The sequence below is a fragment of the Argiope bruennichi genome, chromosome 7 (assembly GCF_947563725.1).
Source record: "Argiope bruennichi chromosome 7, qqArgBrue1.1, whole genome shotgun sequence".
Taxonomy (NCBI): Eukaryota; Metazoa; Arthropoda; class Arachnida; order Araneae; family Araneidae; genus Argiope; species Argiope bruennichi.
The window spans coordinates 61346905-61418993 of NC_079157.1; the positions used below are offsets into that span (position 1 = coordinate 61346905).

Sequence of the window (72089 nt, forward strand, 5' to 3'; positions counted from 1 at the left end):
TTCGTCAGGTGTAAACTCCAGATTTTTTTTTTTAGTTTTATCGAAGGAAGTCAAAGGACTGAGAGCTAATTTATTCTTTTTATTTAATATGGATATTTATAATAAAATGTTCTCTAATTTATTCAAGCATTTGATTTTCTACGATATTTTAGAATAAATATATAAGTCTGAGATCATCGTTATTTATAACAATTTCTTAGATAATTATTTGCATCATAATATGACGCAGTGGCTTAAAAGATTTTTAAATTAGGCTTTAATATTCAAGCCAGAACTTCAAAATTCATTAGAATTCAATTCTGTCACTATGACCCACCAGACCAGGAGAAAATTTCTCCTAATCCTTGAAGCGTATTAATTGGCAACAAACAACATCAGCTTCTTCAACATTCACTCTCAGCTGTCTTGGCAACTCTTGACTTATTGGGAATGGGTTAAATTGAAAATTAAATTAAATATTTATATGAAATGTCCATATTTTATAAATATGCATAGCTTTATTTATTTAATTTTGTAATGAAGCATTGTGCAAAAGGCGTTGATGTGTTGCGATCGTACCTTAATAAAGGTAGTATTAATAAATTTTAATGTTTACAAATATGAAAAGTGAAAATTTTCAGAATCATTTATTTATTTACAGATTTCATTTTAGAAATGTGAATAGTTTGTTGCCTATTTCATTTTTTGAATACATCTGAAAACATTTTTTTGGATTTATTGATAATCCAAAATTCATCACGTAATATATGTCTTATATTTGTGTAAGTCTTTAATCTTTTAAATCTCTCCTTTTACTGGGTACTATAAAAAATGTAGAGCGTTTACTTATTGTATTTGCTATGTATGTGTTGAATCAATGTTATGATTTCGATTGGTTATATATTTGAATTGTGTAATATCATTAGTCATCGCTATTGATTATTTGGACTTTTTATTATAAACGTCACGATTATCGAAAATTGTGTATTAAATAGTACCTTGAAGTTATTTGATTTATATCGATTACCCATTATTTATTTTTACTTATTCTTGGTCTTTTTAAGTCTTACTCTGATTTGGATCAGCTGATAAAACAGTACCCATTGTATTTTTTGCAAAATTTATTATCTCAGATGTTTCAGATATATTTAATTAAAACTAAAATCTCCAATAAAGGATTTTGAAAGCTTGAAAATTATTTGTATACATATGTAATATTTCATAAAGTAGTTTTCTTTTCAATTTTGTTGAAACAGTACCAAATTAACTTAATGTTATCTAAAGATTATAATGCAATATTCTATTTTCATGTATGTCTCGCAATGGAAATATGCCTATATTTGTAAATCAGTTGAAGCCATCAGATTTTTTATCTTCGCTGTTAAATATTTTTTGATTTATAATAATTCCATGAACTTAAATATAGAAGATATGACAGTCAGATTTTCTGATGCAGTATTAATTATTAGTTAAAATGTAATCAGAAACTGGAACAATGATGAATTAATTTTAAGTCAGTTTTTATTTATATAGTTATTTTTGAACAGAAAGAAGCTTTTAGGCAGTTTATCGAAACATTTCGTGGTCAATTTTTAACACTAAAATAACTTAAATAAATGATTGACCTGAATGTCTTCTTTTGTTCCCCAAGAGTACGAGCATTAGGTAAAAAAGACTATCCTTTATTGTTCATGTAAGATAAAGTTTCATAGCAAGTAAGTTTAGAATTACTTTTCAGACACAAACATTTTATCCAACAGTGATTGTTTTGCTGTTGAAGATATATATATATTTTTCCTTGTTTACTGCAGTTTGATAACTATAGAATAAAGGAGTTATCTCGATTAAATGTATGTTAAATAGTTTGCTTCGTTCATATCTTTTACCATCCTGATATAATTAAAAAAACAATTTCAATTAACGTTTTAAAAGATTGTGTTACAGTTTAAAAATACTTTAAATTCTTTTCTCTAGTTATGTTATATGCATTATTTGTTAGAATCTTTCTAGAAAATTCTAGAATTTTTAATGCTTTAGCTTTTCTAATACACAGAAAGAATATAATATATCTAAAGATTAAAACATATTGTTTTTCATTTAGAGTTAGTTAGATTATGTATCCATTTAAATTATGTATGGAATAAGGCATTTTTTAATTTTTTTTTATTTATGACAGATATATTTTAGATTTGTATACTTTGTAATGGTAAGATTTAGTTTGCTGAAATTTCTGTTGACAGGAATATGTTTTCCTACAAATTTAAAGTCAAGTTCAATTTTACAAATGTTTTGACAAAATAATAATCATTTTTTTTGTTGTTTATTGAATTAAATCTCTGTCTCTACTAATAAAAGAGCTACCAAATTTGATATTGATATTCTTGGAAAGTGGGAGTGGGTTTTAATTAAAAATGTAAAATAAAAAGTTAAATTAAAAACTGAGTGTAATTTTTGCATTATTCTACAATAACTACTGAAAATATTACTGTATAAAATAAATTTTTACAGAATTTTAATATTTAAATTTTTTTTTTTTTTTAATGAAACCCATTATTTGCCATGCTTTTTCACCTCCTAAATTTTCAGAATTTTTAAAAACTAATTTTTGTAAAATTTTTAACAGTTAGTTTCATTGTTGCAATGAAATTCAAACTATTTTCATTGTTTTATGAAATATATATTTGCATGATTTTCTCACATTTATTCAAAGTTAATGAAGAATGATTCTGCTAAGTATCATGCATGAGGAATCAGAAAGTGAAATTACGTCGATTTGAAAAACATTATTCAATGCGAAACAGAGTACTCTAATAATTAAGTTTTAAATGGCAGTCTGATGTCATGAGGTTTAATGATATTTAAAAATTTCATCTACACAATAAACATAACAATTATAAGTTTATTAAAATTACATGCCTTTATGTTTATCATAATGTAATGCTTGAAATTATTTAGCTGAGAAAATTATGAACATAAGAGATTCAATTGAAATTGAACACAAACAATATTGCTAGCGAATCAACTGGCAATAAAGATAGTGAGTAATGACAAAAGATGCATTACCATTTGACATTTCAGTTTTTAATATTATTGCTAAAGTCAGTAATTTTATAGGAAGCTTTGGCTTTAGATATTGCATGTTAAAAATAGTAGATTTTGATACAGTTCTAAAAATCTTTTCTGGATATAATTTTTCAAATAGGGCTGAAATATTGTAATTACTATTACTGTTATTATTTTGAAATCTTTTTCAGATAATTTTCATTTTCTCAATTACATGCGTTATGTAAAATATCTTAAATCTATTGATTATTTTACATCTCATTTTGTTTTAAAACCTATTTCTATTTCAATTTTGATTAGTACTTTTACATATTCTTTTATGTGATATCTATTGTAAGAATACTGGTTTTATTTCTGGCATAGTTTGTTTATTTATTTAGATTCTAACTGAAATCCTTATCCATCTATTATCCTTATCAATTATCCATATTAGATTTATCCTGAAATCCTTATCCAATTTTTTGTGATTAGACAGCCATTTATTGTTAGGATGTAAACTGAATGGTAACTTATTTATTAAAATCTACAGTAATTGTCTTTAAGAAATAAATGATTTAAGATTATATATATATATATATATATATATAAATAGGTATATATATATATACCTATTTTTATATTAGATTTAAATTTTTTAGATATCAGATTTTAACTCATGATATTAAAATATTTCGTCTGTTTTATTATCATAACTTCAGTTTTATTCTGCAAATATTCAATAAATTAACTTTTAGCTGTGCTGCTTTTAGAACTTTTTAAATTAAAAAAAAAGTAATTTATTCTAATTTTTTTTCTTAATCATTTTTATTTATTTAAGAATATTAGTAATATTTCCTTATATTTTTTTAGTTTTGCTTTGAATTTTTTTCCCGCCATACATTTCATTAGATTATATAGTTGCAATAATTTATTCTAGTAAAATGATATTTATGTTAGTCAAATTATTTAAAACTTTTAAAGTTGAATTTTTAATGTAGATAAACTTTACTTTTTAGACTGTAATTAAAACTTTTAAATAGCGAGAATATTTTTCTTATGGAATTTTAAGATAACTTACAAATAAATATGTGAATTTGTTGTCTGCTTTATGGTTGAAGGCAAAAATGGAAAAATGCTGTTCTATGTCTTTGAAAGTAAGAAATGTATAAATAATTTATATAAAAGCCGTAGCATTACTAAAAGCTTCTTCATTCTTAATTAATATCTTAAGTAAAGATTACTGCTTAAATTGAATGAAATTTCAAATTTTGCAAAAAAAAAGATATTTAAATAAAAAATGTTATGGGTTGCATTACAAAAAAATTAATGTATTAAAAAATACATTAATTATATGTTAAAATGCTCACTTTCTATGCCAGCTTTTGTTTCATCACAGATGGAAATTGAATTACTGTTCTGTTTTTTTAATTCAAAGGTCCTGATTATTTCTGAAGCAATAATATGTTTTAAAATTTTTTAGATGTCTAAAAAGATTCAATTTTTAGATTGTTTTTAAAAAAATTAAATTCCTTTGTATTTAACACAGTAATTAAAAAATTAATTTATTTAAAAAACAGCACATTAACATTACAAAAAAATAAAAAAAAATAAATTATGTACTAAATTTTATTTTTTCTTCATTTCAGAAATTTTTAGATGAATGTAAAATAGTTCTGATCAGTAGAGTTTTCATATCCCATCCGTAACTGTGGCTTCCAACAACACACATATTGATACGGAGATTGAAAGGTTTGTTTCAAGAAAAGACTTGAAACGCCCAAGAAGTAATTAAATTTCTTCAATTTTTATTTTTAATGCATGTTTTTATTTTTATTACTTATTTTTGTCTTTGGTTTTGGAAAAATTACTGATTTCTTTTTTTTTATTATTGCAAGAAGAACATTCATGTTTAAAATTTTTGAAAAATAAGTGAAATCTTAAATTTTTAAAAAGTTTTATTACATCATTCAGTGCAATATTAATTAAAAAAATATATGTAAATATTAATTTCAAAATCCTCTTATTAAATTTTTCTTCATATATTTATTTGAAACACCTGGGTTTATTCAGTTTCCAATATTTAGCTGGCAGCAGCTCTTTAAACATATATTATGTATGTGACATTGTTAATGTATCTCTTCACTTTCTGAAGCAATATTTGAAATTGAAATATAGTCCATTCCGCATGAATTGATATTGTGTATTGTTTTTGTGAGACAATAATATTTCATTGTAATAATAATAATGATAAATCTTTTTACCTTAAATTACACTCAAAAATTATTTATATACTAATAGCCAGTATTTTATTTATTTATTTTTATTGTGAACAAACTATTTAGTAATTTCTGAAAATTAAAATCCAATGGTTAAGACTTCTAAAATTGAAAGAATAGCTTAAAATTTAAATACATGTTTTGAATGAATTTCAAATGCAGAAGATATAAAATAGATCTGTAGAATATATATGAGAGAAACTTAGACTTATGTAGAAGACAGAAAAAGATAAACTAATGATAGATTTATGTAGTTCTGTGTTCAAGATTATGACTATGTTCTAGAATGGCATCCAGTACTTAATTAAAAATATGGAAGAAGTTCACCATTGGTATATGGTTAATATTTAAATATTGAGTGTTGATATAGTAAATAAAATCACAGTATCATTTCTAACAATGTAAAGATTTACTGATACATTTATGTTTAAAACTATTAATGGAAGAAATTAAATAAAATTACTGTATCTAATTAAGAAATGTTATTTGCTGCTATAATTTTGTTTAAAATTATTAGTATAAGCCAAGTAAATTAATGTTTGTATTATTTTATTTAAGTAATGGAGGTAGATGCAAGTGGTGATGAAGTTAACAACCATCGCAAAAGCAATGGAAAGAAGAAAACATGGACTGAATTGAAGAAGGAGGTTCGCAATGTTCGGAGACAGCTGTCTAGCATATCATCTAAAATACCTAGTTATTTTGAATTTAAAGAAATGGTAGCAGAAAATGAGACTCGTTTCTGTAGAATCTACTTCCTCAGCACTCTTGCATCAGGAAGAGAGACAACTCTCTTGTATTGTGATGTCCCATTTGACTATGCAAAAAGCAAAATAGAGACTTTTCCATGGCAACCTTTGCTTGAATCCTCTTTCCAAGCTCAAGGACATTTCTCCCGTGAAGAGCAAATGCAAATGGAGCGAAAGAGGTGTGTGATATGGGGTATAACTTCTTTTGATTACCAACCTTCTATAGGAAGGTTTGTGTTCCCAGCATCGGGATCTGTATTCTATTGTGATGATCAACAAACACAGGTAAACTATTATTTCGTTTCATTTGACTTTGTTTCATGTTTGTGAATTTAAAATTTTATTACTAACCTTTCACTCATTTCCCAGTCTGTTAGAAAATTTTGTACAGTTGTGTGTTCTCAATGATGATACATTCTATATAAATTAATCTGAAATGACAATTTGATTGCATTTTTTAGAAAATCTAAATTACTGAACTGATTTTTCTTCAAATTTCACAAATACTTGAACATGAGGAAAGTTTTGTGAAGATTTCTTTGCAATTAATTAATTTTTCTTGATTAAAAATTGTTTTCATTATATACGCATAATATCAATATCAATCAATAAAGCAATGTCATTTGTAGATTGCTTTCATTGTATATGCATTTATAACCTGGTAGCACTCAAGATTTATTTAGTAAACCAAATTTAAAATAGCTGAAGCATGGGAAAGCCAAGATTTATATAATCTGAATATGATATATTATTTATATAAAATCTTTTATTTTTTTTACCTTATTGGTGTTGAAAATTTTCTGTTTAAATTGAAATTTTTTTTTAAGGTTTCTGTTTGCTTAAAAACTATTTTAAAACTTGGTTATATACTTTCAGCCTGCAAATGAGATTCAACTTTAATATTCAAAATAGTTATTGTCTTATTCCATGCTATAAACACGTATATAATTCAACAATAATAATTTTTAATTAAGTTTATATGCTTTTAATATGTTCAGGACCATGAACTCTCGATTCTCCTTTCAAGGCCCATGGTATCATGTATGAGACGAGCTTTTTCGTCTTTATTGGCCCATGATCACGCCGGTGTGATTTCTGTTTGGAACATTTATTTAAATTTTTAAACAACACTAGGTGGCGGTTGACCACAGAGTGTTGACCTTCAATATTTGCTTTTTGAGCTTTTTAAAATTTTTTGCTGGATCTGGGGTAGTTAAACATGTAAGCAATTGCACGGGATCAGCTCTTCCGAGCGAATTAGGCATTTAAAGGGCCATGATTTATTTCGCTCTGAATTTTTGTTTATATTTTGATTGAATAGGGAAAGGATGGAATGCTTATTGGTTTATGTAGGAATAGATTTGTTGTTTGCAATTTCAGATTCGCTACCTAATATTTTGTTTGCTTTTGATCAGTTCTATTTTGCCTTGCCATCAAGAAAAGAGTGAAATACTTAACAGTCTAATTCTATGGCATTTGGCCTTCATATGTGGGCAGGTATTGATTTCTGTTCTGTGTTTCTAGATTTGATAGATTTATTGATATAAACAAATAGCTCTCTAAAAGTGCACATGTGATTTAATGGGACTCTGCTGTTCTTGTTGATTGCTTTGGTTTTATATATATATATATATATTAGGAGAATGTAGGAAAATGCATTCAGATGATTGTTGCTGGAGGGGGTGAAATATTATACAATTTTTATATTTATAATTTTGTTTTCATGTGTATAGTATTTTTTCGTGGGTATAGTTAAAAATTAAGTATTTTACTTATTTCATTTATTTCTATTAACATTATAGTCTTTATATTAATGCATATTATGTCACATATGTTACTTGTAAAATTAATTGTATTGAAATGATGATTTTATATGAATTTCTTTTATAAAATTAGGCTTAACTGCAAAAATTCCGTAGGCCCATGGTAACGCTCCACTTCGGAGCTCTCTGTTCTTTGAGAGTGCTTTGTTCTCCATAACTGGTCCTGAAAGGGTTAAAGAATTATTAATATATTAGAAATAGGATTGATTTTTTTCTGTTTTCAGGAAATGTTTTGGATAGTGCATTCTTTTTAGAAACTAAGAACCTTGAAAAATATTCAGTGCATAATTCTCTTATTAAAAATAATAAAACTAACCCTTTGCAATAAGTGAAAGATTATGTACATTATATAAAAAAATATTTTACCTTAGAAACTATGTATGCCATAACTCTAAATTAGAAATTCCCAACAGTGGTGGTACTGCTAACCTGATGACAGAACAATAATGAACCTGTACCATATTTGGTATAATTGATTATTATGGAAAAGAGAGCATTAGAATTTTTTTCCTTTATAAATAAGGCAGTGGCTTAAAAAAAGATTAGGAACCTCTGCTCAAAATCTTTGCTATATATTTTTGTTAATAGTAAGTAGTTAATATTTTGATTAATAATTCTGAATTACAAGAAAGATTTTAATAAAAGTCTAATTGTAAGTATTTTAACACTGAATGTCCATTTGAAAAAAAAAAAAAAAAAAAAAAAAAAAAAAACCATGGAAAAAATTTAATTTTGGAAAACAATGGATGTATTAGCCATTATTTTAATATTTTCAGAAATTGTTTATGAATTAATCAATTTTATTTAGTTGTGTTCAATATGAGAAATCTAGCATTGGATTTTAGATAAAAAGTGATTGCAAAAATCCATAATAATTTTAATAATGAATTATGAAATACTTTTTAAAAATAGGAAGTAAGAGAAATAAAAAGTGGACAAAAGACAAATAAGCATTAAAAACCAACTTTTACTTTAGTAAAAGGTGGCAAAATATCTTATAAATAAAATATTCAAGATTATTCTCCATAGTTAAAATAACAGTTAATGTCTCTTTGACAGACACCTTTACATCCACATGAATTGGAGCACTTTGTGTCAATAAATTCACATCTGAATCCTCAAATGTGTCCATGGAATCCTGACCTCATTGCTTATATTAACAACTGTGATCTGTGGGTCCACCATATTATATCATGCTGCGATGTCAGGCTTACTTATGCAAGAAAAGGTAAATCAGTTACTGTACAATAAAAAAAAAAAAAAATTAAATAAATAAAGACCACTTTATATAATTTTATTTTAAAGTAATTATATGTTCAGTGAAAAGTTTTAGTAATTTTTAGCTTTTTTGTTTTTTTTGTTTTAGGTATTTGCATCTTACTTTAAATATAATAATAGTACTATGAGAATCTGCACGGTACAAAACTCATGAGTTATCTCGCAATATTTTAGATCATTTTTGATATAGGAATTTATTCAATGAAGTCTTTGTTAAGTGTTGCAACCGAAATATGTTGTTTTAGAGACTGTTTTAAAAGTTGTTTATAGATAGCTAGTTGTACATGTAAAACTTTTTACTTATTTTAATTGCTGGGAGAACTTGAAAGTGATATTTCAAGACAAAGTTTTGCTTAACAATAATTGCTACCAATTGCTAATATCAAAATATCTATAATTCTGAAAAAAGCTTGATAAAGGATTCTTATTACCTAGATCCATTGATAATTCTTTGAAAAAATTATATATTAAATAATATTTTGGTTTTTACTTATTTTCACAAATGAGATTTAAAATTGGAAGAGAAATGTGTAATTTAAATTTTTTTTTCTTCCTTTCAGGAAGTACTGATTTGTCAGAAGAACCACTAAGTGCAGGTATACCTTCATATATTACCCAAGAAGAATTTAATAGATATACAGGGTTTTGGTGGCAGCCTGTGTCTATATTTTCTGGTAAGTTTAAAAACTACTTAAAGAACTTTAAATCTTAAATAAAATATGTTTTTTATATATTACTATAGTAGCTACTTTTGAATAAAATATTTTAAATATTGCTGGGAAAATGCACAATTTAAATTTTTTTTTGTTCCAGCTTTTAATTGATTTAAAATAATTACAAATAGAAACTTGTTTTGATTGACCAAGATTTACTCCTGAAAAAGGAGATTTACTAAATATGCAGGAAAACTTCTTTTAATTGAAAATACAAATGCTTAAACCTTGGAAAGTTATTATCTATGGGATATCTGGTTTGTACTAAAAAGTTATTTTATATGTGATAAGTTTACTTTCATGCAAACTCCTACTAAAAAGTTATCTATTGTGAATGAAAGTGATCAATATTACAAATGCATGTTTTTGTATTAATTTGTACATTCAGCTGATAAAAAAAATAATAAAATAGTAAATTCTTTTCTGATATGGTTTATTTTAATGCTTTCTTTGTGAAATGATTCTAAATTTTAGTTTGGAATGTTCAGATTTTTGAATTTGCAAGGTAATAAGATTCTAATTTCAGTAATGCATTAACTCTTTCAAGCACAGTGATTTATTTCCTGAACTATTTATATCAAAATATTTAGTAATGATAGTTAATTGTTTAAATTACTTAAAAAAAGATAATATACTTTTGAAGCTTAAAAATATACTTTCTTCATTAAATGATTTAAAAATTGAACTATCATCTATTAAATACTTTTATATAAGTGGTTCAGGAAATAAAGCACTATACTTGAGAGAGTTAATTTTTTTTTGTCAAAGTTGACAAGTTATTTTATATTTAGCTTTTAACAAATGTCTCATTAAATATTTTTTAAAAAGCAACAAAGCTATTTATTGTTATCAATTATTTGCAATATTGTTAAAAAATGAAATAAATATATTAATTTAAAAATAACAATGTACTTTTTTGGGTAAAGGAGTAACATTTTTTTTGTTCTGTTTCATTTCACCATTTTATTTGTTTTACAATAAAATTTGGATATTAAAATTTATTGTAAAACAGATTTATTAACAAAATTGATGAAACTAAATGATAATCTAAAAAAAAAAAAAAAAAAAAAAACCCAAAAAAACCTATTTACAATTTGAATAATCAGCATGAAAGGTCTTTTTACTTTATGTTATGAATATTTGCTATTTTAATCATAGATATGAAAAGTTAATTATTTTATTAAAAAATTATGATTTTTTTATAGGTGGTGATATTTACCATATACTATATGAAGAAGTCGATGAAAGTCAAGTAGAACTTTTATATCTACCATGTTTTGCGGATGAAAAAGAGGTTGAAATTTATCGCTTTCCTCGTGCAGGTATTTCAAACCTTATTTTGATTTTTCTATTGTATATCCTTACCATGCTTTCCCATGATGTTACATTCTTGTTATTCTTTATTGAATACTCAGAATATATGTATCTGTCTGTCTATATTTATTTTGATCAAAAGAAAAAAAATCAAATCTTTTACTTTTTTTCTTTAATTAGTTTAAATGAACACACGAAATCACCTAGAATCAAGTAAGAAATAAGTAACTAAAATAAGTGTAATTTTAATTTGATTTTTAGAAAACTTTTCTTTTTTCAGTGTAAGTCATTTTATAGGATGTAATTAGTATTTTATTTAAGAATTTTTAAATTTTTCTTTTTCATTATGCAATAAATAATTATTTATGCATTTTTTAAGACATTAACATAAAGTGTCACACATGCACGCATGCATGCGCGCGCACACACACACACACACACACACACACACACACACACACACACACACACACACACACACACAAAGATGTATAATACAAATTTAATACTATTTATTATTATAAATTTGGTTCTTGTGTATTAAACATATGTGATTGACAAACTTAAATCTTACCTACATGCCATTGGTGTACTAAGACAGCTTTGATGATTAATTACTAGCATGAAGTAAATATACAAGTATGGTAAATCCATTTAAGAATTGTTTAAAAATTTTGTTTTAGTCTTTCAAAGGTATTATAACTATTTAGTTTTGAAAACAATGATATTTTAAAATTGAAAATTTATCATAAAAGTAAGAAAAATCATACCATTATTGCATTTTATAGATACTAGTAATATATTATATGTCTTATGCTCTTTTAGGTAAACTTTTAATTAAAAACATCTTTGATTTTCTATGATTATTAAACAGAATATTGTGAATCAAATTAAGTTCTTTAAAATAATTTTATTCTATTCACATTTCACACAATTTTTAAATGGTATTCATTTTTCTTTTAAAAAAAATGGAAATAATTTCACCTTTTTGTCATCATCAATAATTATTAAAGGCTAGCTTATATCCCCCAGTTTTTGAGGAAAAGTATCAATTTTAATAAGGGTAGTCATGTAAAGGAAAAATCAAAGCAGAAAATTTGTGAATTTTAGAAAGAGGGAAAATGACATGTAACCAAATATATTTTTTACATTCTTACCATTGAACTACTGATATTAAATAACTATAAATAATTAAATGACATAAAATGGATTGATGTAAATTTTTTTTTTTTGTACAAGGAAATGTGTTTTTATTTTATGGAAAATAGCAGTATATGGATGTAATAAACTGTAAATAGTCAATTTTAATATAGTTAAAAATTATAATTTTTTATTTTCAGGAACTAAAAATGCTAAGTCAACACTGAAGATTGCTCAGTTCCGGGTAACAGCAACAAATGAGGTTTGTGTTTTTAATTTGATTTAATTTAATCTTAAACTTTGGATGAATATCCATGTTTTAGATCTCTTTGAGTACAAAATAAAAAAAAAAAAAAAAGAAAAAAGTAAAGGTTTAGAAAAAGGTTTGGCATATATCATATAACACTGAAAGTATACATCATCAAATTTCGGCCAAATTCATCAATGAATAGATTATGCATGGGTTCCTGATAAATCAAAAATGGAAGCTCGATAAATGAATTTTGGTTTGTTCTAAAATACATTTTTAATTCTTTTGGTATTATACATTGCAGCTAAACACAAAGTGTGTAATATTATTGAAGTTTATAAAAAAGTTGAGAGGATATTTCTCTTTATTTATCATAATTTGCCATTTTATCTGTAATAAAATTAATAATTACTTCATGTATAAGAATTAATGATATATATTTATTTAATATAGTAAAACATGAACATGAAACTATTTGAAAATTTTCTTTGGTTTGAAGTCAGTGTTTAATCCCTTTAAATTAAAAAAAATTGTTTATAATAAAAACTTAGATGATGATTAATTAGCTAACAAACATCATCTACTAAAAGACTTACAAGTCTATCACTAATTTAGCCTTTCATAAGCATTTCATCAATTTATTTTGAAGATAATAAATAACCAAATAAATATATATCACTTGATTTCTATGTTGCATTCTTTTTTATGCCTTTGTTAATAAGCTAGTAGTAGCTAATTATTGATATTATTAATTTTTTTTTCTGATAAGAAAATTCAGGAAAGCTCATACAAAAATTATGGAACATAACAATTATTGCTGTTAAATGTCTAAATTGAGTATTTATTTTCGAGCTACAGTTAGTTAAAGTTTAATTTGATGGCGCAGAAGAAGCTATGATGATTGCATTACTACTGATTAACTTAATAAGTGGTGATATTTGGTGGTTAATAACTTATTAATAAAGATTCTTGTATTCTTTTGCAATGTTTCGATTATTTTGATAACTGTCTGTAATTTATTTTTTGTAAATAGTTATTTTTATAACTTTTTAATGTAATTGTGTATTCCTTGGATGAAGTATGGAATTTTTATTTCATTTAATAACATGAAGTTTTGATAATGTAAACTCACTTTTGCTGTTGTTTTGAATTTAACTCACAAAAATTGTATTATATAACCCATATGTATATTTGAATTAATGAATATTTGGATATTTAAAGTATCTGAAAATTGCATTTTGAATTCAAGTTTTGTATTTTTAATTAAAAAAACAAATGCAAAACAGTTCTTTAAAATCATGTTGCATGCTAATTTTTTTTGTGTGTGCTTAATGTACATGTATTCATGTTTTATTTGTAATTAAAATTGTTAACTTCTTAAAATTTATGCTTTAATTGTTTTATATGTATTAAAAAATAAATAATTTTTGGTAATAAAAGTTGAATGGATTTTATTGTATATTTTTTTTATATAATGAGTTATCAATAATTTTTATATTGTAAAATCATGAAATTTTTTTTCTTGGTAATTTTTTGAAATGTCACTGTTTACATGAGTTGATCTTTCTTAGATAGAAGTTTTGCCATATCTTCAGTTAAGTGACAACATAACATCACTTTGTCCAGATATCGAATACCTGGTAAGAGCAGGGTGGACACCTGATGGAAAACAGTAAGTAAACATCATCAATGGAAGCTCATTTCAAATTTTAAAAGAAATTGTTGTTAATTCATTATTTTTTAAAAAAAGTTGTTGTTGTGCTTATTGATTGAAATTCATTTTCCTGTGCTACTGTTTATAGAAAGTTTCATAATTTTTTTTATGTGCTACTTCTGAACTTAAATAAATTAGTTCTAATTCATGTACATTAAGCATTAAATTTTTTGTTCTATTCAGTGTTTATTATTTTATTTAAGAAATTATTTAAAAAATAGCATGCAATTTGGATTAAAACTGGACAAAATTGTGGTAAGTAATTTTTAGATTCGGTTTATATTTTGACAAAAATAGTATTGAAAACCATTTTCTGAAAAAGCAGTTAACTTTTTAGATAAATGTACAAAGTTATAAAATTGTAATTATTGACTTTACTACTTTTTAAGTATCCAGAAACCATAGTAATTTGGAGGAAAAAATTAAATACTCATTATGCAGTTTTGAAAATTTGGACTTATTGTGAAAGTATAACAGTAGAACCTGAAATGATTGGTGGATTTCATGATAAAAAGGTGAAAGATACCAAACAAAACAAACAAACATAAAACATACACATACACTGAAAAGTAAAATAAATAATGAAACAGAATTAACATAGCACCTTTTAATTTCTGAAACTATTTATTATTTTAATGCAATAACATTCAACTCTGAGCAATGAGTTTCTGAAGTGGAAGAAAGAGAAATTAAATGTAATTTGGAGTAATGAAAAAGAATATATATATATATATATATATATATATATATATATATATATATATATATATATATATATATATATATATATATATATATATATATATAATACTCTTTTTCAAACACAATTTAAAATCTGAATATTGTGTAAAATAATTGTTATTGATAATTGTTAATTAAACCTAAACATTACAACCATTAAAGTAATTTCTGATTAAAATTTTTAAATATAATAAAATGCTGTTTTTGGAAAATGATTAATGTAACAGAAGAATCAAATAATTATTATAAACTATGCAAAATATTTTAGGAAAATGAATTTTTAATTGAAACAATTTCTCTTTATATTCAAATAAAAGCAAAATTGAAATTTTAGATTGTTCATTTTAAATATAAGTTTTATTTGTTTAACCTTATTATATAAGCTGTTAAAAAAGATTGTATAAATTAGATATAATTGTTAAAGACGTGATATTGGGAACCAGTTTCATAAGCTGTGATATTCAGAAATTAAATTGAGGATGGATAAGCGAATCCTTAGTGTATTGTTAATTTTAAAATTACACGTAAATTTATGACATATACATTGCAAAACCAATATTTATTGTATTAATTCTTTCTCTGTAAAGTATTCTGGATCAGTCAAAATTGTGTGGTCTAGTTTTTAAATATTTAAGTTTCATGTTTGTAATTCAAGCATAATAATAAATTATATTTTTGTAGTGTATGGGCCAAAGTACTTGATCGAAAACAAAGTCATGAACAATTGCTTCTTTTGCCTTTTTCTTCTTTTGTCTCAAGTGACCCCACCAAAGAAATCTATGCTAATCATATTGAAAGCAATCCAGTTGCGCAAGTGATATATGAAGAGGTTTCTGATGTGTGGATTAATGTAAGTTATAAGTTTTATTTCTTGAATTTATAAGAATATCAAAATTCTAAGACATAAAAAGCTCTAGTTTTATGATTTGCAAAAAAAAAAAAAAAAAAAAAAAAACCTTACCCCTTTATATTTAGATATTGCAGTGAAGATTAAATAAATTCAACAACTCAAAAATACAACTATTCATATCAATATAAATTGTATTGTCAAAATATAGTTCACTGTATTAAATACATTTTTATGCCACAAATTTGGAGGAAAATGTAGAATACTGCCAATAGAATTATTTTATTTAAGCAATTTTCTATATCAAATTTCAAGTGCATGCTATTATTCATTTTATTTAATTCTCATGAATAAATATCCATTCTGAAAAATTTTCATCCTATTGAGAAAAAAACAAAAACAATAGAACAATGGAGAAGTGTTTATTTCACCCATTCTTTCTCTGCGTTTTGCTAATAATCAAAAAAATTGGGAAACAATTTTAAATTTTTTTTTATAAGATAACTGCTGTTACAAGAGATTTATTGTGACCCTAATTTAATAAAAGTTAATTATATATTAAATTCAAACTACTGTTAGTAAAATGCTTATTAAGATTATGAAGTTATCTATATTATGCTTGAGATTCTTCAAAAATAGACAAGAATGGAAAAATAATAGATCAATTTTGTAATATTTATATTTAAAATAAAAATTAACACAATTGTTCAAAAATTGGTTTTCTACAAACCCTTGTTATGATTTTATGAAGTAAAGAAAAACAATGGTGTTTCATATTTCTGATATCATGGAAACCATTATCTGAAATATGTGCAAAAATTTATTTGTAATATTTAAATATTGATTTTTCCCCTTTTCTTAGGTTACTGATGTTTTATATTTCTTTACTCAAGAAATTCCCAATGAAATTACTTTCTTATGGGCTAGTGAAGAAACTGGTTTCAGGCATCTGTATATAGTAACTGTGGAACTTCTAATGGCTAATGAGTGTAAAATAAACCATAAGGGAACCAAATTGACTGGTAATAGTCTGCCATCATTTTTAAAAAAATCTATTTTATTGTTATAAGTATAATATGAAGTGATTTCCTGAGTAATTAAAAGGCTTAAGAAGTTTCTAGGCTTTTCTATCTACAGTTTTTACTGAGCACAAATGTTACTATATAATATCATTTTTTTTCTGTTAATGTGAAAGTCATCAAAATTGGTGCAATTGAGCATAATGCTTGAAATTAATGAAAAACCTTAAACTCTGGTATTTGCTGCATTTGAACAAACATTGGGTATTATCAAACTCCCCCCCCCCCAAAAAAAACATGTTTTTTAGAGGTATATTTAAAATTTTTGTTTTGTTTGTTTTACATGGCTTAGAAAATTCAATTCACAATGAGACTTGGCACTTCAATGTTTTGCATTGTTTATTCTTAACCATATAAAAGCATAATAGCCAATTGCATGAAATTTTTGTTTCATAATAATAAGTTTTCATTCTTGATCAGCTGCAAGGTAGTTTGGTAGCATATACCAATCTGGCAATCAAATAGTCTATGTTCAATAGTATAAGTGTTTTTTTTAAATTTTTTTAAATTAATAATTTTTAATAAAATGTTAATCATTCTTAATCATAGCGTAACTGTCCTTTCATATGGTATTTGAATATAGTTATTTAATTTTTAAATATGATTATAATTTTAAATACAAGTTTAATGAAAATAAATAACAACTACAGATATTCTCTGCATGAAAAAAATTTGCAAAAAAAAAAAAAAAAAAAGCATAAATTTTAGAATTTATTTTGTATTTATTCATTTTTAATTAGAAGCAAGAACATGATTGACAATTACCATAAAAACATAAGAAACACAAAAATATTTTGATATCTTCCACAATTAATTGTGAGCAACTGTATATATCAGGGCTGCTATGCCATAGGGAGAACCTGGAAAACAGAAAAAACACAAGGAATTTAAAAATCAACAGAAAAAAACAGAGAAATTTGAAAATTTTCAAAAAACTGGGAGAATACAGGGAATTTTAAATTTCCTAGGTATTTTTTTCTCATCTAGAAAAGGCTGTTCTCTAACGATTGCATGAATAAAAGATCTTATTTAAAGCTTACGATAATGAAACAGTACCACTTGCGATTGTGCAATGTTAAAACTTGCCCCCTTTCTACTCTCTCCCCTTTTTTTCTTTATAGATTAGCTGACTTTCAATTCGTTTTAGCTGACTTTTCCGTTAGATTCCCAAATTGCAGCCAATGAGCATGCGTGAGACTTTTGTAACTGCATAAAAGAACAGAATACATATCTCTGTCAGAAATAGCAACATTCAATCTGCGGGAGCAGCACAGTGGAGTTTAGTCCAACATACTTGAGTTTATTGAATGGTTCGTTTATTTGAGAAACTGAGAGCTTATTCAAAATAGATTAGAGAATTTATTTAAAACAATGAAAGGCTCAAAATCTGTATTTACTACAAACTGGATATATAAAAAAATCTTGATTTTTCTGAAAGGTTTCAAGAAGTTCTGCAAAATTCATATGTTGCGTACTTCTCGCTTTGTAAGAAGGTAATAAGCCTAAGTAATATGAAAAAAGGCACTTATTAGTCGTGCCAAAAGAGGAAAATATGCAAGACTTCATGCCAGTTCAAAAGAGTCATCATTGATGTTAGTATTTAGAAGGAATACAGAAGAAAATGACATGTCGAGTCTGAAAACATCAAATTTAATGTCCAAAAATAAGACGATTTCGAACTTTTTAAATTCAAGAACAGTCATTTAAAGCAGAACTGTTGTGGAAATTAAAATTTGTTGCATCACGTTTGTCTTTTATGCATTCAATGATATATCGGAAATATTTTAACATAAATTCTCTAATAGTGGAATAGCTAAACAATGTACATTAAGCCATACAAAAATGTCGTACATTATTTGTTACGGATTAGCCCCATGGAACTGATGCCTGAAAAATTTGCAGAAGTTCCATAAATTGATGCCTAAATACATGAATTATATAGAAAAGGAATAAATAAAAAAAAGTAATCTTGCTTTGTAAATATTATGTTAAGTAATAATTAAATGATTTCCGTTATGATAACAAAAATGTTTTGTGTTTTATTTCACCCAAGTCCTTAATTTTCTGTGACTTACAATTAAAGAGCATGAGAGGTAATATATTCCCACCCACCCCTTAATTTATAAATTTTGTCTTACTGAATTGTAGATGATAGACAAAGAGAATTTTTAAAAATTTCTATTTAAATGTAAACATTCTTTTATTATGCTATTATTTTGAATAATGTTGCTTTCTTTCCTTGCTTTTTCTACTTCTTAAAATCATATTGCATTATAACTAGCATGAGTGCTATTTGCACATTTCCTCATATCTTGAATGTACGTATAGGGAAAATACATGTTTTTTCCCCCAGTTTTGAGTGGCAACCCTGTATGTGGTTGGGATTTTTTAGAAAATAAACTTGAAATGTTATATGTAATAGATTAACGACTGTCTCTGTCACCATGTGTGATTTTAATTTTCCCTTAAGACAAAACAAAATGCTCTAACTATTTTAATTCTATAATCTAAAGTTTTAACGAAATCTTAATCATACTAATGATTATAATTATTGCTTATCACTTTTAAAAATGGAAAAAAACTAATTATTTAAAATTTTTAATTAAAATTTCATTTATTATATGAAATGGCACTTATTCTATAGATAAGATTGATAATAATTTAATAAAAGTATTTGCTAGCTGCTAATTTAATTTGAAATTATTAAATTTATTGATAGTTCTTAAATATTCTCTCAATTACTTATCACATCATAACAATGGAGTTGTAGCTTTTGAAAAATTGATCATTAATGCATGAAGTAGAAAGTTAGATATTCATAATTTGAAATATCCATCACCTCTATTAGGATTGGCTGTCAGTGAATAGAAGAGGCTTGGATGTGTGAAGTGTGTGTATTTGTAGAGAAGGGATTATGCTATACACTCTAGCTAAGCATTCACCGAGTTCTTTTGTATTCAGTCTAAACAGATGAATTAAGAAACCAAATATCTTGGAGTGCTATTCCTCCACTGGCAGTCATGACCGATTGACTTTGTATTATTAATTGATTTTAAATATTTCAAGTAATATTAAATAATTTTTTGTCTATATTTGTACACACAAAGAAGTTAGAGATACTTCATTTCTGTTATACCTATGCATGAGACACCTCCTGGATATAAATATTTTAGATTTTAAAGTTTTCTTGCATGCAGTTCATCAAAATCATATTTATTAACTTAATAAAAATATCTATCATTGTATCATGGAAATCTAAGTTGATACAAGCAGTATTATTTATATAGAAAGAATTATCAAAGAAAAATTCATGTGTTGAATCATAAACAACCTTAATAAAATTCTGTAATAGTTGTCTATGAATGGCATGTTTATCCATTGTTTGAATGTTATATAATACTGTTAAATTGATAAATATTCTCTCATTCTCTCCAAATTATTTAAATTTTTATTTATTTTTCATTTGCTATAGAAGTATCAAAACGTATAAAGAAGAAAATTGCTCTTACCAGTGGTGAATGGGAAGTTTCAGAATCTGATGTAAGTTCTGCATTTAAAAAAAAAAAAAAAATCCTATTTCTTTGTATTTAATTTGGATTTACTTATAATATGAGGTTACTCTGAAAATATCAATCATTACAATTAATCGTGTTTTCAAAATTCAGTTTAATTTTTATGCTAATTAAAATTATTATAATATTTAAAATGTTATTTTAACTAAAAAAATAGACTATGTTGAAAAGTGCCTTTTCTCCTTCTTCTTTCTTTTTCTTCCTTTTTTTTTTTTTTTTTTTTTTTTACTATGGGATTGAGTTACAGATTATTTATTATCTTTATTTCTGGCCCAGAAGTTCCAATAAATGAAGATTCTAAAGTTTTCATTTTTTTCCCCCCAAAGAATGTTTTTAAACTTCAGTACTAAGTTTACAAGAAAAAAGTTTATATATTTATAATCAAAATAATTTTTTTTAGAAATTGTAAATTTATTTAATGTATTTTCTTTAATTTAAAAGTCTTATTTTATATTTGATGAAATATTGATAGCTAAACTAAATTCTTGATTGATAGCTAAACTATATTCTTTATAAAAAAAAAACCACTGTATATATAAAAATGAAATATTCTTTACTCTATGTCACATACCTTCATTTAATTCAGTGAACTGATTAATTATTATGCTTAAACTTGGATTTCGTATTTCAAGAATCTGTTCTTTAGGCAACATAGTTTATGTATGTTGCTAAGTCAGTTTTCAGAATTTAAAAAAAAAAAAAAAATATTAGAAAATATTTTGATAATTTACTTATTGATACTTACTTTTTGATGTTTACTTATGCGAGTAAATCAATTTTTTAAAATCTAATTAGAAAGAATTTTAATTATGTAAAATTGCATTTTAATTAATTTTATTTATATTACTTCTAAATTATAGATTTGGGTAAATGAAAAGAAGAGACTTGTGTATTTTATTGGTCTAAAAGATTCACCATTAGAGAGACATCTGTAAGTACTTGTTTTAATTATCAGTACATATTTTTATGATATAATGATCTTTATCGGCCACATATTATCTATTAAGTGCAATATACACTATACAACATTCAGGATGAAAAAATAATTCAAAACATTCCAGATGAGAATTAAAAAAGGATTTTTAATTAAAAGTTTGTAATTTTTGCATTTTTATATCATGCATGTTTTTATTTTGTTGCACATCAAACCATTTTTATACCATTATAAAATTAGGAGGAAAAGAAAAGCCTTTCAGTGATACCTGTTTTATTTTTATGCATTTTTTCTCCTATTTTTTATAAATGTTTAAAAACAGTTTGTGTAGAACTTACAACACTACTTTATATTGCTTTAGTTATTGGATTTATAACTCTAATCTGTATTGTACATTTTTTTTTGTTACCATGCTGTTGGTGTTATTCAATTAAGAGTAATTTGGTAAATAAAATGCAGGAGAAAAATTATTTCTTAAACATTGTTATTCAGGAATTTTTGGGACAAAGTGTTCAAATCTTCTTAATTTTTTAAAAATCAAATAAAACAAATAAATTTTTGATAAGCGGTGTTCATCTCCCCCCCACCTTTCGTTTTTAAAAAAGAAATTAGCAGAATGGTTGCATACAATTTTCTATGTTGAAATATGTATGAATGAATGAATGTGAATTAAAATGTTTCAGATTAGTAGGACTAAACTAGATATCCCTATATTGTGAATGGTCCTTTTTAGTATGAAAAATTTGTTATAATGACATTAATTTGGAATTTTCTAAAAAGATTGGTGGAATTATTTTATTTCATAAAATCATCATTTGTTGTGTTTTGTAGAAACTATTGTGTGTGATCTCTGATATAACATAAATAAATTAAAACAGCAATTTGAGAATACTATATAATATCCTTCACCAGTGCTATAAAGCAAATAAAGGATTTTATGCAATGTCTTGTCAATAATGTGGTAACATTTGAACTGAGAATAAATATTTTATTGAACTATTTGGAAAATTTACATTGATTTTGATTTTATCATTTTATTTGTATCTTTTTGGTTCAAAACAAACATTATATGCAATATTCTTTGTTAAATTTTTTTCTTTATAGAAAATGGTTGTTTTCTATGACTAATAATGTTTTTATATAGCTGGTAAATAGTGTTAAATGAAATAGAAACATTGATCATGAAAAGTTATATGCTGTTAATTAGGTTAAAAGTTGATTAGAATAAAAGTTTAGGAATATGAACATTTTTGCCCTTATTTTTTAAACGTTCTGTTTTTAAATCATTTTCATTACAGCACTATTTTTATTATCTGTAGTAATTTTTGAATTTAAGTTTAAATATTATGTTAAGAATTGCTTTAAATAATACCCAGAGAATGATTTTGTTTATTTGATATTTATGCATATAAAATTATTTGTTTAAATTGAAAATCTTTCTTCAGTTTTGTTGAAACGTTAAAAGTTTTTTTTAGTAAATTTGATTAGGTTAAATTTATTTATATTTTAAATGTGATATTTTTGCTTGCTTTTTTTTTATGTCATTTACTTTTAATGCTTCTTTACATTTTCTTTTAGGTATGTTGTAGATATAGATAATCCCCATGAGCCTCTACGGTTGACGGCATCTGGATTCTCTCACAGTGTTGCTATGAATGATGTAAGGGGGAAAAATGTTGAAATTAAAAAAAAAATATATATGAATCATTATTGATTCAAAAATATGTATTTTTCTCATACTTAATATTTTTTTAAGCATTTGCTATATTGTTTTTTACTTTAATCAATATGTTCTAAACTGATATTTTTGTTTGAGAAATATCCAGCCATTTTTTAAAAAAATAATAGCATTTATTATTTATTTGGAAAAGATATTTCACTCTAAATTTTAATTTCAAAGAAAGTAGATAACATTTTCAAGTATTATCTTCAATTTATTTTTTTAATGATACCTGTTTTAAAAAAATTATTTTGCAGCTTAAGTTCATATTTTAAATAGATTTTTACTGTAACTTGAAAAATGAAATTCATATTTTATTTCTGTTATTCAAGCTGTTGACTTTTTAAAATTTCATATTAATACTTTTCTATAATTTTTGATCTTAAAATGCTGAAGATATTAATAATGCTTTTCTTTCATCAAGTGTAATGTCTTTTTCTTTATAATCACTATTGGATCTTTTGACTAATCTAAATATTTCTAATCACCATTTCTTTCTTTTTCTACTTCTGGTTAATTTAAATTCTTATAAAATGGAAGTCTGTTTTAATTTTTCTTTCAAAGATGATATTAATTATTGATCCCCCCCCTTCCAGCCCCAAAACTGGATAGGAAAAAATGGAGATATGAATTTATTAATTTCATTTGTATCCATTTTATATAGTGTAGGCATTACTGATTTTTTCTCTTAATTTTTTTTTCATTTTGTTGTTAGGATTGCACTCTGTTTGTGACTATTCAGAGCAGTGTGGGTCAACCCCATTTTGGTCAAGTGTATCAAATATGTTATTCTCCAAATAATCCTTTTACAGTTCAGGCACTTGGGTATTTTATAGAGCCCTCAGGTATGTTGCATTTAATCTTAAAATTATGTATTGTAACATTCTTTTTTTTTATGAAAATGTGTACAGAAATTTGGAAATTTTGTCTACCATTTATTATTTATCACAAATAATCAAACAACTTTTCATATTGGAATCATTAAATATAGGAAGGGATCATATATCATTTTTTGTTTTACATTTCCAGTAGGGGGGGGATAGCTTTTGACTTCACCAGTAATATGTCTTCATTATAAAAAAAAAAAGTCCTGAGATAGTGTTTAAAATTTTTTTTGCTTTAAAATAACTATAGAATGAATAAAATGTCATATGAACGTGATTACTTTTTGCAATTTTATTTTACAATAACTTAAAGTGAAAGAAAAAAATACATAATAAATCACAGGGAAATATAACTAAAAATATATGCAATGAAACAAATTTCATTATGCTTTGTATAGACTAAGATCTAAATTACTACTTTTCTTAGATCTTTCTAATAAATTAATAGCCTCTGCACTAAGAATTTAGTTCTAAAAATCAGTATACTGTGTTGTGAAGCATTTTTTTTATTCAAATCATTTCCCCCCCCTCCCCAGCTTTTGAAATTTTTTAATGGATAAATTTTCAATTTTTTAAAATTGTGTTATGTGTATTATTTAGTGACACATCATGTTTTTCTTTTTTGTTGGAAGTTTCTTGAATCAGTGTAATTCATATAATATATACATTTTGCTATACAGGATGAATTTTTCTGTAAAAATAAAATTGATGGTATTTGATAATAGAGAAAGTGACCTTTTGTTCTTTTGGAACATTCTTTCCTCTGTAAATTGAAGTCCTTCTTGTTGCATAGATCAGACTATAATAACTTGAAAATGATTGTCTCAACTTTCAAGTTTTTCTGCTGTAAGCTTTTATATATTGGATTGGTCAGAGCAACATATTTTTCCACTATGTACCTTTTTTAATGAGAATAAAACTCGTATAATGGAACTAAATTTAAAAAAAGGATATGTCGTAGATTCCATTTAATCATTATTTTTTCCTCCCAACATCTAGAAGCAAGGCTTTGCACCATAAGACAATGTACTGTTATAAGAACCCACCAAAACATATAAATGGCAAAAATAGACATGGCCCATTTTTTATGGTATTGATTTAATCAAAGGAACCAATGTAATCAAAATAATAATTTTTTATATTGATTTAATTTTATATAATATAGATTTAACTGTGATTTTATGACAGCTGCCGAATGTAATTGTTCTTTTTTTTGTGTCATGCATTACAATTAATATTAATTCTTTTTGACAGCTCTGCCTTCTAGTTATCGTCAGCCTGAATTGTTCAGTCATAGATTGCAGTCTGGTCATTTAATTTACGGAATGCTCTTCAAGCCTCCTAACATGAGGGTTGATGAGAAATATCCAACTGTATTAACAATTTATGGTGGTCCAGAAGTTCAATTAGTGACAAACAGTTACAAGGGAATGAGGTACAGTAAATTTGTTTTTGACTTGCTTTTATTTAACACGACTTATTTTATTTTGTGAAGATGAAATTTTATCATTGATTTTTCATTCAGTTTTTTATATATTAGAATCTTAAAATTTTGTACATATATGTTTTTCTGATAGCAATAATAATCATTTAATATTTTTAGAGCTTAATAGTTAATCATTTGATTGTAATTAAATTTGATTCCTAATTAATTATTACATCTGGTAATGAGTTTTGATTTCATTTGTGTGTTAAAAAAATAGAAACAATTTTCCTTAATGATAAAATATAAATGTCAGTACAAGAATGTAAAAACATATAGTGCTGGAAACAGTAATATAAAGAAACTATACCACAAAGAAAATTATAATAAATTCTTTTAAATTTTGTTAAAAGCACTAAAATTGAATTAAGTGTGAAATAAAATTAAATTCTCCACTAAATTTTTTTTAGCTTCAAAAATAAATCAAACAAGAACTCACACATGTGTGGGTGTACACATACATTTACATCTATATCATGGATAGTACATACCAGTTAAAAATTTCTTAAGAGTTTTGAAATACATATTGACTTCTTAGGCAAAGCAAAACAGAAATAATTGCACATGTTCAATTTAGTCACAGAAATGAAATGAAACTTTCCTGTATATTGGACACTGGACATTAACAGGCTAAATTATAAACTATGTAATTAAACATTTCTCTAAATTTCTCAAACTTTTTGCATATTATTTAAGGATATACTATTTTTAAAAAAAATATTTTAAATATATCTTAAATTAATGAGATATTTTCCATTAAAAAATAAATTTTCAATAATAAAATTCTAAAGTTGTAATGTATTTAATCTTAATAATTAAATAGAATAATTTGTGATTGGAAATTTTATATTTATCTACTCAATAGATACCTTCGACAGTATTTGCTCTCTTCGGAAGGATATGTGGTTGTCTCCATTGATTGTCGTGGGTCGAGACATAGAGGAGTTGCCTTTGAGAGTCACATCAAAAGTAGAATGGTATGATTTATATATATAGATATATATAATATGTTATTCTTCATTGGAAAAAAAAAATATTTTGCATGTATATATATATGCAATAATAAGCATTGTAACACAACACAATAATACAAGTATAAACATTGTTAAAAAAAAATTACCTGGTACTCCAAAATAGAATTACAAATTTTTTTTTATTGTAGTCTTCAAATATATTTTTATTATTAATGAAGGAGATAAAGATTGTTATTTTTAGTCACTATTTTAAGGGCTATACTTCATGATAATTTTAATGCACAGTATTTATGTATAGCTAATTAATGTTAAATTGAGGCCATTTATTATGCAACTGAACTTTTTATAACTTCAAAATGTGGAATGTGATAGATAATAAATTGTGCATATTAAGGGAAGTATTTTCAATGTTTTCATGAAGTTTATTAATTGCCCAATCTTTCTGAATAACTGAAATGTATTTATTATAAGTTGAAAATTTTAGATAATAGATAGATAATAGGGATTTAATAATTTCAGATTTTCAGATAATAGGAATTTAATAATGTGGGAAAAAAAGTCTAAATTTCAAAATTGTCAGGTTCTTATTTTTATTTCCCAATATCTTTAACTTAGAAGTTATCCATGCTTCATTTGTAATTTAAGAAACATATTTAAGATCTAATCATGTTCACTTTAAGGAAGTAAAAAATACATATTTTGTATCTTTTTGAACAAATTAAAATATTTCCTTGAAGAAACTGGGATAGAATAGTTCATTAAATAATTTGTTGAATCAATTCATTCTTGAGAAAGATTTTACAATGATTCCATAATCTATAGAGCACTTTCAAATAGCCATAACCTGTGAAGTAATCAAAGTAGATAATTCAAATTAAGAAAAATAAACTTAAAAGAAAAGGTTTATTATAAATGCACATACAGGTGTCTATTCTAATCGTGCTTCTGTAACTGTTTCTAAACCATTAGGTATAAACACATACTTTTATTTTAAAAAATACTCTAAATAATGGGAACAATGGTATTTAATATTTTTTAAATCAATAACTACATTTCTGAAAAAAAAAAAAAAAGTCTAAATTTTAATTCAGTCTTCTAGTCTCATTAGTCACTTTTAATAAAACATTCCTGACACGGTAATGTTTAAGAAAAAAGAAAGTTTCACATTTATATGACTAAAACTGATAGTGTTATGAATTTTTGATTATAGTTATTAGTTGATTTTCGATCATTTTAAAGGCCAAATTATTAAATTATTATTGTTTACTTATATTTTCCTTAATAACTGATTATTAAAGAAAATTGTCAAGAAAGATAGACTTCACTGTGATAGGAATCTTGGAATTGGCATATTTTCAATTAACGACATTTTATCTGTTTTATCTATTTCATTATGGCCTTGTGCTTGTGTGTATAATCTCAACATCAAGTTGACAATGCTCCTGTCTCACACATTTCACACACAAACATTTTTCATTTGGAAAGCCATATTCCATTTGTTTAAGATGTCCTGTCAATTTAACTGTTTCTCTTGTTTTGATTGAATGTCCTGCTCTTATTTACTTCACTTTTTTTTTTAAAAAATAATCCATTTTGAATGTAAAACACCAAATGAAGGAACAACTTCACCCAAAGCTTTTTAAATTATTCCAAAATATAGATTTTTGCCTTTTTCATTAGTATTTCTTTATAAAACCATTTTATAACTACCATATTTTTCCTTGGTTGGTATGTTTTAGATTTAAACTTTTTGCCAAAATGAATTGAGAATTTACTATGTTTTCTATTATAGTCATATATATAGTGCAGTATGGCCTTTTTTTTTGTACCATTATATATCACCACATCAAACCAAAGAAGATTGGTGGCGTTGCACATCACTTCATCAAATAGTCATTGAGGGATTTAAATAATAAAATTCAAAACTTCATAACTCAGTCAACTCTGGCTGCAGAAAAGTGAACCTTTTTTTCCCTACCAAAATGTTATTGTGACAAACATATTTTATATCTAAATATTTTTCAACATTACATTTATAGACTAAAGCAAAATAAAAAATTATATTCTATTTATGTTATTTGGAAGTATATGTTTTTCTAATGGTGTAGAAATTAGCTGTTGAACCATGATTAGAAAACACACTCTGTTTATTGGTATCTGTTGGTCATTAAAGTTATAAGCTTCAACTTGGTTAAAAATTAGATTACAATTCTTTTTAACCTTAAATTTAAGGTTAAGGAATTTGTAATGTAAATCTAAATTATTATTGTTTTTTTTTTTTTTTTTTTTTTTTTAGTTATAAAACATTGCATCAAAATTTGAGACTCATAAGAGCTTTTGTTTCTTTCTTTTTAGCTTTTAAGTGGGGATTTTTTTTAAAAGTTTGTTAATTAAAGAACAGTTATTTTCAATTACAAAATTCATGGTACACATAAAAGATCTACTAATTTTTATAGATGTTTGTCTGACCTGCATAATTTTAACATTTAACTCTTATGTTAACAGTATACCTTTTTTTATATATTAAATTTAATAATTTATTAACAAATAGATTTTCTATGCATAAGTTTAGGTTTTTTTTTTTTTTTTTTTTTTTTCCCATAAACATATTTTTGTTGGTATATGTTATACTTGTTTTTGAAATTTTGGAGTTTATAGGATTTTAGAAATTTTTAGGAATTTATATGGAATACTGAAAAGAGTTATAATATAAATAAATTGGAGTAAAAAGCAAAAATAAAATTAAACGTATTATGTGAAGGTAAATAAAATATAGTTTGCAATCTCAAACACCTTTTTGATTTATTTTTTTTTGTTAATGTGGATCAGTGATATGTCCTTGCATTTTATAAAAAGATGGAGATATTAAAATATATTATTCAAATGACATCTTTCTTTTTGCCATTTTGTTATACATGAAAATGATTTGCTCCTTTAAAATGCTGCTCCTTATTCTGAGATAACTGTTTGTTTGATTTAATGCTATGTTGTATTATGAAACGAGAAGAAAGAATTTTTTATTCTCATTATTGAGTGTATTTCTGAGAAATAAATAAATTTTGGATTTAGCAATTGCTTAAATTAAGGTAATGAATTGAAATTTATTATTATTTTTGTCTCATTACTTATAACTGAATTCCATTATTGGTTTGCTAAAAGAGGTTTTAAACAGTAATGGCTCTTTATATATCAAAATATTTTCTTTTACAGGGCACAGTTGAAATTGCTGATCAAGTTGAAGTTTTATTGTGGCTATCTGAAACGACTGGTATTATAGATCTTGACAGAGTAGCTGTTCATGGATGGTCTTATGGTAATAATTTTAATTGTTAAGATATCTTGTGAAAAATATCACAGCAGTTTCATAAAATTGAGATTTAAATTCTTACATGTTGTTTTCCTGAAAACATCAGTGGTCTGATTTGTGTCAGATCTTTCATATTGTCATTATTTTTTTTAAATGATAGGCTAAAAATTAAAACATAGCAATATAACTGTAGAATATTTCAACTATAAAGGAAATGCAACTGTTGAAGCTTAAATTAGATAACTGAGCATGGCATTATTTAAAGTTATTACACTGAAAGTAAGTTTTATAAAGAAAATCTGAATACAAAATTGGTTAAGGAACTTGGCAATTAAATTATCTCTAACTAAGGATATGTATCTAGAAAAGAATTGTGTCAAGAGCATTTACTAATATTTTTTCTCTGAAAATCTAAATACTATATTCAGAGTTTGTTAATGATTTGACCATTTATGACTGTGTAGAGTTTTTAATGCATTATATTGATTTGCATTATCTTATTCCGTTTGTTTCTGTATTAAATGACAATCTATTATTTCTGATCTTTTACTATTACCTCCCCCACCCCCTAACTGCATATTCAAATTAATAACTTTATGTATTACACTACGAGTGTCAAACGCAAGTAATTAGAATGAGCAAATAAATAAGGTTTATGGCGTACGTTTACCTATATATGCATAAAGATGTAGATTTATTTCAAAAGTGCTGTAAAAATAAAATATTGGTAATGATTTCTTCCTGACATCTATTTATTGCTATTATCTCTCCTTCTTTGAGTAGTTGTTACAGCAATCTTATCAGCAGCTGTTACTTTCAAATCTAATTCAAGATGATAATCAGTATTTTGGAATCTGACATAATAAATAAAAATAGCTGCTTGCACTAATAGGCATTTCCAGGATGGAAATAACTTTAAATACCAGTTTTTGAATGTCTTCAATATAACTGGCAAATATTTCTTAAAAAAAAGAACTTTATATTCACATTTGAACACCTTTAGATCTAGATTATGCCCATTTTCATAGTGATGCAATTTAGCCAAATATGGGTTTTGTACATAAAATACAATATAATGTAATCAACAACCAACCATTTGCATAGTGTTAGGTACTACTTTGATATTTTTGGAGAAAAGACTTCAAAGTTATATGTAGTTAGAAGTGTTAATAGAATTAAGAATAATATATATATATATATATATATATATATATATATATATATATATATATTCAAAATACAGGCTTTATAAAAGAGTTCAGAATATAAAAAGTAATTCTGTACTATTAAGTGATTGATCTGATTTTAAAAATTAAGAATCAAAATTTTAAATTCAGCTGCTCAAACATTCATTGTGAGCTGCTTTCAGTCTGTTTGGCATCTTTTTTTTTATAATATTCACTATAATAACCCTATTGTTTGATGTATTTCATGCCACAACTTTTTTTTATAAGAAACTGGAGAGAATATCAATTATATTAATAATAGTTCTTTAGTCTAAGTTATGACAAGTTTTTATCTTTTTTATGTATATCCAAATAGTAAACTTCCTTATATGTTAAGTGAGCCTAAATGTTCTTTTTTTTCCCTGTCATGTTTGGGAACATTTGTGATTTTAAAGTGTATTAATAAGTAATATGTACTGGATCTGTCTAGCTGCTTTATGCATTCATTAGACAAATTTATCTAGACAACAATCTAGTCAAGCGTTTTTCCTATATTTTCAAGGTCCCATCCTCCACCATTTATACATATATTTATACATTAAAAAGATGGACATGGTTTTATAATCTGATCTGTGTCAAATTTTACGCTTTACCATCTTCTGGATTCTGTAACTGTGCTCATTAGAAAATAATAAATAAGTATGATATAAAAACAGTTTTTGAAAACATTATTGTAAAGTGATATTATTTTTACTTTATACTTTAATTACATTCTTCTTCTTTTTTGGTGGTGATGGCATTATAAGACTTAATACATTTTGCAAAAACATGGATTTCAGCATTTTTTTAAAAATGGGTTTTTATTATCCTAAAGATCAATAATTTTTTTTTTTTTTTTTTTTTTGTAAAAATTCTACTATATTTTTCTTATCTCTAGTTCTTCTGGTAATCATACTTATTTTACTTCTTAATGTTTGTTTTAATACTTGATTTTAACTGTATTGCTTCACTGAACTTCACTGCATTGCAGACTGCAAAATGCATTGTATTATGTAAATAATACAATGCTATACAAGAATTTGTATGCAATACAAGAAAGTTAAAGGGAAAACATTCTGACTTTTAAATATATTTCACAAATGCACCTTTTTTTCTACTTCACATTTATTATGATTATTATATTAAAATTATTTATATAATCATTGTATTTTTCAGGTGGTTATCTATCTTTGATGGGTTTAATACAGCGACCTGATATATTTAAGGTAGATCCATTTTATTCAATTTTATCATACTTTTTTTTTTTTTTGCTTAAATGAAAGTATTTGTTGGATTTTTTTAAATGTATATTTATTCTAGGTTGCTGTTGCTGGTGCACCTGTCACATCATGGACATTGTATGATACTGGTTATACTGAGCGCTACATGGGAACACCTGAAAGAAATGCTACTGGTTATTCAACTGGGTCTGTTATAGATAATGCAAATCGATTTCCTGATGAGTGAGTGTAATTTAATTGATTATTTAATTGTCAGTGTAATTAATAATTGATTATGATTCTATAATAGATGTAAAATCTATTATAATAATATGAGAAAAATATAGATTAATCAGAAAATAAAGCTTTCAGTTCCAATGAGCAATGATTTGAAACTAAAATTCTCATTATGTTCACACAAACCGTAAATGATCTAATTGAATATTTGGCAATTTTCGAAAGAAATTTCATAAAGAAAAAGAAAACTCATGAGATTATTATTTACAAAGGTGTTTATTTCTGATTAAAAATAATTTTGTTTTTTATTTTCTTATATTCTTACATGCAAGAATGTAAACAGCCAAATAAATTAATTAATCAAAATTGGTTAAAGTATAAAATTCTGTGATAATGAATGAAATGCCAGAAGACATTCCTACTAACCAATCTAAAGCAGTTTGATTATTGCAAACAATCTTAAGTTAAGGAACTACAACAACTGATATTTTAATTCTTGATGTGTCTTGGAAAAGTATGCAAGTACATCCATTTTTTATTTGGACTGATATGAGTTTATAGGAGGTTCCTTTTGATATAATCAGGTCTTCATTGGCATTATAAGTTTCTGAGCATCCTTTTTCCTTTCTTGACTTTCAAAATAAGATCTTTCTTATGATTCAGATTTTATCTCTATAGATATTTAAGAGCCATATTATGGTAATCTGAAATAATAAAATATTTAGTTGATGGACCAATTTCACAAGAACGAAACACATTGCGAAATTTTTTAATGTAATTATATATTTTAATATGAAATTTGCCAGAACTTTGTATGTTAATCAGTCAGCTATATATATATATATATATAGCTAAATTTGAAAATATCAATAATCCTGGGAGTAATGTTCTGAACTTTAAATGATATTTATTTAAATTTGAATAAATTCTAATGCATTGTTCTTGTAAATTAATGGAAGTATATAATTAAATTAACTTGAATATATGCCAACTTTTTTTTAAGAGCATCCAAAATTGCAAGACTTTTGGCAACAGCTTACTTTGTCAGCTATTTTTCATCCTAATATTTCTGTATAACCTAGTTTCTTCCTTACTATAATAAAACTTTTCACTTAAAACATGGTTTACTTGATTGGTTCTATATGACAATATTTACTACAACTTTTGGTGATAGTTTGTGGGAAATTAAATATATAAACTTAAAATCAAAATTGCATGTAAAAATTAAAAGTATAAATAAAAAAAAAATTAATACTAATTGTTAAAATAATTTGGTTTAAATAAATATTTTTCTCCTATTTTCAGGATTAATTTTTATTTATATAGGTGTATATATTGATTAGCATTTATTACAGGGTTGTAATATATACTATCAAATTGCATATTTATTTAAAATAAATTGCAAAAATTATGTATCAAAACTAATCAAACAGTTAGAGTGGAACTTTAAATAAAGATTTATATATTAATTAGTAATTTAAATGAAATGTTTATATCAAATATAAAAGGGTCCTATTTTTATTTCCAATGTTTTATCCATTTTATTTTTTGATAGAATTGTGATAAAAACAATATAAGTTTTCTAAAAATTATTTTTTTTTCAATAAGTTTTCATTTTTGGATTTCTCATCTGGTTTTCAACATTTTTAAAAAGTCAGTGTATCATATTTTTATTTATAATTTCCTTAATCTTTTTTCTCTTGGGTATTCAGGTTAAATAATTTTTTGTTTTATTAAAAAAAAAAACATTTTAGACAATGACATTACATATGTGAAATGTGAGAAACATGCGGCATAAATTTGCTGAGTTGCGGCTGAAATTTATGCTGCACGTTTTGATTTCAAATAAAATATTTATTTTAATTTGTAATGTTATTAAATGTACAGTTTTATGTAAGTGCATTACATTATTATTTATAGATTTGCATTGAAAATTTTATTTTTAGGGAGAATCGGTTATTAATAATTCATGGATTAAGAGATGAAAATGTTCATTTTGCTCATACAAGTCAGCTTATAAATGCTTTGATAAAGGCAGGAAAACCTTACCAGTTACAAGTAAGTATAAATCTTCTTTTTCATATCTTGTTTTGACTGAATGTGTGGTAACAACTCTTCACCATCCATGCAATGACTTTTGCTTTATAATGATGATTCTGATCTTATAAAAAATGCATCTATCTCAAAATAATTCAACATTTCATCAGTCTGTCTCTTCATTAGTCTGACATTTCCAAATGGGCAAGTAGAGAGCGCTAAAGAAGAGTCAGATTGCTGCTTGCCAATGCCAGTAACCTTGGGATGATAGGATATGGTTCAATTTCTGAATCTGAATTTTTTAAAAAAAAAATGTCTCACCACTAATCTAATACTTTTATTAATTCCTCTGATAGATATCTGCCATATTACTTAGAAATTACTGTATACATTTTAATTATACACAATGTTTTTTTCTTGAGAATTGAAATTTTGAAATTTTTGTCATAAATATTTTCAACTTACTCAATTAGATTGAGCAAACACTGTTCCCTTGCTACAAAGAATTTTTTTTTTTTTTTTTTTTTACTATATTCTATCTGGAAGAACCATACAGATCCTATCAATCTCAACTTTTGAATCATGAAACTGTTTCTTTCTGTCAAAATTCTTCATATGCTAAACATTTCTTTTGCACAAATCTAATCTGCATATACTTTTTCTTTCATACGATAATTCATCTACTGCAATCAAAACAATGCTTGAATTGCAATCTACCGCATTATAATCAATTTATTTTTTACTCTGAATCTCATCTGTCAACTTACTGAAATTATAGTTATGAATGAATACAATCATAATCTTTAAAATTCTAAACCTCATTTGGGGTTACGCAGATTTATTAATTAGATAGAATAATGTGAGCATTAGTTGGAGCTTCTGTGCTATGGATTTTAGTGAAACCTGGTCATATACTTTTTAATTTTCTGTTCATAATAAACTTGGTTGGATTTAAATTTTTGTATTATTATAAAATTAATATGGTTGAATGATGAAAAATTATTAATCGAAGGGCTGGTAATTTAAAACAAAAATAATATAATTTATCTTTTTGGAAATTGTCTTTACAATCATCAGTATAACAAATTCAGTTATCTGACTGTCTAGATTAAAAGAAGAAAAATTATTGTCCTGACCAGACTGAGGGACAAGATAATTCCCACCATAAGTTTGTATTTGTTAGAGATTTAGTAAAGAATTTTTTTTTTGTCAGCTAAAGCATTTTTTTTTTGTTACATTTAATTGTTTGCTTGAGATAGTCTTCTTATTTTCGACTTATTATTCTTTTATTGAATAATCATCTACATATAAATGTTGTTGGACCTTAATATCCTTGAAAACAATAAGAAAGGGCAATGAATTTATATTTATATTTATATTGAATTAAATTTTAAAATTTATCAAATTGTATTATCAAAAATTGTAGATGAAAAATTTTATATAGCTGACATTTAAAATTTCTTTAAAGAAAAATTCCACTCTATTATTGCAGATAAATATAACAATGATCTTAAAAATGCTTTGGAAAGTATAAATATTAATAAGTAGAATATTTTTAAAGAAAACTATGATATTTGAAACAAAATTCTAAAAGCACCAGACATTAACTGGCATTTCAATCACATTTATGTTATATTTTTAATGAAATGATTTTTCATTAAAAATATATGAATGTTATATTTTTAATGAAATCATGAAATGATTGAAAATTAATTACAAAATTGTATCTTTGCAATTTATTTTTAGAAATTTATAAACACAAAAAAAGTCAAATTAAACAGATGTGTGAAAAAATTATTTTTGATTACATTAAACAATTATGTAACTTAATAATGCCTAGTTTCTAATTGCTAAAAAAATTGTTTCATGATTTTCTTTTTCTTTCAGATTTATCCTACAGAGAGGCACAGCTTACGACACTTAGATACAAGTGAACATTATGAAACAACCCTACTAAGTTTCTTACAACAGCATCTTTGACTCTTAAAAATTATAGGCTATTTTTTTAATTGCATAAAGACAGCATCTGAATCATGTTACTATAATTTCATCATTTCAATTCTAGGTGTTCAAGAGTTGCCACTTTTGTAAATATTGAGGTTAACTATAGAAATGGATTTGTAATTTTTAATTAAGAAGTTGCATGGATAGATGTAACTATGAAATGACGAAAGCCAGTTTTTGTGGCTAATTTTTCAGCATGGTTGATCTTCTTTTTGTGGTTTTGCTTAAATATTTTAGATAAAAAGCTCTTTTTTTATTATTTAAATAAAAAAAAATCAACGACCTGTTTAGCAAAAAAGTTCTTTTTTTTTCTAAGATTTATTACCTAAAAAGTTGAGAGATGTTACTATTATACTGTTATATTAGTTTTGAAGTAAAATGAAATAGCTGTACTTATTTATTTACTAATAAATATATGTAATAAAATGATATATTTTTTAAGAATATTTTCTACAATGTTTGTATTAACTATTTTACAGTATATTTAAATGTTTAGAGAATTTCATATTGTTTTATAAAAATATTCAAAATATGTACTTAGAAATTATATTATGTTGTAAATTAAAAGCATTGATTAAATTTATTTATCATTTTCATTAAATTAATCTTCTGAGTAACTAAATTTTGGCTTTATATAATATTACTACAAATAAGAGTTATTAATTTCTTTGCATATATTTTTTTTTCATGTTTTACCATCTTAGATGGTTCCCCAAAGCCAAAAAAGGTTCTTATATTTAAGATATAATATAGTTTCTGAGAAAATAGAACACAAACTCTATAATGTATTTTTTGGTTTTTATGAAATTGTTATTTCAATGTTTGTTTTGTTTGATAATTTGAAGATTTTGAAAAGATTTTTACTTTTAAAAAAATTTTATTGCTTAAATTTTATTTATATTATTTTTGGAATTTGAATAAAAGTAAATGCAAAAAAATTACTATGGTGTTTTAAAGTAATGAACCTCATTTGCATAAAAGGAAAAACTATTTTTATTTCAATATACAATGTGACTTTTATAACAGAAATATGAAATTTATTTGTAGGTTAGCTTTTTATGTTTTGAAAACCTTTCAGACTGTGTCATTTATCTTAACCAGTTTTCAAAACTCAAATCTGCAAGATCAACTTAGCAAAAAGAACATGCTGATTATAAATATTTGTATAAAAGTTGTCTAGTGCAATTGTATTAGTGATAAGTATTGATACTGGAATGTAAACTAGCTTCTTTCCATTTGTTTTAAGATGGAAAAAAATAAATAAAAATCAAACTGTGTAAAGTACAACTTTGTTGCAACTCCAGAACACCTACTATTGCAACGACATGTGGTAATTTTTGCATTGATGTTATCACACGTGATGGGTGTTTAAAATTAATCTGCCTGTGCCAACTTTTGGAAGGTTGTATTTTATTGCTCAGGCCGTATGAGTGAAAGCCTTGAACTTTCATCGAATGTTCATGTAATGTAATGTGATGTGACGTTATGTGAGACGTAATGTTTATAAGGCTATTTATTAAATAGAGTGTTATTTACGATGCTTGCTGTGTCTCATTTTTAATAAAGAAATTTTTACATGTGAATTGTAATTGAGCCTTTTGTAGCTGGGTGTGTGTGTTTAATCTAAGGAAAGATGCTTTCTTGTCTTTTTCTTATTTATTTTCGCACACACACACACACACACATATAACAACACACATGGATGATGATTAGACATATATAAGGTAATACATAATATATACATTTAAAGTAGAAAATGCCGTTAACAAAGAGTGAACAGTGCCTGCTTGCACCAATTTAAACCTAGAAATTGCCGCTAACAAAAGAGCGAGCGATGCCTGCTTGCACCAGTTTCACACCAACTCTCAGGTTGAAGTGTTTACAACAAAAAAAGCTTAAGTGTGCTTCCGTCACATTCCAAACATACATATGGTTTAGAGCATATTGCGCCATCTATGTTCAGTATTAAATTTTACTATATGAATAAGTATACAAAGAATAAAAAATACAAATAAAATAATTAAATAATAAAACAAAAATTACAAATAGTGAAATCACATAAACACCTTTATTTCCATTATTTTGATCCTTATCCTTTGCTACTTAATCCACTGTTCTATATTTTTCACTTTTTTTTTATGAACAGTATTTTTAAAGTAAAAATGCATTGCATCAACTGAAAATGCAACCATGGCATTTTGATGGATCTCCATATTTTAGATTTAATCGAGCCAAAGGATTTTTGTCTTTCTGTAAACACAAAATTTAAAAAAAAAAATTGTTCTGGATTTTGTGGTGTGTGCAAGTGGTTCTGAATTTTGTAAAATTTTATACCACATAAATAAATGAAAAATATGTGTACTATTTGAAAATATTTCACAGTTAAGATTTAATGCACTCGAAACGGGTTTACATTTAAAAAATAAAGCATTAAAAATTTGCAATAAAGTACCATTTGTTGCACCTTTGTTTTTCAAAGGATTGTTCTAAAGCGTATATAATTGAAGGTTTAGTAATTCAATTTGGTATTGGAAGTTTAATGCTACAAACCAAATTTATTTAAAAATAATGATTTTTAAAGCATTCTTTTCTTTTACTTAAAATAGCATAAGACTACACAGAGAGAGAGAGAGCAAAAAGTCAGAGTTACCTGAATTTACTAGACAAATGTCTCTGGAAACAATTCATAGCATTCCACCTTCTGCTCTGAAAATGTACATTGATGGCAGTAAAGAAAATGGTGGCGTTTCTGGTAGTGGGGTGCACATTGAGATTCCTGAAGGAGCTACTGATATTTTGATTAGAAATCTTGTCAACTGTTCTGTATTCATGTCCGAACTTATTGCAATCTATAAGGGACTTCAATATATCGACACGTCCTCTGAAATTGTCTTTGGGGACATTTGGATTTTAATTTACAGTCGTGCCTATATACAGCACCTTTCTCATTGGACGAAAGTGGGGGACAAGATTAGCATGAATATCTTGGATCTTATTGCCAGGCTCTCCGTTGAACAGTCTATACAATTTCACTGGGTCCCCTCATATGTTGGTTTAAATGGTAATGAGACAGCGGATAACTTAGCTAAAATTGTCTTAGCTGATATATTTCATGGTGATGCAAAACTAACTTATTTTGAAATCTCCTCTATCAAAAAGATGGTGTCGTGTGCACTTTGGAGAGTCTAACCTGCTCACCCTTGGTATTTTGGTAAGAGTCCCGGTTGGTGTCACCGTCTGAATATCTCTAAAAAACAGCAAACGGCTCTCTCTCGTTTTTTGAGTGGGCACACCAAATCCCTCACCTTCCAACACGGACGGAGGATCTTTGCTAAATGTCCTTGGTGCAAGGCAGATCAAGCCTCCCCCAATCATATTCTTAAATTTTAGATTTAAGGAATTTTTTGGACTTTTTAGAGATCTGCGCTATACCACCTGGGATCAGAAACAACAACAACAGACTACAGAGATTCTTTTAAGATAGCATATTACTACAGAGCATTGAAAATAGTAATTGAATTTTAAAATTAACATTGCCTAAATATGCATTTTTTATTTTATGTCAATTAGATGTGTGCTATGGATATTTAAATAAAAAATTCTGTAATGATTGTCTGTGTTATGACAGTACACATTATAAATAAAATGAAGTTTATTGAATGTTTTTTTCTGCAATTTTTTGGCAAACAATTTAACTTTCAAAACATATATAAAATGTAGCGTTTAATTAATTAATTTCTTAAGTAAAGAATGAAAAATTGAACTAGCAAACATTTAATTATTGGCTATTTTCAAGAGAATCGGAGGCACTATCTTCAGTTTGAAAAATTTAATCTTAAACTTTATAATACATTTAAATGTTTTTTAACACAAAGTTTACCAGTTATGAGTTATTCAATCAACTTCGGAGATAATTGCTCTACACTGATCTGTAAGCGAATATAAAAACATGAAAAATATCTTAAAAATAAAGTAATTCAATTTAAATAAAAACATTTAAATGTTTTTTAACACAAAATTTACCAGAGTTATGAGTTATTCAATCAACTTCGGAGATAATTGCTCTGCACTGATCTGTAAGCGAATATAAAAACATGAAAAATATCTTAAAAATAAAGTAATTCAATTTAAATAAAAACATTTAAATGTTTTTTAACACAAAATTTACCAGAGTTATGAGTTATTCAATCAACTTCGGAGATAATTGCTCTGCACTGATCTGTAAGCGAATATGAAAACATGAGAAATAACTTAAAAATAATGTAATGCAATTTAAATAAAAAGAAAAATTAAATTTAAATTAAAAATGTTCTATGGCATGGCTCTTGCACATCAAATGAAACCATAAAATTAGATTACTCGAAAAATAAATAGCACAAAAATAAATAAACAACAAAACCAAAAACCAAACCTGTTGTACTTTCAGGCAGTTGCTTAGTTGATAATTCAGCCCTATAGACAAAATAAGTGAATTTATTGTAACTTTAAAGGAAGATTGAACAACTTCACAGTCTTCATGTTTAAATTAAGGTAACCGACTACGTTGAAAACACTGGTTATCGACCACATTGGCGAATTCTTTTTTTATTATTATTTCTTGTAGTTCAGACTTTCCTCTTTACAAAATAGTATTTTCTAGGAAAAGGAAGGTCTGACCTATCATCCAGGAGAATTTTAAAGAAAAATTTTAGCTAAAAAATTATTTAACTTCAATTTTCTCAAACTTTAATTTTCATAAAAATTATCCACCATTAACATGATATCTCAAAAACGAATAGAGGTATGTACATAAAAATTTCAGCGTGTGTTTTAAATACTGTGGGCAATGAAATGAATCAAAAGTGTTATTGTTGGTGAAATTCTTTTTCATTTATAAGTGTTTTTAGAAAAATTAAGTTGTAAATTTATGGAAAAAATGTATATATACATGTATTTTTACCCATAATTTCTTTGCATCTCAAAATGTTTCTTAGATTTTGGTTCATTTCATTCATCATTATATTCTATAACTTGTGTACAAAGAAAAACAAGATTGCTGCATTACAATTTTGTGTAGAGTGTTAACCGTTTTGGTTAAATTTCATTAAAATTTACTACAAATTTTCCTATTTCTCAAAATATATTATATTACCAAATAATTTGTTTGTATTTATAGTGTTTATAATTGACAATACATCTAAAAACCATAAACAGTTTTTTTAAAAAATCCATAAATAATTTAAAAAAAAAATCCAATTGTTCAAAAATATTCCTTTGAACGTAGTCGGTTACCTTAAGTTAACATGTCAGTTTCTCTTTTGTTAATTCATTAAAATTCATTGTAAATATTTTGAAAGTTATGGCGTCAGTATGTTGTTCTTTTATTCTTTGCAACTGACTACGAGGGACAAAAATGTTTGTTTCAGAACCCCGAAACACACACGAACGATTTATTTCCGCAGAGTGACGATAAGCAGGATGCGTTTCCTGAATTTTTTTTTAGCTTTTGCTACAATAACAATTTAATGATAAATATAAAGCGTCCTGTATATGAGAAAACCGTGGGAGAGCCCTCCCTCAGGTGTATTTCAAGGTGTCGCCTGTTTCATATACGAGGGGTGATCCAAAAAAAGTTTACAAGGCAAAGGAAAAATGCTTTATTAACAATAGATACAGGATACAAATGGTAATTAAGAGACATTTGTGGCGGTCACTTCTCTACATAATCACGAAACCTGTTGAGGCATTTATCACACCCCTTGACCAATTTGTTTAGCCCGTCTTGGTAACAACAAGTCTTTGGCTATTGAACCAGCTCTCGGCACCTTTTCGAACATCACCATCTGATATGAACCTTGTTTTGGATAAGTTTTTCTTCAATGCCGGGAAAAGAAAATAGTCAGTAGGAGCCAAATCGGGGTTGTATGGGGGTGGCTCCAGATATCCCACCTAAACGTTTCCAGCAATCTGTCTGCCCGCTTCAAAAGAATGGCATCATTTCGCCACTTGTTGTCTACTCATTGCTTCGACCTCCGTGTACTTCAACGATTTCTCTGTGAATGTCCGATGGGGACACATTCTTGGCCCATAGAAATCGTATCACGGCTCACACTTCTGTTCGAGACCACTTCTCTAGACGTCTTGCCATTGCTGTCGCTGTTTCAGGTCCCAGTACTGACACTATCTGCTCGAACGACCGGTCTAAGACAACTAGCGCCATCTGTCTCCACTCTGGGTAACAATATTCAATTCACAATTTCTACTTTCCAATTTCCAAATACTGCTGCTTGTAAACTTTTTTTTGGATCACCCTTCGTATATGGGTACCAAATGCCGATAGTATCTGCTTAACTTTACATCAAGACTTAAGAGATTTTTCACATACTTCTAATGGTTTCCTTTTGACGGAATGAAATCGAAATTTGACATATAATTACAATTTTAGTTACCAGATCACATACTTAATTTTATTTCATTTAGGCTGTCACGTTTTTGAAATATAGCGCGTATATGTATGTTAAATTAGGATGGCCAATAATACAGACAGATGGCAGATTTAATTCACAATCTGATACGGATCTCCGCTTTAAAATCCAGAACTGTATACTGAATTCCATTTATCTTAATTATTGCGCCTTTGAGTTATCGCATTTGCATGCATGCGAAAGAACAGACCGACAGACATAACAACTGTCGGTCTATACTTTCTGGTGGCAACTCTTTTCAGCCATTCTTGTTCATGGTTTGGTGATGGTTTTTTTCATATGCCAAGAGATTGTGAGGATGCATTCCGTAGCATAATGAAGTGCCGTGCCAATCCCACCACAACTGAACTGTTCACTCTCCGACAAATTGAAGTTTTTGAGATAGGCAGGAAGAGGGCCGTGTTGTGAGAAGAAAATAATATCCTTTCTGATCCAGTTATTGGGATGAAGGTTTACTGAGGGCAGGATATTAAAAACCTTTCTGATTGTATCACCATTGCTCCAATATCTTTGCCATTCCTCCGGCATGTTTTTCCGGTGAAGGTCTTTTATATGTGGTTTAGGAAGCTTTGTTCGCATATCAAATTGCCTATTTCGCATTGCGTTAGACCGACAGATAATCAATCCTTTGTTCACCTGCTCTGAGACAGACAAACGGACATTCTCCTTCTGAATGGATTTCCTTCGAAAATTGTAAGAAATCGGTGAATATAGTGTGATGACCACATACTGGATTTTACCCATCTAGCTCAAAAGGTTTTTGAACTATCATGTTCAAAGTCAGATATACATAAAAAAAATGTTTTTTTCCCCCCAGATTCAGGAAGTTGCAAAACATGGAAATAAGTAACAAAACTCACTAGTAAATTTTTTGACCATTGCAATGTTTTATATTTGTATGCTTCTTAGAAAGTAAAAACTACCATGCACTTCATCTCAAAGTTTTTGACTTTAATCGAAATTTGGCAGAAGGATAGAACCTGGGACCTTGTCGTTCGCAGCCGAATAGCAAGACCACTAGACAAAAGTACTTACTCTTATCAGGTAGCTATTATCTGGCTTATAAGCTTCACCACAAGCTCAAATAAGAAAATTTGAATCTAAGATACGATTAATAGATCACATCTTTCATTTTTACTTGAAATATAAAAAACTAAAAGTTGGCAAATTTACGAAGAAAAATGGTAATATGGGAAACAATTATTTGGCTGCGGATGGCAAACTTGATGAAGTTTTAAAATTTTATTCTCTCAGGATAAGTCCGATTTTTTAGTTATTATTAAGGTTTCTTTTTCGCAACTTTAATCAAGCAGAGGCGTAATTTGAATAGGAAGGTAGAAAACAGAAAAATAGGGCAATGAAAAAGCATTCAGAACTAACATATCTTTAGAAGGGAATTTATCTGAAACAACATTGCAGACTCTGCGGTGAAAATAAAAAATTCTTTTGATGAAGTTCTTGTAAAATTTCAGCATTATCTTTAATGCCTTTATTAGGTATTACGTTATTGTTCATATTACATACATCTATTTAGATGTTTCTCGAATTAATCATTATATTATATAAATTCCGAATTATTTATATATTATTCGGTTTCCCGAATTATTTATTTTATTATATAAATTAATACAGTTCTAATTTCATTCAAAACATTTAATGAAATAAGTTATTAATAATGAAGAAATTTCTTAACTTATTATCGTTTTTGGTCTTTTTTTTTTCATATACTTCCTAGATACGCGCATCAAAACTTCTGAAGTTTGCTGAAATATAATATTTCAGTTATACACCTAACTCCCAATCATTCCTCTAGATGGCGTTACCTTGTCTGGTCCAATGATGAGAACCAGAACTGTGAAGCGGAGGGAAAATAGCAAGAATAGATAGTCAATTTGCTAGAATAATGAGGGTATTCACCATTGCGAGTTACCCTTGACTAGCAAATTAACCCACCAATTTCTTATTCTCAATAACAAAATAGCGAATAGAATTTCTTCTGTTTAGAATGTTTTTCGATTTGCCAAAATCGATACTTTATTCGTGAATTTTTACTTCCTTTTGTACGAAAAAAAAAAAAAGTAATATTACTCAAAAATCTAGATTGTGATCTTTATATCGCAGCTGTAGATAGATCTGTGCAAAATTTTGGACCACATCAATCAAGAGGAAAAGATACAATTCTATAATGCGAATAATCTTTAAAACATGAAGAAGTTATCAACTCTTTATTGTAGGAATATACGAAAAAGAGTTGAGAAGTATATTCCTGCAATTAAATGTTATGAAATGTAAATATTCTCGTCTTTTCATAGTGTTCTTAATCCTGTTTAATAAATAATAATAAAAAAAAAATGTTCTGATTGTCTTCCATGTAAATAATGTTCTGATTGTCTTCCATGTAAATAATGTTCTGATTGTCTTCCAAGTTCCATAAATATATGTCATTTTCATCTGAAAATTCTCATGGAAGACAATTTATCTTGAATAATGGATCTAATCCGCTTTTGATTCAAGTGCCATCTAGAGGAAATTTTGAAAAACAGTTATCAGATTTCCTATGTATCATGAGTCTTAACTTATGGACATTGCTAAATATACTTGAACAAGTCAAGGCAGTTGTATCCAGTGGTTAATTGACTGTAATCGAAGAGCTTGTGAAAATTAATTGTTCTGATTTTTTTTTAAAATTTTGAATAAAACAGGTATTTAATTCGAATTTTAAACACGCTAGAAATAAAAATATGGTTAGAGTTTGTAACAAGACGGTTATGGAATTTGTAATGCTATATAAATACGCAAATCAATTAAAAAATATTCATACGTAGGCGATAAGTGACAACATTCTAATATTAGTTACAATAATCTTGATAAAAACAGATAATTTCAAATGAATATATTTATATCAATCAAATAAATAATTTTAAAAGTATTAACTTTCAAACTCTTGAAGTTAATCGAAATCTAGTAGTTAGGCTGGATTAGATAGTAACAGGAAAAATAATGCGTAGAGAGTTTATATACACATACGTTTGTTATACTAATTTACAAATGTTAAAAAATATTTTACAATTAAAATTTATTTTCTTGTACAATACTTTTGTTACACTCTAAATTGAAAGGCCTATTTTTCTATAAAAAAGTAATTAAAAAAATCTCATATGAAATGCCAAATATTTATATTCAGGGTGGGCAAAAAGTCCATAAAAACTTAAAGTCATAAAACCCGAAAAAATAACCAAAATAAATAACGGTTTGCAGGTTTAGCAATGATAGGGCACGGGTTTTTTTAAAGATAAGAATAAAAATTCAAAAGCAATCCCACAGATGGCGCTGGTTTGAACGACTTAGTTGGAAATATGCAAATGAGACAGGTGATTATAAATACTTAAGCTCTTGATACAGAATTATAGTTTTGCCAAGAGCTTTTACTGTCGGATACCTTAGAGAGAGAGAAACTTTAGCGAAATGGGCTCTCTCTAAAATTGGACAAGATTCCCCTTGGGTCTTTAACATCATGTGGACAGATGAAACTCATTTTTCGCTCCATGAAGACGTTAGTACACATAACTGCCTCTTCTGGGCGACGTCAAATCTACGAGTGCACATTGAGAAACCACTGCCTTCCCCGAAAGTCACACTGCGTTGTGGCTCCACAGATTCCTTCCTAATAGGACTCCTCTTCTTTGAAACACAGTGTCCAGTAAACGGATAGAAAACAGTGACAGTAAATGTTCAGCGTTATTTAACGCTTTTGCTCGAAATGGTTGCTACATGTTTGCGTGAAAAAGATGCGTTTTCTGCTGTTACGTTTATGCAAGATGGAGCAACAAGTCACACTGCTATTCCAGTCAAGGAATTCCTGATAGAGTCAGTCGTTCGGGGAAGGGAGAATCATTAATAGACGTTGCATGTTTTCATGTCCACCTTGGTCTACAGATCTGACACCAGCAGACTTTTGGGTATGGGGAAATTTAAATTCTCAGGTGTATCGATCCCGTCCAACCAATCTGCCGGAAATCAAAGATGCAATCCGTCGATATCTGTCATGTATACACTCTGCCGTTGCTAGATTTGTGATACGCCTGCAATGTGTTATCACAAGTGGTGGTGGACATGCGGAACACAAATTGCTCTAGTAAATAATTTGGTAACATTATTTTTGTTATTTTTCGTGTCTTTTCATTCTGTTATGTACGAAAGGTCACCCACCGAATGTTTTTAAATTATTTTTTTCTTATCTTAAAAAAAAAAAAAAAAAAAAAAAAAAAAAACCCGCGACATGTTGATGCCGAACCTGCAAAACATTTTTTATTTTACTTATTTTTCCGGTTTTTGTAAATTTTTAAAGTTTCTACGGACTTTTTGTCCACCCTGTATATTTTGTTAATTTAAAATCAAAATAAATCAGTGTAAAAATACTTTTAATAATGTATCTGTTGAAATTAACCACGCATATGATATGGGGTAAACAAAAACAGTTTGAAAAATTATGTTTTGAAAAGCATCGATTTGCAGAATCGTAAGGCCAGGTGGAACAGTTTTTATTTTTTTATTTTTTATTCCTCAATAGTTTATTAGGTACATATTCTCTTTATTTTCTTCGGGCCAAAAGCACTCAAATTTATAGTTGCGTTCTCAGGAGAGCCAAATTACTCCAAATGTATCTACATTTATATTAAAAAGTCAGTTAAGATGGTCCTGGTATATAAAGAATAAAAGCCATTATCAATTTCACTCAGGATAGATGAATTAATCTGTTAGGTGAAAAAATATTTTATTGGAAAAAATAAAATAAAAAGGGGGGTGTCCGTGACTACGAAAATTCCCGAAATCTGAATTATAGGTAAATGAATTTATAAAAAGGTCCAAGATGACCAAGATAAATTTTATATATCAAATTAAATTTTCTACACATAAAAATCATTCAAAATTAGCATAATATTGGAATGAACTTATTATGATTTTAATATTCTCAAAATAAATATTAAAAAATGTTGAATGTCATTTAATTTGAAAATTTGAGAAATGTAATGTTGGGACCAACTTATTTTAATTTTAATATTCTTAAAATAAAAAAAAAATTATTGAAAATTATTACTAAATTATAGATTTAACTTCAAAATCTTAATAAAAACATATGATATATTTAGTTATTCACCTTAAAAAAATTATTTATACATTATTTTTCATCTTAAAATTGCATTGGTGCCCAGAAACAAAAATAGTTTTAATAGATACATAATGCTTATAAATATTATAGTACAAGATTTCATGCGAATGTAATGAAAGAAAATTTTTATACACATGAAATTAAAAGTACATCCTCCGTGCCATTGTTGTTGCTATCTTTGATAATCTCATGATCATAACTGGAAATTTCAATGCATTATAAACTGGAATCGTTTCAAATAACATGTAAAAAGTTTCGGAAATGTAATTTTATGCATATATATATATATATATTACATACGGCTGCTGTGCTGAAGAGGGCTGCAGGCATAACAATTAAAAATGTTTACAATAATTGCAAAAAAAAAAAAAAAAAAAACACCTCCACCTGAATTTGTAAAAATTACAATTTTAATGAATTGCAAAGTATTAGGGTAATATTGACTATTTGTCAAGTACAATAGCTAAGATTCTTTTCTGTTTAACAATGTTCACTAAAGTGTAATATTATTTACAAATTTTCAGCATCTGCTTAAATAATAGAGAATATAAAAGTAGATCCCAAGTAGTTATATATAAAAATATAAACTTTTCGCAAACTTATTAATATAAACATTTGACGAAATAAATCATTCATAAAATGTTAAACTAAAAATATGTTGAAATGTGATATTCAATTAGTCAGTTTATTAAAAGAAGATACTCGTTGTGCACACTGCCTAGTACAGAAAGTGTTTATATCCGTCACTGCCAAGTTCAGTGAGCTGGATTATGAAATTTGGTATACAGTCTTCATACCAAAAGCGTAGATCTTTATCCTGTATATAGAGTGGTATAAATAAAAGTTAACGCATAGCTTTACCAATGTATCATTAAAATTTGGCCAAATTCATCAACTACTAATTGTTTCTCTCTATTTATATGCATATAAAATCAATAAATTGAAAATGCAGCAAGTAGATAATTGAAATAAGGTATAATTTATCAAAATTTTGAAGCAATACAATTTCAACTTGAAACAACATATCAAAATTTGGGTCCTTTCGGTGAAACTGAAGTAGTTCAATTTTTACAAGCATAGGGTAGTTAGTAGCCACACTGTTAAAAATATGGGTAAGTATGCAAAACAATAAATTAAGTAATTAAATAAAATAAATCTAAACTAATGGCATGAATATTTTTTATCTCTTCTGTTAGTAGTGGCGCTATGAGATTCCTAGATAAACCACCGGCTATCTTTTATTTTGATGTCATATATTTATTTTGATGTCATATATTTATTTTGATGTCATATATTTATATTGATGTCATTTATTTATTTTGATGTCATATTTTTTAACATCGCTCTGTCAATGGTTTGGAATGCTGAACGAATGCGTTCTTTAAGTTCTTTCAATGTTTTCGGCATTGGAGGTAAAACAATGTCTTCTCGATTTCTCAATGATTTCTTTTTCTGAGGTTATGTCAAAGATAACAGACAAAACAAAATGCTACAAAATATTTGGAACGAACTGGATTACAGATTGGACTTATGCCGTGTAACAAGAGGGTCACACATCGGACATTTGTAGCTGAAAAAAAACTTGGTATATTTCTCTTTAAATTCATGCATCACTTATTGTAATATGTTCAAAAGTTTCGAAATTATGATTTTTTTTAAAAATCGGGTCCAACCTTTGTACTCATCCTGTATAATAAAATAAAAAGACAAAAACGTAATAGGTAAATAAAAAAGACCCAGCATCATGAGCAAAAGCAAAAAAACTTCTTTTCTAATTCGCCGGATCCATCCATCAAAAGTAAAAATAAAATAAAAATAATAATAAAATTATTATCCTTTCATCCTCGCAATAATCGGATAGAGAATCGAATTATGTGACCAAAGACAAGTAAGCTTGAATGGACTCTTCCTAAAAACGACCCCACTTCTTTCTCCCAAACAATTTCTCTTCTCTTTATGGAAGGAAGAAAATTTTTTTCCCCCTCCCTTTTTAAAGAAGAACCCATTTACCTCTAGTCGTGTAGACGCTTCTTAACTTTATTACATGTCATTTCTACCTTTTCAGCTCTTTTATCCTGGATAACTTCGCCCGTTTTATTTATTCTTTCCAGAAGACCTTTTTATTATTTTTTTATCCATCTTCTTTTATTATTATTATTATTATTATAGGCAGAGGGAGTGGAGGGTGGTGTATGGGTTTAAAGAAATTCTTGCTGCGAAAAGCGCATTACGCTTTGGAACGCTTCTCCGTGGAAATTTTTGGGATTTTCTCTGTTGAGCGGTTCGAATAGTGATCGATCTCGAGAAATAAATAAATAAAGGGAGGAGGAGACGAATTTCGTTCGAAATAGGGTTCGTGCGCTAGAGGGGGACTGATTTTTTTTTCTTTATGGAATGGTGAAGAGAATTTTTGGACATTCTTCGCTTGTGCCTATATTTTAGAATAGGAATTCTTAAACTTATTCCACTTGTGTGACCAAGGAGCTTTGCTGTGATATCTGAATTCGAAAATGCATGAGAAAATAAAGAATATTTTAAAGATAAAAAAAATAAAAATAAATTCAGTTTTAAATAGTATGAGTTATTGGGGAGGGACCACATTATTTCTTCGTAGGTCTAAATATTTTATTTTACGAAAAATGTCACTAATTTTTTTATAACAAATATATAAAAAAATTATTCTGAATTTCTTCTTATTTCTGAATTTAAACTTTTAAAGTCAGCATGTTATTGCCTTGTAATAATAAGCTATTACAAAACAATTATTATAACAGATCTATTATCATTTGGTATATGGTTTTTTCAATATATTATCAAGACGTTTATAAAGTGTTTAATAAAACCACTTTCGCGAGAAAATTTTGATGTCAGAAGGAAGTCAAATGAAATATTATCCATTATTTCTAAAGTCATAATAGACTCAAAATCTGTGGTTATACCATTGAATCTGTTAGTGTCTTCAACTATAACACAGTGATGTAGTTTGGTTTAGTTGTAGTTTGGAGACACAGTGTTTGCACTGTGCCTCCCAAATTGACTCCACTAAATTAAATCAAATTGAAATTGAATAATAATGACTGATTAGAATTCTTGGAATCAAAGAACATATTGAACCTTTTTCTTCATTAAAGCCATTTTGATGACAATAGAATGTAAAATCATTATTTGTGTGAATGAAATCGCATTAATTCTCACCAAATGTAATCCTATCAATTTTTTATCACACCTCAAAATTGTTTTTTACCATTCTTTGTATCCATCCAAGAAGATGCAATTTTGAAGTGTTTAAGAACATTTGGCACGATTTTGTCATATTTGGCAAGAAATCTTACATTAATTTTATTGCTTTTATTTAAAAACTAATTAAAACTATAAAGATTTTTTTAGATATTATCAAAGATAACTGGCTCTGGCGATAAATCATATATGATTTACTTTTATCAGTTTATTATGTTAATAATAACAGATTATTATTAATAATAATCATTTAGTCGCATTGGCTGCATACGATACATCGCATTGGCTACATAAAAATTAAAATAGCTATAGAAATCCAAGCTACTAAATAGATTTTGTTCAATTTTTCCTATAAAATAAAATGAACGATAGGAAAAGTTGAAGTGAAGATTTTTTCGCACTTAAATAATTAATTAGTTAGTTTAGTTAACTAAATAGTTAATTTTTTATTAATTAAAAATATGTTTGTGTTAATCGAAAAAAAAAAAATGAAACTGGAACTTCTAGCCCATAACATTGTATTATGATAATGTTTTAGGATCAATTCATCTACTTATATTTTTAAAATTTAATCTTAATTATATAGCAATTATAGCATAGATACAAGAAATTATTTTATATCGTCGAAATAGGAACATGCATCCTTTTAGCATAAAAGATCTAATAAAAAATATGTGATATCATTTACTGGCCTTCAAACAAAATTGTAGATATATCATAAAATAATTTGTGTTAATAGGGTATAAACGCAAGCAACATAAAGAATTATTGTAGTAAAGTATTCTTGAAAATGTAATAAAAAATTCTAGAGAAAATTGCATGAAATAAAAATGCTATCATTAAAAATTTTATTTATTTATATTTTAAAACGCTAGAATAGTTTTTATATAATAAAGGTATCTTACTTCAGAAAAAAGTTAACATAATTAATCAACTACTTTGATTATTTTTTATTTATTAATTAATAACTTTTTATTTAAAAGTCTAATAAAATTTTTAATAAGCATTTTTTATTGAGCACCTGTTAAACTAAGAAGTATAACCACATAAATGTGGTAATTGCAGCTTCAACCATTCAGTCCTCTAGAGCAATTTTTCATTGTGCTTGTCGTGCGACGCAATTTACAGATAATATGTCAGTATATAAACATAATAATGTGAAAGTAGAAGTTTTATCTTCATTAATATTGTCGAATATTATTTGAGATCTAACTAACTAGATAAATTACATGCAGGGCCGGATTATTAAAATAGTATGAGTGAAATAGGCAATTGCCTATGAGTGCAAGCAACATTAGAGGGCCCCGAAATTTTGATATATACTTTTGCAATATTTTCTGATTATATTAATTTCATTTTTGATTTAATTTACACGGAATATGCATTTGAAGTAATTCAAATTCAAATCAAATATTGATTAAAAGTTAAAACATTATTCAAATACTCTTACTTAACTATCTTTTACAAGTAATATATTACATTATTTAAAAACTTAAAAAATATATGTTTCTTTATATTTAAACAAAATGTTCTATTCTATAACTAAATAGTAATTGATTTTTGTTTAAAAGTGTTTTTTATTTTATCGCATACAAAGTATGGAGAAAGTATTGCCATCATCAAAAAATTCGAACGCGATATTTTGACGAATCTCCACGTGTAGACCTCTCTGATTTCGGAAAACATATTTTTAGAAAATGTCTGTCTGTCTATTTGTGGCAAAAGCGCTTTGAACTAGACGGATGAAATTTGGTATATGGTCTTTGCACCAAATTTGTAGATTTCTATCAAATTTTGAGCAAAATCTGTTCAGAGAAAGTCTGACTGTCCGGCTGTTCGAATATGCGTTAACACTATAACTACAAAATGAAAAGAGCTAGATAGATGAAATTCGGTACTCAGATTTAATATTTATACTGTAATATCACTTTTCACATTTTGAGCCAAATCCAATAACGATTTGATTGTCTGTCGATCTGTACTACACGTAAATGGAATTATTCAAAAACACAATGACTTAAATATTTCGAATTTCGTGTGTGATTTTGCGACTACAAGTACAGTTTTGTGCCAAATCTTTGTTCCAATGTTGAGAAAAAATGTGTCTAATGCACAGATTTGATTTTCGGATACTATTAACCGAGTGGCAGGGATTTATCGTCAAAACACTTTCCAAGAACTATTCAGTCGATAAGTAAAAATGCTAAATTCAAACAAAAAGATAAATATTTTCAAACTAATGTACTCCAATGCCATATAAGGTGTTCTCTGGAATAAGACCTTTATTAAGGAGTATGCGATAAAGTTTTGGAAAGTTCAATCCAGTTACTATTTGATTAAAAAAAGGTAAAAGTGAATTATAGTGTGCACCCTGCTGCGCCAACAATGCCAAGTCGCCAATAAAGATGGCGGATAAAATAAACACATACAGTGTCTCACAAAAGTGATGGGACACTTGTGCTTTACAAAAGGAAACTGTAATAAAATAAATAAATAAACATGTACAAAAATTTTTTGAGTGTGTTTCATATTTAAAGTTAGTAACAATTATTACATAACATACATTTTGTCAAAATATTAAAATATTAATTTAATAAAAATACAATTGTTTAGAACGGAGCAAAAAATGGCTCACATAAGTGATGGGATACTTACTTTTCCATCAAATATTTATCCAAAAATTTTACTTTTTAAAAGGTTTTAATATTTTGTTGGATTTCCTTTTACTTTTAAAACATAATTTAATCTTCTTGGGATGGATTCGACTAATTTTTTTGTGATTTCTGGAGTGATTTTACCCCATTCTTCTTGAAGCACCAATTTTAATTGTTGTTTTGGAGAAATGGTGTGTTTGCGAATTCTTAATTCCAATTCTTGCCAAATATTCTCTATGGGATTTAAGTCTGGAGATTGTGGTGGTGTTTTTATTATTTCAGGACAGTTATACAGCAGCCAGAGTCTCTTCAAAGCAGTGTGCTTGGGGTTATTGTCCTGGTAGAATTTAAAATCGTTATGAAGATTCAATTTTCGTGCTGAGGATTTCAAATTTTGCTTTAAAATGTCAATATACTTGTACTGATCCATTATACTGTCAATAAAAACAAGATTACCAACTCCAGCGGACGACATACACCCCCTTACCATAACTCCTCCTCCACCATGTTTTACTGTTGGCACCAAGTTCTGTTTGCGAAATTCTTCCCTGGGTTTTCTCCACACCAAGATTCTACCGTCAGAACCAAATATATTAAATTTACTCTCATCAGCATATATAACTTTATTCCAGTAATCAGAATTCTTATTTATGTTGGATTTTGCGAAAGCTAGTCTGAGTTTTCTATTCTTTTTACTTACGACTTCGAAGAATTTTTTCCTGGCTACTCTACCGTGATATCGAGCAGATCGAATTACCCTTCTAATAGTCTCAGGATTAACAATTATTCCATATAATGCTTGTAAATCAGCAGCAACTTTAGGAGCACTCTTTCTTGGATTTTTTTCAATATTTCGAACGATAATTCGCTTTATTCCATTGGATAGCTTTGATGGTCGGCCAGGTCTTCTTTTATCTTGAATAATATGATTCTTTTTATATCGTTTAATGATATTGAAAACTGTTGAATGACTCAAGTTAACTGTTTCAGCAGTTTTTCTAATAGATTTTCCACGTTCAATATGCAAATTAATAACTAATTTTCGAATTTCAGGCGAAGTTTCTTTTCCTTTAGCATTCATGGCTGCACAGAGCTAAAAAACACAAAAATTCCAAAACAAACTGGAGAGAAATACTGCAGACGATTTTATAAATTATTGTCAATTGCTTTTGAGTAAAAATAAAACCACCAAAAATATTTTTATTGCTTATTTCAGACGATTTTTGTTGCATATCTAATGGTGTCCCATCACTTATATGAGCTATTTTTTGCTCCGTTCTAAACAATTGTATTTTTATTAAATTAATATTTTAATATTTTGACAAAATGTATGTTATGCAATAATTGCTACTAACTTTAAGTATGAAATACACCCACAAAAAATTTGTACATGCTTTTTTAATTTATTTTATTACAGTTTCCTTTTGTAAAGCACAAATGTCCCACCACTTTTATGAGACACTGTTACGGTTACCATTTCCCGCCATATAATCAGGACTTTTTACTGATAAGCATTGTTTTTTTTCCCATACTGCTCGGTGCCTCTTCTACAGCATCTGTCCTTCGGCTTCTGTAAAAGGCACCGGGCAGAATTTTTTAATTAAAAAAACATCCTACGGCTTCGCTAGCAGCGGGAGCGGGAACCCAGTAGCTTCGCTAGCACATTGAATATAAGGACTGTGTGGATAACAGAAACAATACATAACCAAAAGAAAAGAAAGAACGGAGAAAGAAGGAACATTCTCCATACAAAATTTCAAACAAACATCCTTTTACCAACTTCATCAACTAGTAAAAAAATATATTCCACTCACCCTTCATCCATTCTGCCGGTTCGATATCAAACCATTCTCAACACAAAATTTCAAGCAAGCATCCTTTCCTAACTTCATCAACTCGTAAAAAATATATATATATACTTATTTAACTCACCCTTCATCCATTCTATAGGTTCGAAATACTCCCGACATAACAAATTATAAAGAGAACCAACCGTTAGAACACCAAAAGGATTACGAGAACTGCGAAGAATTCCATTGCAGCTGTCTTTTAAAGTGAGAATGCAGACGATTTTTTAAAGCGCATACTGAGAATTAAAAATTGCAAAAGAATAAATATTTTCTGTTCATATTCACATTAAAAAAAGAAAGAAGCAAATAACTTTTAATTATAAGCTTAACTTTCTTTATTTAATAAACTTTTAATTATAATAAAGGACAAAATTAAAATCTTTAATCGATATTTTTTTTAAATTTTTTAAATTTAACATTTTTTATAATATAGTTGTAGTTTATGTACAACTTGCCATTGCACAAAGTAGTAAACAAAACAGCATTAGGGTTGCTAGAAGAGCGATCCGATGGGTTGCAATATTGGCGACAAACTCGGGAGCACACTATTCTTCACTTTATCCCAAAAAATTTTTAACAGCTTTGATATGCAGTCATTTTCACCAAAAAAATAGTTTATCGCCAAATTTTAGCGAAATGGTTAGATGTGGCGCGAACGATAGCAATAGCGTTTGCAATCGTAATGTCCGATGAACATTGCAGCAAATTAATAGCGCCAAGCGCTGCGCCAAATGACTGTATATCAAAGTTTAGCCAATTTTTAAAAAAATTGAATGCAAATTTTTTGAATGAGAAATAAATCGCCTTGTAACCAAGTACATAATAACATTACTTCTCTGAGTCCAATAGAATTTAAAAATTGTACTTACAATATTTTATTTACATTAATTTATAGCATTTACAGATTAACGCATTCACAATCTTTCAAACTATAAATAGAATCAAAATTGTTTGTTTGTTTTTAGATTTTCTTGGTGATGTAATGTTGCCACACACTCTTACTTAACCAGAATGATATAATATATCGATGACGATGATAAAAAAATCGATGTGATCGAAGCGACACTACAGGAAATACTGAAACTTTCTCGGGAAAGGATTTGGCAATTAAATGTTTTGGCAGATTATTAGATTTTGATACATTAAAATTCTTACATAATAACTAATATTAATAAATATTTTACCTAGTAAAATGATATTTAATATAATAAATATTCTGCTTGATATATAAAATAAAATATTTTTCATTACTATTCAATACAAAATATTTTAAAGAAAATTCAAAGTATTTTATTCTAATAAATAGATATTTCAATTTTCGAAAGTAAATGTAAAAACCACCTGGAAATAAAGTGTATCCTTTATTAAACAAACAATTTACACTCTTTTAGTTTATTTAGTTTTCTGTTTTCCCTAGTTTATCCTTTTAGCTTTTTGTTGATGTTGATGACAATAAGAGACTCTGAAAAGATGGTTTAACAACGGCTTAGTGGCTTTCGAATTTTCTTTTTAATGATGCATTTTTCTTGCTACTTTTTCCATATCTTCCTCTCATCATAAGCGCTTTAAACCAATTTGGGCATTAAAAGCTGAAAGCAAAATTAGAGGCACTCAAAGGAAATGTTTTATGCAAGGAAGATTTTCTTGAAGCTTAAACAAACATTGTTTGAAATAAAATGAAGCAAAATGGTAACATTTTCCGGTGAATTAATTTTCATACTATCATACCCCTCAGCAAATCTGTTTTTAAATATTTTGGAATGCTTTTTTATTCATTTCTTTCAGGTTATTTTTAATTTAAAATAATAATTTGCTTTTACTTTATAATTGAGTTATTATTAAGGTATCCAACTAAGTTCGGAGAGGATTAAAAAAAAAGAAAAAAAACCAAATATTTTAATGTTTATATGATTTCTTTTTATTATTATAAGGATAAAATGATGAACAAAATTAAATTATTTAAATATATATATGTATTTTTTGAAGAAAAAGCACATTTTGATGCAAATTTTAGCATTTATTCACAAAAACCAGGTTTGTTTTAGGAAAAAAAAAATGTTACATTTTTTATTTTTCTCTGCAATATTATATGTATAATATACCTTAGAATATAAATAATTATTATCTAAGAATTATATTCAAAAATAAAATTTTGTGTGTGTAATATATGAAATTATCTATGAACTTTTGGAATTTTTTTCAAAAATATTTGCATTCAATATTCATTTCTAGAGCATTCCATATCAAATCCATAGTTCATTACATTCTGCATTACATAACGAGTACTCATTTTAAATTTCATTAAGATATCTTGATTATTTTTGGAGATATGACGATACTCGTACAGTAGAATTATGAAAAGACTCGTTCTTCAGAAAATGGATTTAAAATTTTTAAATGCTTAAAAATAAGCATTTTTTAATAAGTCTTTTATCCAAATTTATTTTTTCATAGTCGAATACTTTAACTAAGACTTACCGTTTTTCATTTAAAAATCTCCCAAAAGAGTAAATTCATTAAATCGAAATTTCCAAATTTATCTCTTTCCATGTAAGATGAATGTTTATTTGCGTAAGACATAAGATTAATGTTCGGTTCTTTGCTTTACTATGGAAAGATGAGATAACATGTTATAGTCGTTAAAAATCAAGACTCCAATAGTAGAAAATTCCAATAAAAAGAAAACTTTGTTAAAGGATTGTTCGTTGAATAGAGGTTATACTGTATCGGGAAGTTATTGTAACTTGTAGTTATTTAAACAGTTAAAAATGAAATTTTGACACCTAAGAATTAACTATTCAGTTTTCTTAATGATATATTATTAATTAAAAATATCAAAAATTCGTTCCTTGGAACGACAAATGCTATCCAAAGTCAAGGTTCAGTAGAAAATTTCTTCAAGTAAAAAAACTTTCTAAAATAGAAGTTGAATGAAAGCAGACTGCATTGAAATTGGAAAGTTATTATAGAATAGAGAGATTCATCAAACGAAAATGAGATCTTGACATGAAACATATAAACAGACATTTGGAGGTATTAATACATAATAATAATTCATAATAAGGCATTATTAATTAAAAATATCGAAAGTTGGTTCGTTAGAACTGTAAATATTATCTAAAGTCAAGGTTCTGTAGAAAATTTAAGCAAAAAACTTCTTTAAATAGAAGTTTTGTGAAAGCAGATTCTACTGCAAGGGCAAAGAGATTAAGCAAATGAAAATGAAATTTTGACATGAAACGTATAAACAGACATTTGGAAGTATTAATACATAATAATAATTCATAATAATGCATTATTAATTAAAAAATATCTAAAGTTGGTTCTTTGGAACGGCAAATAACATCCAAAGTCAAGGTTCTGTAGAAAATTACGTTAAGCAAAAAACTTCATTAAATGGCTCTCAGCGAAAGCAGACTCTACTGAAATCAGGAAGTTATTGTAGCACAGAGAGATTGAGCAAATGGAAACGAGATCTTGACACGAAATGTGTAAACAGACACTTGGAGGTAGTAATACATATAGTAATTCATAAGAATACATTATTAATTAAAAATATCAAAAATTCATTCCTTGAAATGGCAAATGTTATCCAAAGTCAAGGTTCTGTGGGTAATTTCGTCAAAGAAAAATCTTCATTAAATAGAAATTGAGTGAAAGCAGTGTCTACTGAAGTTAGAAAGTTAAGTTCCTTAATATCTCAAGAGACATTAAGCAAATTAAAATGAGATTTTCACACGAGACGTGTAAACAGAACTTGGAGGTAGTAATTCAATTTTCATAACAACGCTTAAAAAATGTCGAGCAATCGATCCTCGGAATGACATGGATATATTTAAAAATAATTGTCACTCCTTCAGATACTGAATTATTAATAGAGTATCTGAGTGATTGTGTTACTATACAAAATAATAAAAAGGAGAGATTGTAATTCATTGGTGAATTTGATCCAAAATTTTATATAGATATTCGATTTTAATGGTCAAGTTTTTTAATATTTATTAATTATGACTCTCTTATATTAGAATGTGACACCCTTTTCTGCTGAAAATCCCAATTTATTCACTTCAATAATAATTTCTAGAAAGAGAAGTGCAAAGATAATCCAGTCAACGTCCGAAGTTCTCTAAAGTTGATTAGCTTAAAATTATGGAATTATTGATTATCCTAAAATAATGATATTCAAAACTCAGTCGGATTTGGTTACAGATGATAAAAACGATTTTTTAAAATTAAAAATTTGGAATGCTAAGAATATTTCACTAAATAAGATTCCTTCAGACCAAAGGGTTATATAAAATACTCAGACCATAATGTTTTCAGAAGTACATTTACTGACTAAGACAATATAATGCATTATTATTTAAGTCATTTAAATCTTTTTAAAAGTAAAATAAAGACAAATTTTATGATGAACCTGAGAAACTTTTATAAAATAATTCCCTTAGATATTGCCGATATTGCATAAATTATAAAAAAATATTTTGTAGTAGTGCATGCAAGACTTCAGTGATGAATATTTCTGTTTTCTGGACTCATGTTTAAAAAAACGTGTAGTTTCAAGACATTTTTTTTTCTTATCAATTGAAGTTGAATCACTTTGGCTAAAATTTAAAATTTAAATACAGTAGACTCCCGATTATCCGCGGGCGGATTATCCGCGCCTGCCGCACTAAGTGTTTGTTTTTGCTTCCAAGCAAAGAGAAAATGCTTCCAAAGCAAGAAGCAAACACAAATGACTGATTTCTTCAAAAAGGCGTAGTTTTACAGTTATGCTTTTGTAATTACATAATACATTGCAGTATTAAAACAGTACATATGTATTAATTTTTCTGTGTATCCTTGACGCCTCTCGTAAGTACAAAGCACTTTTCTATTTTCATTAACAAAATGCATTTTAGGTTAGTTTTGAGTGATATACTAAAATATTAAGCGTTAGTTAAACATTTCCTGTTGTTTATTTTACGTTTTATTGTACTTAAAATGATTTTTCAAAGTTGGAATGACTGTTTTCTCTTTTGCTATACCCGTTTTTAGCTTTTTTCGGATTATCCGCGATTTTTGTTATCCGCGGCGGCCGTGCCACCCAATTCCGAGGATAATCGGGAGTGTACTGTATTGTATATGCTTTTCATTTTGGTGCAAGTATGCTTTTAATAAAATTTTTGAAATTTTGTTGCACATACAATATAGAAGTTCGAAATCAAGCTGTTGTCGAAAATTTTCAAAAATTGCTATTTTTTTAAATATTGTTCTCTTTTCTCTGTGATATAATTGGATGTATAAAGACAAAGATCCAAAAATAGGAAATTGCATAGCACAATGAACAGAAATAAAAAAGTATGAGTTATACTTGCATCAAAATTTGAAATTATTTTAATGAGATAGTAAATAAGAACAAGTTATACAAATTATTTAATTAAAATTTTTGTCATTATTTATTTAATTAATCATAGCTTATCAATTGGTCTCCAAGGATGGTAGCAGTAAATATATTGTTACGAATCTGTAATGTTGTTTCCCAGCATAGTTAATTCCATCGTAGGAAAGATAGTTTTATGGAAGCTCTATTGAATGTTGATCGGATGCCAGATCAATGACCCAAAGGCTTGGCAACAAACTTGGCGACCATTTGGCAAAAAAAAAAAAAAAAAAAAAAGGAATGATACTGGAATTTTCAGGAATTTTGGCGATAGGACCACTAGGAGACGATTATGCTTAATCGATCGAAAATCTTCTATGCCCTGCCCCGGAAGCTATAAAAGGCCGGCTGTCCAAGCTGAAGTCAGTCGTATAGTGAGTGAATAAACGACGAAAGTTGGATCAATCAGCGAAACTCAAGCTTTGAGGGAAGCTCAACCGGTTTGTGGATTGAGAATAGGGCCGTTCGCCGAGTCTTGAAGACAAGTATTGAAGCAGCATCGAGTCGTGTGTAAGTCAACCTTCTAACTCACCGACCCGCCCTAAGGCAACCGGATTTAAACCATAAAACTGAATGACCGGACCGCCGCAACAGCAATTGGCGGGAACTGTGGTTGAGTCCTAAGGGCCGTCACCGGCCACGGTACAACCCTCCCCGAAGAAAGTACGTCCCGTCATCGATGGGGGGAGCTAGATCCCCCACCTATTAGTGTACCCTCCAGGGTGGCGAGATCCAACCACCATGCCGGAAGCATCTCATCCTCATTTCGAGGTGCCCCCCCGAGGGTCCGAGTCGTGTGTAAAGTAGCCGATCGTATTCTAGTGAGTTGAAAGTTGGGTACAGTTTAAGCGAGGTGACAATGGGGAAAGCAGGCATTTGGAGAGATCTCAGTGAATAGCTACTTGGATTTTCTCTTCTTTCTGAATACTGTCTAGACGTTTTGTGTGTTGTTGAGGTTGTTTACTACCGATTACTACTTGTGGGCTAATGTTTGTTGTAAGTGTTGCTGTGTATTGCTTGTGTACATCTCTGTGTGTATTTATCGTCTGTGTCTTAAACGTCGTTATTTGTTAATGAGACCTGCTGAATGTGTTACACCATACAACCTCTACAGACCAACCCTTGCGATTTTAATGGAATAATTTTTTTGTTCCGTAACAATATTTTTACTATTTCGCATATGACTTTTACACCATGTACCTATCAACAGTTGAATGGGCAAGGAATATTATAACTTTTATTATAAATTCTTAAAATTTTGCTTACAAAAATGCAAAAAGTAGAAAAAATTTAATACAATCACTTTTTTTGATAATTATTTAAATAGCCAATATTTTATTAATAAAATATATTTTGGAGTAACACTGAGTATACCAGTTGGCTTATAATAAAAATAATTCAATATAAATTACATTAGCCGCTTCGCCAAAACATACCATTAAAAATTATCTAAAGATTAAAACATTTCGACAACCTAAACAATGAAAGAATATTTTTTGCTATATTATACCACATTTTCATGGGAAATTTTACCTTATTTATATAGGGAATCATACCATATTTATAAAAGAACCATTCAAAAGAATTATTTGATTTGAAATGCCTTAATATTTTATTCTAATATAATATTAGATTTGCTAACGCTAAAGCGATGAAAAACACAATCAAATTCTCTAGAAGTATCTTTAACGAAAGATTTTTTTCTTATTTTTAATTAATTTTCATCGTTTATTTTATTTTGCTTCTACAAAAACAATTGAAGTCATAAAAAAAATCCTCCTTAAGAAACATAAATGTAAAAAATAACATCAAAGCCTTTGATATATAACGAATGTCGTTACATTTTGTTCAAGTATTAATTAATAACTTGAAAACGAAATCTTTTAATTAGATTTAATGAAGTTAACTTCTTTTTTACTAAATATTTAATAAAAGAAATGTATCTCACTGTTAAAAAATTTATCTGAAAAAACTTAAAATGAAAAAAAAATACTGTTATCTGAAATATAAAAGATTACGATGTTACTAATTATTACCTAAAAAAAACTTTATTGATTTTTTTAAACAAATCGTTCAACAAACTACAAGATAATTAAACTGATTGTCTTAATTAAACAATAATAAGCAACAAACTGGGCGAAAATACTTTTCTCATTAACATAGCAATTTAATCTGCAGTCCGAAAAATTATAGCTTTTCAAATTAATTGCAACAATCTCAGCGATTCAATTTAGTTTTCTTCCGAAAGTAAAAGTGTTTGCCTTTTTATTATTACAAAAGATGAACAGGCGGACGACCCAAAACAAAAACATTGCTTAATAAAGAAAAGGAATTTAATTTCGATTTGCTCGAAAATTAAGTAAACAATAGTAGGTAATTGATGATCCAATTAAGCGTATGACGCATAAATGAAAAATGCTTATTTCTCTAGGAAGAATGTTCTTTAAAAGAATGCAAGAAAAAAAATTATTTCCCGCCAAACTGAGAAAGTTGTTTTCTTTGTTTTCGAATTGAAATGGAAGCATAATCGTAATCGTCATCGATATGAGCCTTTTCGCCAAACGATAGGAATGCAATGATACTTCCTAAATTACCCAGCGTGAAATATTTTGGCAATGAAAAAAAACAAACAAAAACAATTTGAATGCCAAATGAGTTTTCCGGAATGAGAATAATTTTTTTTCTTTGTTCTAAGATAATATATTTTCTTTTTGTTTGTTCCATCTTTTAAGAAACTTATATGCATAATACTTTTTTTTAATGGAAAGTTCTTTTCATTAACAAGTTCTTTGTGTATTTTAGAACTCATTTACGAAAGAAATATCTCTAATTCTACCATTAAGACAGGAAAAATAAAATTTTATGAATACTTCCTTTCTTGGAAAATGCAGCCTGAAATTTCTAAGAATGATGTTTACATGAAGTAAAATGTATCATTGGTTGTTACTTTGTAATGTCATACAAAGAAAAAGCATATGGAGTTTGTGAAAATTTCATCTACTTTCATCTAATTTAATTTTCTTGAATGCATTATTTATTTAAATGCGGCAGTATAGATTATGTTAAATATTTATTTTGCAATAAATGCTGAATTATGCGATATCAATAAAATCATTATCTATAATTACTTCGATATGCAATATTTCATTGATTTTGTCAAACGATTGAAAGTAATATGGAAATATTAACTTAGAAGCGAAGAAATTAGATCAATTAATTAGAATAATTTAATTAAATAATAATATCGGACAATTTTTTAAAGAATTAAGCTTTTTCTTTTGTTATTTTAGATTTTTTTTACTCTTAAAAAAAACTTGGAAAATATTTCTAAATTAAAAAAAAAATCTCCATTTTGTTTGATATGGAATATTGCTTAGCAACGACTTCTATGTTAATTTTTTGTTTAAACACAAGAGTATAATTTTGAAAGTAAGCGGGATTTCATGTTAATAAAAAAATACCTTTCATTATCAACTGCCGCACTAAATATACAGAACGGATGATTAAATATATAACTTTGCGTTAAAACTGGAATTGAAGTTATTTACCCCACAAATGTCCATCTAATTCACTTTAATTTCCGAGTTAAAATGACGTTCAAAATCTTAAATCAAACATTCAAGCCGACTGTAAATTTCCCAACAACTGGAACGTTAAGTATAATATTTGATCGTTAAACCTTGCAATAATTTGAGCAATTGTCCTTAAGACTAGATCAAACATTTATTTTAAGAGAGGGAATTGAACATTTAATTCAAAGGAATCGAAGCATAAATCTAAAAGTTGGGGATATGCGGGCCGAGCAATAAATGGATTTGTTATTTAAACCATAAGCTTGGATGTAATTATATTCATATTGTGTGGGGAATAAGATTATAATATTAGGTTCAGCTTCACATAATGAATATTATTTTCACTAATAATAGAGTCGAATGTGTATATGTACGCATCTGTGTCTGTGTGTGGGTGCTTTTCTGTCCAAACTATTTGAACTACAATCACCAAACGTGGCACAAATATAATTTGAAAGATGAGAATGTGCAACACCGGGATATTAAACATTTTTTTAAATTAAAATTTAAACGAAATTTTGATGTTTTTCTTCATAACTTCAGAAAATATTACAGTACAAAAATGATTTTTATGTCATCTCAAAATTCAAAAATTTATCTTTTAAATAGGCTTAGGCTTCGTGAGTTCTTTTCAAAGTTTTAACAATTTTTTTAAAATTTTGTTTGTCTATTTTCGAACCAGTAGATTGTATAGTTGGCCTGAAGTTCATATAGTTTAGTCAAACATTTAAAAGCGTGATTTTCATCTATTGTTGGAAGCCAAAGCAGTTGTGTAGTTTACAAAATGAATAAAAAAGTGAGCAATTTCTTGAAAGTTAAAAGATAGATGAGCCGGATATCTACTTTTTAATAGTTTTATGATATCTTGGGACTACATCCGCTTAGAACAGTTTATGTGCACAAAGAACATAATATATACGTATAAGACTGTGGTGAAAGCTTATAAGACAGTTAACAGCTACGCCGCAAGAGCAATTGCTTTTGTATCGTGGTCATGTTACTCCGCTGCGAACCACAAGGTCCCAGGTTCTGTCCTTGCTCTTCCCAATCCGCCTCAAGACAATCAAAACAACAGCATTTTAATGTTTTGTTTGTTTCTTATGGCACTTGCCATGGTCAAGCCCGCTGTTACGAAGACAGCGATTTAAGCCTGAGGGGGACGTCTCTTATTTTTTATAGCAGCGCCAACTAGGGCCAAGAGTACGACTTTGCTACTCACGCATCACTCATTCGCTTGCACAACCCCTTTTTACAGGAGGGCACATTCACACATCTCACAGATAGAACAACAGAAGAACAACCATGCCCAAACCGGGACTCGAACCCGGGACGCCCAGATCACGGGGAAGACGCGCTACCCCTATGCCAGGACGCCGGCGCATTTTAATGTTTCACAATCATGTATGTCAAGTTATATTTAATCGTTTAAACTGAAATTAACCAGTATATCAGCTGGTCCTCAAAGGCGGCTAGTAGATAATATTCACTATGTACTTTGTAAATGTTATTATGACATACATTATTGAAATGTTTTTTACATTTAGTATTCAATGTTTTTCTTTTTATGATTCTGAAAGAATTCTTGCAGGTGAATATGACAGTCGTTTCTGATGTTGAATATTAGTTTTATTAATTAACTAGCTGTGTTTAGTGACCTATTAATTCGTCAGGAATAATATTTCATAAAAATTTCGCTTTGTTATTTCATGTAACTTGTTATTAATGGTTTCTTCAGTAAAATATTTCAAAAATTTAAATTTTTATTGACAACAAATCCAACTATTTCAAGTGTGGTATATATACTTCTGTTCAGTATGCTATGCGTCTTTCTTATTTGATGTCATCTTATCTAAAATTTGAGCTACTACTTGAAACAGTGGAAATTGAACTTCAAATAATGCAATAATTTTCTTACTGATGCTCATTAAAATATATAGACATCAGTGGAAGATTCATGTATTATTAACCGCATGCCACTGCTAGGCAATGGTTACGAATGAGTCTGTTATTACACCATCTTCGGAAATTAATTGCTGGAATATGATTGTTATACAAGCATCAGAATTTGCATTTTTTGAGCTATCCAATTTACATGCTTGTGAAAGAACAAATAGGCTGGCGGTCAATCTTTAATGGATATGGTTTCAGATTCGACAGGTATCTACAATTTAGGTATTAAATCTGTGTACAAAATTTTACTCCTCAGCGCTCTGTTTTTTGTAGTTATCATGTTAAATTTTTGTTTTACAGTTATCATTTTAACCCTTAACTGGGGACATGTGGTCTGTGAGACCGCTAGCGATGGATTTTCGGTCACCCCTATTCTATTTTTAGCTCAATTGCATGGATTAACCCTGTAACTTCCTGTTTTGTGACTCCTCACTTTTGACTCACTTGCACTTTTTCAACCGATTTCAGCGGATGCTTTTTAAAATAATTCAGTTATTTCTTTGAGCGCGGTCTCTAAGACCTCACGTCCCTGTTAGTTCTCTAGTGATAAACAAGGCTTAGTAGATGGCGCTAAAACTTGGGCCCCAAAACATCATCCAGTTTACTGATCCTATTATGAAGCAGTGCTCCAGACACTTTTAAATGAAGCTGAAAGTGATTTTAGTGTTAAGGATAATTGTACAGAAGAATTTTTCGATGAAAGTTCGCATTCAATTGATTCTGATATGTATGTTCAAACATAATTAAATTTTCTGATAATGTGTTTTGAAAAATTTATAAAATATATTAATATATCAAGAGATGTATATACAGAATTTATAGGTTGATTTTTATACTAGTTCTTAACCTGTATGTTTTAAATGCCCTAGAAAAATGAGCTATGAAAGTCACACAAGCCGATAAAAAAGGGCCAATTTTACCCATTGTCAATTTTTTTATTTTTCATATAGTTGATGAATTTTGCATTATATTGTCTTCTATATACCTTCATATACTATAAAAATAAATCTGATTTAAAAAGTAAAAAGTAATATGTTTTTTCACGAATATTATTTATTGTAACATGTAATTTGAGAAGAAAATGTATGTTCCAAAGCATTTACTTTTTACAATTATAATATATTTCGAAAAATTTCTAAGACATATTTATATGTCAAGAAAAAAATCTACAAAATATATTGGCAGTTTTTCATACTAATACATTCATTAGAAAATTTAATTTGATGGCAAATGAAATGCGGACTCGTAGATCGCACCTCTTCAGTTAAGTCCTAAAATTTCACCTCCCCAGTTAAAGGTTAAACTTGTCCTGTCGAGTAATTTCTACCGACACCAAATTTGTGAAGATGCGATGATAAATAAAAAAGTTACAGAGGTGTTCCATTTTTTGTTGTTGTTGAAGATTGTACCTAATATTTTTGGGAACCTGATACAGCATCACTCAACCTTATTTTCTATTTGTTACAAATGAGAATTTAATAAATTATTGACAGTAAAATGCATCTTTCATTTATTAACATACATTTGGAAGTGATTTGCTTTACAATATCTTCTAAAATCACTAGTAAAACTTTATTAAGAAATTTCATTTGCATAGACAAAAAAAATATTTTATTGTATCTCTCCCTATTATTCAATATTTTTAATTAGTCACTTCAACATATTGTTCTGCTCTGAATTTCAAATTTAAATAGGTACATTTTATTCCCCTTATGTAACTCTTTCATTAAAAATGATTTCTTTCCCCAAACGATATTTACCCAAACAAACATCTGCTTCAGTAAGTAAATTAAAACAATTTATTTTCATCTGGAAATTGCAAACAGCCGTTAAATAAATTAAAATCTTTCTTTATATTGCTGGAAGACAAATAATTAGTATCAGCATAAATGCTATTGGAACGAAGATAATCAAATAAATTTAATGAAATAGAAAGAAACCCCTGCATTCTCACCATTTTGTTTGATCTGTAGTGAAACAGCCTTCCCATTTGTTAAGCCTTATTATTCAGTGAAAATAATATAGTAGATTATTAATTGTGATATTTAGTTTCATCAAGTTCGTCTGCGATACAGTTGACAGTAATTAGATAAACTGGACTTGGCAACCCGTTCAGAAAATAGCACGCGATTAATATTAATGCCTTGTTATGTGCTGAATTATACACTTTGGGAAAGTTTGTAGTTCATGAAATGAGTGAGAGGAAGTTAATGCTAATTTTGGTCTCATAGTAAAAATACGTCCAGGAAAATATAGCTATACTAAGAGTTTAGTTTTTGATATTGCATTATTTTTGTTGGTTATGTTATAAAATTCTGTTTAAATTTTCACATATATACAATAAGCATTCATATATACAACATTCTAAGATTCTTCTTTATAAGATTGATTTATCTATTGATATAAACGTATTGTATTTTATATAATATTTTTATTTATTATAACATCTTTATAAGATTGAATTATCTACTGATAATAACGTATTGAATATTACAAAATATTTTTACTTTGAATCTCTATAAATTAGTTAGCTGTTCATAATTTTAGTGTTGTTTTATATTATACAAGTTGATATACCTGCTGTTAATTGGGTTTAAAATATATATAACTCTAAATATTTTTATGATTTTAATCTGAATGAAACAGTTTCTTGCTGCTTCTTTCAGTGAATTTAGGTTTTAAATCTTTTACCGAGTTGTCTGAACTCTATCTAGTAGCTTTGAACCATGTATTTAAAAACTTTTAAGATTCTATTTTCTCTTTCCAAAACTACTACGGCGACAGTAAAAATTCTTTATATAACTATTTCTGTATTACCATGATCTGAAATACCATTCCAATTTTATTTATTTATTATTATTATTTTTTGATGTTTGTGCGCCTGTCTGAAAATGCTCAACATGATTCTATAATAAAGTTTATTTTTTGCAGGATTCACTTTCTCTTTTTTGAATAGCCTTATAAACCTTATAAACCTGAAGGGATAAAAAATTTTATCCCTTCAAAAATTTTGTAAAAATATTGCAAAATTAAAAATTTGTGAAAATTAAATGAAACTTGCACTATCATGGCAAATGTAAAATTAAACTAATGTCAATTAATTAATTATATTAATGTGAAGATAACTGTTTGCAATAATTATTTCAGAATCTGTAAGCGGAAAACAGAGCAAACAATTTGGCTTAAATTTTATTATTTAATTAAATATCTTAATTTTTAAAATGGAAATAGTGTTGTTGATTTCGTAATAGACCTCCTAAAAGTACTTGCAAATTTCATGTAATTAAAATTTATTGTTTCTAAAAAATTCTTTGAAAAAACGACACTTCTATTTTCTATTTTATATACATAAATTTTATCTTAGATTTCTGCCCTTATAAAAAAATTATATAAAACTTTTCATTATGTGACGTTTTCTGAACAAAATGTAATTGTATATTATTGTTTGTCATGAAATCTTTCTTTTAACTTACATTTTTTCCAAGTCAATTACATTTTTTAAAACTCAGATATCGAAAGTTATATATTAATGCAATCATTACTTAAAAGATGATTTCTAATTTCATAACTTTGTCCTTTTTATAATTGATTGAAAATTACAAAATGTATTATTCCATCATATATAAATTGAAAACAGTATTTCAGTTGTCTTGTTTATTGCATTGAATATATTATTTTCTTATTTGGAATAAAAACCTTACTGCGTTAAAAAAGTCTGTACAATGTTAGCATTTTGTTATAAACTAGAAAACAAAAAAGGATTTATATGAAAAAACGTAACGAATGTTTTAGAATTCGCACTGTTTTTGCGATACTAAATGTACTTTTTAATAGTAAACACTTCTAACTATCTTATCCACTTGTTCTTAAAAATAATTAAAAAAAATGTGCAATACACTTAAAAAAAGAAATAACAAGGACAGATATTTTTAAGAATAAATGAGATGGCAGGCTATTTTCTGAGAACATTTCTTTCTTTTCTCTAAATTAAAATATTAAAAGCTGATGTCACAGCAGTAGTTTTAGGTCAAAGCAAAATTACTTCTAAAATAGAAAAAAAAATTCAGAATACTCTTAGTTGAAATTCGTAATTGCACGAAAATTAAATAGCATGGAAATACATTGTTTCCAAGTTCCTAAAAGTTTTGGAAACATTATAAAGAATCATAAAGGATATGAAAAAGGATTAACGAAAAAGCTTTTAGAAACATAATTTAAATGAGCTTCTTTCCGAAAACATTTCTTTTTGAAAATAAATTTTTTTTATATTTAATCGTGAGGAAAATTAATGCAATTATAAAGCTATAATGAGTTCTCAAACGATATTTTTCATCAAACTGTTATGAAGAATAATAAGATTACGAAGAAAAATAAATGGAAAAAATTCCATGAATGCATTTTCAGAATCCTTTTAAATAGGTATTTTATTTTAAATTCACACATTAATTTCTTATTATTGAAGAAATAAGAAAAAAAAAAGATTAACAATAAGTGGTGTTTTGTTCTGATGCAGACAGTGAAAAACATTTAGTAAATTTTATATTATTCTTAAACCGTTTCGACTCATGTTTAAATAATCAAAACAAAATTCTTATGAATCGTATTTATACTGTATTATTCATATAACAGATAAATTTATTGCATTAAAAAAACAGCTTTTTCACAAGAAACTTTTAAAGAATCCGATGTTTACAAAATCATTAATAACGCATGATGATACTCACTTACTTTATTTTTTATTGCATATTTATTTAAATAATTAAATAATTTTCATTTATTGCTAATAGTTAAAAACGTAATAAAATAGCTTCAGAAATCTTATCATTTTGTGTATTAGCATATTAAAAATGAAAAATTCATTTAAGGAAGGCATGAATAGATTTGATAATCAATCAAAATTTGATAGATATCTAAAATTGGCAAAAGAACACGTATCAAGTTTTGAGCCACAGCTTGTAACTTTTTAAATAGTTTTATTATTGTATACAAAAAAAAAAAAAAAAAAAAAACCTCCTTCCGCTTTTTATAGCTTTCGGAGTAGGTTCCAGAAGTTTCTAAACGAATTACCATAATTCGTCTCGTATTGGGCCTATCCTCAAAATTGCTGAAGATTCTAGTATGATATATTTTGTCGCCAAAATCGTCACCAATATATATATATATATATATATATATATATATATATATATATATATATATATATATATATATATATATATATATATATATAAGGCAGATAGACATAACT

The 72089-nt window shown here is 27.0% G+C and overlaps 1 protein-coding gene across 2 annotated transcripts; it reads left to right on the top strand.

Moving 5' to 3' along the window:
* Positions 1 to 375: 375 nt before the first annotated feature.
* LOC129976428 (dipeptidyl peptidase 9-like) lies at positions 376 to 36911 on the top strand. 2 transcript variants are annotated; one of them, XM_056089991.1, is made up of 21 exons: positions 376 to 568; positions 4668 to 4805; positions 5856 to 6331; positions 8929 to 9097; positions 9708 to 9821; positions 11066 to 11182; positions 12515 to 12576; positions 14136 to 14236; positions 15701 to 15869; positions 16729 to 16888; positions 20418 to 20485; positions 21378 to 21448; positions 23030 to 23111; positions 23887 to 24016; positions 25310 to 25490; positions 26404 to 26515; positions 29723 to 29825; positions 32201 to 32250; positions 32345 to 32487; positions 34428 to 34539; positions 36406 to 36911. In XM_056089991.1, the coding sequence occupies exons 3-21, from the start codon at positions 5858 to 5860 to the stop codon at positions 36496 to 36498; spliced, it is 2511 nt and encodes an 836-aa protein (XP_055945966.1). In that variant the 5' UTR covers positions 376 to 568; positions 4668 to 4805; positions 5856 to 5857; the 3' UTR covers positions 36499 to 36911. The 2 variants fall into 2 exon arrangements, with proteins under 2 accessions (XP_055945966.1, XP_055945967.1); XM_056089992.1 differs by lacking the exon at positions 376 to 568 and adding an exon at positions 649 to 761.
* Positions 36912 to 72089: the final 35178 nt, after the last annotated feature.

Coding starts and splice junctions, on each gene's coding strand:
- LOC129976428 (XM_056089991.1), top strand. CDS start 5,858: ATGGAGGTAGATGCAAGTGGTGATGAAGTTAACAACCATCGCAAAAGC. Junction 21,449..23,029: donor TCACCATTAGAGAGACATCT/GTAAGTACTTGT, acceptor ATTTTCTTTTAG/GTATGTTGTAGATATAGATA. Junction 23,112..23,886: donor ACAGTGTTGCTATGAATGAT/GTAAGGGGGAAA, acceptor TTTTGTTGTTAG/GATTGCACTCTGTTTGTGAC.